At 45.8% G+C, this 71735-nt stretch overlaps 1 protein-coding gene and 1 long non-coding RNA gene across 2 annotated transcripts; both read left to right on the forward strand.

The window, feature by feature from the left end:
* Positions 1-15756: 15756 nt before the first annotated feature.
* On the forward strand, positions 15757-17211 carry LOC122120594. The gene is made up of 5 exons (XR_006149751.1): positions 15757-15833; positions 16002-16078; positions 16338-16383; positions 16963-17004; positions 17090-17211. It is a non-coding gene; the product is annotated as an uncharacterized LOC122120594 (long non-coding RNA).
* A 12940-nt stretch (positions 17212-30151) lies between these two features.
* Positions 30152-34232, forward strand: LOC122120632 (uncharacterized protein CXorf49-like). The gene is made up of 6 exons (XM_042694878.1): positions 30152-30992; positions 31128-31453; positions 32387-32543; positions 33021-33392; positions 33946-33987; positions 34067-34232. The coding sequence occupies exons 1-4, from the start codon at positions 30152-30154 to the stop codon at positions 33167-33169; spliced, it is 1473 nt and encodes a 490-aa protein (XP_042550812.1). The 3' UTR covers positions 33170-33392; positions 33946-33987; positions 34067-34232.
* Positions 34233-71735: the final 37503 nt, after the last annotated feature.

The following is a 71735-nucleotide window of genomic DNA, read 5'->3' on the forward strand; positions in this document are numbered from 1 at the left end:
GGAATGTAGTTGAGGAGGTAGGAGGGAAGGGATGGTAGGAGAAAAACAAAGGAGGGGCAACAGTGCTTGTTAGCAAAGGTACTCATTACCTTGCTCATGTAACTGTAAACCCTCTGTACAGTATTTTCACAATAAAACCTTATATAATAATAATAATAAAAAGAGTAGATGTGGACCTCTAGCACAGAAGGGATTTTTTTGACATCTGGTTGGCAGAAAAGGCTCCTACCCATCAGTACCATGCCATTGCCCTGAGCACACAGCCATGTACATAGCCTATGGCTGTAGTAAATGAGACATAGTAGGAAGCTCCACAGCACACAGGTGGTTAACTTTTATCTGAAGAACTATCAGGACTAAACAGGGCACCAGTGGCTCATACCTATCATTCCAGCTACTCAAGGGGCTGAGATCTGACAATCACGATGCAATGTCAGCCTGAAGCCAGACAATGACAGTGGCTCATGCCTGTAATCTTAACTACTCTGGAGGCTAAAATCTCAGGATTGTAGTTAGGAGCCAGCCCAGGCAGGAAAAAAGCTGGAAATGGTGCTGTGGCTCAAGTGGTAGAATGCTAGCCTTGAGCAAAAGGAGCTCAAGAACACAGCCCAGGCCAAGAGTTCAAGCACCAGGACCGACCAAAAAAAAGTCAGCCCGAGCAGGATGAGACCCTTACTCCCAATTAACCAGAGATGGAGCTTTGTGTCAAGTGGTAGAATGCTAGCTTTGAAGAAAAAGCCAAGTTAGAGTGGGAGGTTCTGACTTAAGCCCAAGTACTGGCACACATGTAGGAGAGGGCCAGTGATCGCAGACTGTGAGCTTCCTTGTTTTTCACTATCAGTCTGGAGGTATTGCTGTGAATCAAGCTTGAGGCCTCTTTCACACAACCCTTGGTGATGCTTTGTCAGTCCTCCCTCCTCCCTCTCAACTTACGGTCTGATATCTGCTTATAGTCTAACTAAACCTGCATGATACTCTTGCTATAGCATGTGCACCAGGCAATGGTAGGAGCTGAGCCTCCAGTCTCTGGAGGAGTAAGGGGAAGATTCTGAGACTCGAGTTAGAGAAGCACTTTTGGGCTCCATTGGAAAGAAGGTGCTAGCCAGGACCTTAACCATCCTACTCCCCAGCCAGGAGAAGTGGGAAAGGGGAGCCTCACTCCCTGATATGCTTCATACTACTCTGCTCCAATTGAGTTCAGAGTGAGGTTGCCTGGCCCATCTGTCTGTCTTTTGTGCAGGGGCAGTATAGAATCCCGAACAAAGACCCATATGGACTAGGTGTCAGGGCTCTACACTTCATTCCTATCAATACTGTGAAGGCAGAAAAGGTAGTCTCCTGAGAATCTATCTAGGGCCACAGGAACCTTAGCCACTGAGCCCATCAATAACAGTGATCAAGGTCAGCCCTCTCAGGCTGTGGGGTGGACAAGCAAAATGTTGGATTCCATTGGGAAGCAGTGAGATGCCACCTATAGTAGGAGGGGTTGTGGTGAGTCATAAACAGATTCTAGTCTTTGCTGTCACAAACTCCTGGGGGACCTCAAGCTCATTTGTCCTCAATCTCCAAGAACTTGATTCCCCATGCACATTTCCTCAGAATCTATTTTCTCTCAAAGGAAAGTGGATGCTCCTGCTTTGGGATGTTTATCCTGGTAAGTTGTGACCACAAGTATAGCCATAGAGACAATCCGTGTAGAAGAAAAATGTCTGGGCTAGATGCCAATGTCCCACACTTGTAATCTTAAGCTACTCAGGAGGCTGAGATCTGAGGATCATTGTTTGAAGCCAACTGGTCCGTGAGACTCTTATCTCCAATTAACCACCGAAAAGCCAGAAGCAGAGATGGAGCTCAAGTAGTAGATGGCTAGTCTTGAGTGAAAAAGCTGAGAGACAGTACCTAGGTTCTGAGTTCAATAGCCAATGCACGCATGCGCACCCCCTCTCCCCCCCCCCACAAATGAACAATGACTGGACACAGTAGCCCATGCATGCCTCAGTAACATGTGCACAAAAATAGGAGGAATACAAAAAAAATGGGTGACCTTTCATAAGGCACGACCATACCTCCACTGGAGGTTTGTTTCATAGAATCATTTCTATAAGTATTAGGGGTTGCAGTTCTGCTCCATTTCCTCCCTTTTGGACCCAGTCTTCCCAATAGACTCATCATTGACCTCTGTTGGTACCACACAAAGACTAAACTCACCTTGGAACCTGACTTTCCATACCTGGTGATTTCCTCTTCTATATAAGTAGAAATCTTGATCACGACTATTGTGTAGTGAACAAAAGGAAATCTATGAGAAATATATGAGGAATTAGAGATAATGGGAAGAGAGGAAAGTACAGGTTTGTCTCTCAGGGCTCCAGCTCCAACCCAAAGATGTACCACTAGGCTAACCTGGGTGAAATTGCCCTCCAGCAACCACAATAGCCAGGGAACTGTACTGCCACATCCTTCAAGCCCTGGCCAGCAAGCCAGCCCTCCTGCAGACAATCTACTCCATAGCCCTATGTTGACGGTGTCACCAGTTTCAAATGCCTTATCCTTCTCTGTGTGGATGGTTCTACCCATCTACTCTTTCACACTCGGCACAAAGAAACTTTGTTTGCATGTTTCATCTCAAATTTTCTAGACTTACTTCTGAGGTCACAGGACATTCTTTTTAGTGAGCATCATATATTGGTGTTACCTTCCCCACTGAAAGTTGCGTTGGCTCCCTTACCACAATGGTCTGTTGAATGCAAAGAGCAAAAATGTTAAGATCCTTTGTGATTCCACATCTAGGAAAGTAAATAAGAAGCAATGCCAAAATGTTTTATAAGAGATGCGTACACATGATAAAGTATATCCCAGAAATTTAAGTTAAATCGGCTTTAGTGATTTAGTGTTTTAATGAACTGCTTCTCCAGCCAGTGCCTCCTACCCAAACCTTTTGAGCCAGATACTCGTTTATTTTTATTAGATAACTGTATTCCTTGTTTTGGTACAGTCATTTAAACTCAGGGCTTTGCATTTGTTAGGCATGGATTCTACCACTTGAACCATGACTCTAGACCTGTACTGGTCTGTTTCTACTGCTTGAGCAGTTATGTTTTTGTGCTAGTCCTGAGCTTGAATTCAGTGCCTGGGCACTGTCCCCGAGCTTTGGTGCTTATGGCTAACGATCCAGAACTTTGAAACACAGTGGCATTTCTGCCTTTTTGGTAGTTACTTGGAGATAAGAGTCTTATGAACTTTCTTGCCAAGGCTGGCTTTGAAATACAATCCTCAGCTCTCAGCCTCCTGTGTAGCTAGAATTACAGGTGTGGGCAGCTGGTGTCCAGCCAGACTGGGTGATGGTTTAAAAAGGGGGAATTTACTTTTTTCAGTTTTGAGACTAGGAATTCCATACTTGAGTTTACTTCCTATTGTTATAACATCTGTGATTGGATAACTTATGAAGGAACAAAGTTTATTCCGCTTATGTTTCTGGAGCCCAGAATTCCAAGATCCGGTCCTCATTTCTCAAGGGCCTTGAATTGTATTATAAAAAAGCAGGAAAATTAAGTGGAAGTGGATGCATGCCACTTAGAGTGAAAGGGAGCCTCACCGTGTAACAATATGCTCTCATGGCAACTAATTCAGCATGTGAGACTCAAGCCACTTCATATAAGGCACTAATTCCTCTTAATTAACGACTTAGCCACCTCTTGAAGGACCCACCACACAATTCTATCACAAAGACAATCAAATCTGAACGGAATTTTTGGAGAGACTAAACCATGCTCAAACTAAACCAATCCAAGGTCAAGCCTCTCAAATTCAAGACTAGCCTGTGCAACATAGCAAGATGCAGTTAAACAAATCAAAACATTCACATTACCCAAATGGGTTTACAAGTTAACCACAGTTCTCATGAAAATGCTAACATCCCCCAGCCCTCTTCACAGAAATAGAAAATAAAGAACACTGCTTGCATTCACATGGTAGCACAAAAGGCCCAAAACAGACAAAGCAGTCTTACATAAAGGGAACAAGCAGAGGTATCTATAGAACCTGAATTCAAGACACATTACAGGCCTATACTAACCAAGGGAGCATGGTACTGGCATAAAAACCAACACAGAAACCAAAGGAAGATAATAGAGACTCCCTCAAATAAAGCCACACACCTACAGCCAAATGATTGTCAATGCTACCGCTAGGAAACACATGAGAATAAGGGCAGCTTCTTTCCTGAATGCTGCTGTGAAAGCTGAGTATCCATACACAGTTGGACACCTTTAGCACTTTATCAACTGATCCACCAACCTTGAAATAGCTACTTTCATAAACAGCCTGAAGATAGTAGATTCTGGCAAGAATACAGAGGAAAGGAGCCTGTACTGTTGGTGGGAATATAAATAAGTATAGCTACTGTGCAGGACAGTATGAGTGACCCTCCCCAAACCAAGTTTACTATCTGATCCCCTTGTCTCACTTCTAATTTATAGAAAGGAACTATGATCAAAATATTAAAGAATGCTGGCTACTCAGGAGACTGAGGGTTGCAGTTCAAAGCCAGCCTAGCCAGGAAAGTCCTGAGAGACTCTTATCTTTTAAAAAATCACACAAAAAAGCTCTGGCTCAAGAGGTGCAGCTCTGGCCTTGAGTAGAAAAGCTAACACCCAGTGCTTAGGACCGTTACTGCCCCAGTCCTGGCACACACACACAAATAATGAGATGATTGCAGGTATGGTAATGATGGGTCATGCCTGTCATCACAGCTACTCAGGAGGCTGAGATCTGAGGATTGTAGTTCAATGCCAGCTCAGGCTGAAAGGACCATCAGACCCTTATATCCAATTAGCCAAGAAAAAGCCAGAATTTGAGATGTGGCTCAAGTTGTAGAGTGGCAGCCTTGAGCAGAAAAGCTCAGGGACAGTACCAAGCCTTGATTTCAAGCCCAGTACAAACACTAAAGTGAGAGAGATAGAGACACAGAGACCTCTACCCACAATCATCAATATATGGTTTCAGTCTAGACATGTACATGGATGCGTGAGTAAAGAAAGCATGGCTCTGCCATGTGGCTCTACCACTTGAGCCACATCTTCACATTTGGCTTATCGGAGACTAATTGGTGGTAAGAGTCTCAAGGACTTTCTGTCTAGGCTGGATTCAAACCTCCATTCTCAGATCTTAGCCTCCTGAGTAGCTAGGATTACAAGCATGAGCCTCCAATGCCCGGTGGCTCAGAAGACTGCTCTTCTGACAAATATATACTCAAATATTTAATGATAATGTCTCAGAAAACCCCAACTAGCTCCAGTGATTCTGGAAACAATTAAAATAGACCATTTTAATTATCTGAATGAGAACAGTTAGGCAACACAGAAGCAACTATATTCTGAAGAGAGAAAGAGAGGAAGAGCGTTGGGAATCATCCAAGTGGGAACAGGACAACAAGAAAGCACAAAGAGACCAAAGAAACAGAAAAGCTGCATACAGTTCTAAGTCCATGCCAGTCTTCCAGAGAGGGGAAAAGGAGGCTGAAGTTGCCATTACAAGGTAAGATGGATGACCCCAGCAACAGACTGGCAATTCTAGCTACACAGCAAGCCTAACCCTCTCATACTTTAAAAACAAATTGTTGCTATAAAGGTGATGTACCTAGCAGTTGCAGTTACATAAGTCCGATAATGAGTATATTTCTTTTTGGACAAGGTCACTCCTTCCCTTGCTCTCTCATAAGATTTTAGTCTACCATGGCACTGATGAGGCAGTGACTGCTCCACTCTGGAAGGCTAGCCTTAGTGAAGACATTCTGCCACTCCCTTTATTTCCGGGGGATTAACTGAGAGTAGGTCTCTAGATTGAAACAGAGATGCTCTGGGAATCTAAAACAATAAACCTCATGACTCTGGGAGACGTGGGACTCCCTAGCCACTAATCTGTGTGAGAGATGACCATGAAAGTGGGTCCAGGAGAAAGTGGGTCCCACAGAGAAGTTTCAGCATCAGGCCACTGTGGCAGCAGTGAAGTACACTTAGTGGTCAGAGGTCACACCCTTCTTGGCCAAAAGCAACTCCCATTACAAAAAAATAAAAAATAAAAATAAAGCAACTCTCATTTTTTGATTCAGGCAGAAGCAAAGGACCAATCCTCTGCTGGGCTTTGTCATCACTCTCCAGGGCCTGCCTCCTGGGTGCCTGTGTAGAAGATGATGTGAGCCAGGGACCTGCCCCCAGACCTTCTGAATTCCACTATCGCCATAGCCTCCTCTTCTCCACAGGCAGGAAGACTGAGCATCTGTTCTGTAACTATGGAGACTGTAAGCACAGAGACCAGCAGGCAAATGATTTGTCACTCAGTTCTCCCTCAGCCAGTACACAACTCACTGCTGCCTCTGCTTCCCCAAGTTAGATGCCTTTCAGTATTACCTTGGGTTCAAATGCTTGATAGCCTTTAAGACAGAAGCCAGGAAATGTGTTGAATAAATGGGAGCCTATCCATCCCCTAGGCTGTAAAAGCCCCTTTAACCAACAGCTGTTACCAGGACATAAGGAGTCATGCCATTTGCAGGAAAGGGATGGAACTGCAGATCAAAAGACAGGTATGACTTGTGTTGGTTTACATGCAGCATTAGAACTAAAATACTACCACTGATGATGCTATCCCTACTATTGATGGTAGTGATGATGATGATGATGATGATGATGATGAAGCTGATGAAGGTGACTAGACATGAGTATAATTGGAGCCTGTCAAGGGGCATCAAGAGGAGTAAGGAGAAGGAAGGAGATGGTACTTGGTGGGGTGAAGATGAGTCAAGGATGATAGAAGACCTTTTGTGAAGCTAGTCCGATGAAATTCACCAAATGCTGTCTGAAAATTAGGGGAGGGGAATCAAGTGTTTCATGGAATATAATAACTTGTTTTAAGTCTATTATATTGTATACATCTATAGAATCACTACAATGAAATACCCATGTAGTATTAATAAATGTTAATATGCTCACCCTATAATCCTAGGAGTGATGTGCAATATTAGGAACCCAGTTTGAATCTAAACTAGGCAGAAAAATCCAGGAGGTTTTTATCTCCAATTAAGCAGCAAAGAGTCAGAAGTGGAGTTGTGGCTAAAATAGTAGAAAAGCATCTGTTAATGAAAAAGTGGGATGACAACTCAAGACCCACATTTCAAGCCCCAGTACCAGCACACACACTCAAAGGATGAAAAAATACCTACCCACCACCCCACACACATATGCACACACAACAAAGATCAAAGAGGGAAGGAGCAAACAATTGTAAGAAAATGCTACATACTTGTGAAACTAAATAATATGTAGGAGGTAATTGCAATATCCTTTCAACTATACTTGGAGGCTAGAAATTTTAGAAAGTAATCTCCGAGGTAAAGTAGAGTAATATTATCACCACACTTTGAAAATCTAGGAAAAATGAAATGCTCTAGAAATATAACAACAAAATTGATGTAAGTAGGAAGAACGAACTTAAATTATTTCATAATAGCAGTGCTATAGCAGTAGAAAAACCCTCTGTGGTTGTGGCATGTGTGCTGTGGGACAGTAGATCTGGAATGAAATTTAGGGCCTCCTGTGCATCATGAAGCACTCTAACATACAGCAAACTCACAGTCCCTTAATAAATTTCACCAACAAATGACACATTTCCTCAGTGAATTCTGAAGACATCCCCCAAACAAATAACTTCTTTGAATCCTACAGAAAATAGAAAACAAAACATCCTCAATATATGGTATGTAGTGGGAAGAACAATCATACCAAAATCATGTTCACGATACTTTAAGAGAGGAATATCCCTGATCAGTCACACACTTCTGACATAGAAGCCAGAGCAACAATCAGACTATTAACAAACTCAGTTCCACAAATGATACAGTTAAATTTGTGATATCATATGAATGGAATTTATTACAGAACACATTTAAATTGCTTTAGAAAATTAGGAACTTAATTGTACATATTAAAAATTAGAGACAAAAGAAATTTCCCATATTGAAAGAGTTAGGGAATTTCTATATCCATCTAAGATGTAACTTTTGCAATAGTTTGTTAAAAGTCATTAATACATATTTAGAGAGATGTGCTGGTGTGTGTGTGCATATATATATATATATATATATATGCATATATATATATATATATATATATATCTCAAACAATAGTTCCTGGGGTGGTATTAAAAGGGTACTGCTATGGACCCACCACCAACATCTATTCAGCATTTAAATTCCTTATGTCTTCTGACTGGGAAACTCTTTGCTCAACCGTTCAGCCCTGGACAACACTGGATTGGTTTCCTTCTTGGGAGCTCATATGGGACTTCTGAAGGTTCAGGGCACTGTGGACCAGGGCTGCCAATGTTGGGTTTTATACTCTGAGTGATGGTTAGCAGGACTTGTACCCTCTAGGGCCACCAGACCTCCATTCCCACTATGGATATTAGAACAGTACACACTGGAATAGCAGCACAGGGAGGGCTCCCAGGGCTAAGCTGAAGGCCACAACTTACAGCATGGACCACTTCAAGCAGGTAGCTTTGTTTTCCTCTCAGAAGAGGGCATGGATAATGAGGAAATGTGGATGGGAAAAGGAGTTCTTGGAGGTGGAGGATAGATGGGCCTGATGTAGCTGGAAGTCAACCAGGAATGTGTGACAGCAAAGACTAGAATATGTGAGTGTCACTTACTAGGACAATTTCCTACTGGGAAGAGGGCCTCACAGATGCCAGAGGAAAGCCAGCAATGCGCTGGGCCTTTGGGTAGTCTGGGAGAATTGGTCTGACTCATTGTTGTTGACCGGATTGCTGGCTTCAAGGACACTTGGGCACTAGCTGGAGACTCAGGAACACATCATGTTTTGTGCCAGCACAGTAAAAGATCACGTTGGGAAATAAGTCCAGGGAGCCCTGGCAGCTGGTCCAGGTGGGACTTTGGGGCTCTACGGTACCTCTGCACTGAGGGCAGGCAAGGCACATCGCCAAGTCAACCTCACTGTGTGCTCACTCTGAGCCAAATTGTAGGAGGCAAGGCAGGATCTGAGCTGTATAGGGCAGTCCCATTATCTTTGGCAGCCACTTGGGAATATTATCCCACATGTGCCAATTGAAATATAAAATGTGTGAATTTAAATATAAAATACTGTTGATGTTGATATGACGATAAGGACCTTGGTGACAACTATGTCTTTTAAAAAAGTTAAGTTTCTGGGCGCAAGTGGCTCACACCTGTAAGCTAGCTACTCAAGAGGCTGAGATCTGAGGATCACGGTTCAAAGCTAGCCCAGACAGGAATGTCCATGACACTCTTATCTCCAATTAATCACCAGAAATCCGCAAGTGGCCCTGTGGCTCAAGTGGTGGAGTGCTTGCCTTGAGCTGAAGAGCTGAGAGACAGTGCCCGGGCCCAGAGTTCAAGTCCCACGACCAACAAAAAAAATTAAGTTGTTGTACAAAGAGGTTAAAATTACATACTTCAGGCCTAATAGTCAAAAATGCAGGATGGAATAAAGACAGTCTCTTCAACAAATGGTGCTGTCAGAATTGACTATACACATGTACTGTTCACAATAGCCAGGATATGGAAACAGCCCAGTTGTCCCACCACAGACGAATCGATCCAAAAATTGTGGTATCTCTACACAACAGAATATTGTGCAGCTATTAGAAAGGACAAAACGATAGCACTTGAAGGAAAATGGATGGAACTAGAAGAAATCATGTTGAGTGAAGTAAGCCAAGAGCAAAGAGAAAAACGGCACATGGTCCTTGATAAGTGGGTGTTAAATCCAAAATGTAAGGTGATACGACAAAGCTAACAAGACTTGAGAAACAAAGGACTTCCACTCATCTGATCGAATCACTACTAAATAACCCCATGCTGCTGATCACATATATGGTATATCTGTGCACACTGGAGGGAAACTAGGAGGAGTACACAGAAGTAAAGGGAATCAGGGGAAAACATACAACAGTGGGACCCATCAGCTGCACTGGACATTGATCAAAACGAACTAAGCAACTCAATGGCAGCGATGAGAGGGAGGGGAGGAGTGGCAAAGAGGGGACAGCTGACACTATGCAAAAGGAAAGGAATGTATACATCACCCAATGTGGAAGAAATAACGGTATTGTCAAAGCCCATAGAACTCATAAACTTTATAGACCACGATAGACAATTTGTCCCATGAAAGTTAGAATGTGCTTGTGAATTTAACTAGGCATCACTATCCCACAATACTGTGAAGTTTGTGGAAATTATGTAATCACTTAATCACAATAAAGAATTTGCAGAAAAAAACCTAACGCTAGATGCTTATATATCATTCTCATCAGAATCAAAACCAAATGGATGAATGGCTTTAATATAAGGCCAGATACCAGGAAAGTATTACAAGAAGGGGTAGGGGAAATACTAGAGCTCCTAGGCATGGGTTGAACCTTCCTAAGTAAGGACCCAGAATCACAACAATTCAAAGAAAGACTAGATGACTGGCATTGCATCAAGCTGAAGAGTTTCTGCACAGCAAAGGACATAGCTAGGAAGAGAAACAGAAAGCCCACAGAATGGCAGATTTTTACTAACTATGAATCAGACAAGGGCCTCATATCTAAAATGTACTTAGAGTTCAAAAAATTAACCCACTCAACATAAGCTCTCAAGGAAACAACAATCCAATTTATAAATGGGCTAAAGATTAAAAGAGAAACTTCTCAGAAGCAGCAGCAATAATGACCAATAGGCAAAGGAAGAAATGTTCAATATCTCTGGTCATACAAGAAATGCAAATCAAAACAACATTGAAATTCCACCTCACCCCAGTTAGAATGGCCAACATCAAGAAAACTAACAATAACAGATGTTGGCGGGGATGTGGCCTAAAGGGAATGCTACTACACTGTTAGAGGGAATGTAAGCTTGTTCAACCACTCTGGAAAGCAGTGTGGAGTTTCCTCAAAAGGCTATAAACATAAAGCTTCCCTATAACCCAGCGATTCCATGTCTGGGAATTTATCCAATAAAACACAAACAGGACCACACCACAGCTACCAGCACAACGATGTTCACTGCAGCATTAATTACCATAGCCAAGATATGGAATCAACCCAAATGCAGATGAAACTGTGGTATATATACACAATGGAATTCTATGCTTCCATCAGAAAGAATGATATTGTACCATTTGAGAGGAAATGGAAAGACTTGGGGAAAAAATATATTAAACACACTAAGCCAGACCCAAAGAAACACAGGTTGCATGGTTTCACTTATTTGTTGTAACTAGACTGTGCTTATAATCTACAAGCATAAGCAGACTGGATATTAAAAGACAAATACACTTGGATGTGATAAATTATACAGACTCTAGACATTCACACAATGAGACGAAACGTGGATATTCTAATGAGAGGTTGACGAGGCTCAAGCGCTATGTGAATGTGATCATATAAAATGATGTTTATCGAAATGAATGCCAACAAATAGAAACAAGAGGTTTTTGGGTTATTTGGCTTTTGGTTTTAGTTTTAGTTTTTTCCCCCTCCTTTATCACAGCTTTTGTTTGCTGTACCTTTTGTCTTGTATGTAAGTTTATGTTTTGGGGAGGATAAGGGGGAAACATAGAAATGATGAGACAGTGTCAACAAAGTGTCAACAAAAGCAGTAGGGATACTCTCTAGTCCGTATGTTGAAAATGATCTACATCAATTTTTTTTTGTTTTGGTCAGTCGTGGGGCTTGAACTCGGGGCATGGGCACTATGCGTCAGCTCTTCAGCTCAAGACAAGCGCTCCACCACTTGAGGCTCAGAGCCACTTCCGTTTTTCTGGTGACTAATTGGAGATAAGAGTCTCATGGACTTTCCTTCCGAGCTGGCTTCGAAACGCAATCCTCAGATCTCAGCCTCTCAAGTAGCTAGGATTACAGGCGTGAGCCACCGGCGCTCGGCGATCTGTACAACTTTTGAGAGTGGGGTCTGGAGGGGAAAACTGGGAGAAAAGAAGGGAAGAAGTGGCAGTCAGTTTTCAAAAAAAAAAAAAATGTAGCTGGGCACTGGCTTGAGCTTCACATCCACCATACACTGAATACTTGAAAACCTCCAAGCATATGGAGATGGCAATGGCAGTGATGGGGTCAAATGCTGTCTTCCCCATAGCAAGTCTACTCTATGTAGTCTCTTCCCACGCCATAATTTTCCCTCTTTTGTGTGCCGATCCTGGGGCTTGAACTCAAGGCCTGTGTGCTGTCCCTGAGCTTTTGTACTCAAGGCTAGCGCTCTACCACTTGAGCCACAGCCAGCATCACTTCAGGCCATTTGGCAATTAATTGGACGTAAGAGTCTTACAGATTTTCCTGCCCAGGCTGACTTCAGACTGTGATCCTCAGATCTCAGACACCTAAGTAGCTAAGATAAAAGGTGTGAGCCACCAGCACTCGGCACAGCACTTTTTCTAATAAGCTTTTCCATCACAAAAAGAAAGAAAGGAAAATACCCTGAGCAAGGTGTGATTATTCCTGTTTTACTCAGCAACGTGAAGCTTAGGAGGGATACAGCTCTCATTTTAAGCTAAGGACCCAAATTGGAGGAAAGTGGCGGTGGCGGTAGAGGTGGTAGAAGAGGGGGGCTGGAGTGGACGAGCCCTTTGACCACTAGACTCCACCCCTCAACCTTTGGCTTGATGACTGGATGTAAAAACATTCCTTATTGGCCTTGGGTTGCATGAGTGCAAGAAGCACTGTGACTGGTGGAGTGTGGACCAATGGAAAGGCCGTACAGTGTCCTCGAGGCGGCAATCCTCGCGATATTTGAGGCAGACACTTGCGGCTCCCGTTGTGACGGTAACTGTGAAGACTGCACTACTAGTGGGGTGACCAGGCCAACGGTCTCCCCACAAGCTGGACTTGGGACATGAACTCTCACCGCGAGATGTTTGGTCGGGGACGCGGACGTGGCCCGGAGGGCGGGAAGCGTTCCGGTGTCTATAGGATCGGCCGCAGACCCATCATGGCGTCCGGCCTCACCCGTGAGTCGGGGCTTCCACAGATAACCAGAGGCCTCATCCGTGACCCGGGACCACCACAGGTAGACAGAGGCCTTCCACGCATAGATGGAGGCCTCCCACAGATAGGCCTCCCTGGGCCCCAAGTCTCCGACTACAATTCAGAGTCTGAATTAGAAGTGATATTCTCAGGAGGAGTTGAATTTCAGGGTGGCAGAGATTCTAGCTCCTTCGCAGAAGACAGGGGGGGTGCTAAGTCCCCACTGTTCAATTTCAGTGCCGAGGACACCGGCAAGCAGCACCCTGCCTTCCAGGTGGCCGGAAGCCAACTCAGATTCCCCACGTGGGAAAGGGTCTCAGCTGTCCTGTCTGCCTCTTGGGCAGAAGCAGCCCCACCCCGTAGGGGAAGAGGCACACTAGTTCCCAGGGAGAGAACCACGATGGTCCCTAGCCATGTGGGAGCAGAGCAGGCCTCTGCCACCCTTCCGCAGCCCAGTAGGCCCACGACTCGCAGGGCCTGGAGGGAGAGGGAGAGAGGAAGGGAAGTTAGCAGGATGTTCAGTCAGAAAGACCAGTGGTCCTCCTCTGACACTGATACTTCAGAGGAATTTAGTAGGAGGCCACGGACCAGGCGGTCCCGTAGAATGCATCATAGAAGCCAGGTCTATTCTGATAGCCCCAAAGAATCAGAAAGCACAACCGGAAGTTCTTGTGACGAAAAAGAAGCTATTTTCTATCCTATGCCTGGCGATTTCCTACCCTCTTCGCCCCAGAAAGTAAAGACAGTCAAAGAAAAGCAGAGAGGGCTAGAAGAAACTTCCTGTAGGATAAAACAAAATGTGATCAGGGAATACTCAGGAGCTGCTGCTGTTGTTGTTGCTGCTGCTGCTGCTGCTGCTGCTGCAGGTGACAGGCTCAGGGGCAACCCTACAAAGAAGATGACTATGGAGAAGAAAATTCCAGAGGGTCCTTTAAGAGTTACACTGGGAAGAAACACCCCTTCTTGGAGGCAGATAACGAAGACACCTCCCCCAGAAGCAGTAGCATTACCCCCGATCTTGAGTATTCCTCCATTTGGGGGTTCCAAGGCACCCTCTACTCTGCATCCTGGACCGAAGCGATACAAGCAAGGCAACACTTTGAAGAAATGTGGGGCTTGGAAGAGAAGGAAGTCCTGCCCAGTGGCTAGAGAAGATGATGAGGCAAACAGAGGTCCTGGTCTGCTGGTCCAGGTGAGTAAACCATCTTCCCCCTCCTCTCACTGTGCATTTCCCTCCACCAGTGCACTCATCTTTGCCTATGTTCCCTCTGCTTTTGTTTTTGTTTTTTTTTTTGCCAGTCCTGGGGATTGAACTCAGGGCCTGGGCACTCCCCCTGATCTTCTTTTCCTCAAGGCTACTACCCTACCACTTGAGCCACAGCACCACTTTGGCCCTTTCTGTTTACGTGGTACTGTGGAATCAAGCCCAGGGCTTCATTCATGCTAGGCAAGCACTCTACCACTAAGCCACATTCCCAGCCCTCCCTCTGCTTTTTGTTCAGGGACTGTTACTGGTGGCCCATAGTCATTAGGATGCCCAATCCAGCATCCTTGTATGAAGATATCACGAGAGCACTTAGTAGGTGCCAGTCAGAGTTTGCCAGGCTCTTCATTTTCTGCCTTTCCAGACAGGGGTTGGGGTCGAAGCAGGGCTGGCTGCTCATTTGAGTCTGGAGTCTGCTTACAGTTTGGGCTGTGCAGCTTCAGTATCTCCCATCTGCCTCCCCATTCTTTCCTCCCAACTCTTCTGCAAGCCTTCCTGGAACAAGTCTTGGATTTTTTTCATACTCCATGTACTTCCTTGATCAGCTCTGCCTCCTGGCCTGAGGCTGACAGAGGCAGAAAGTACAATGAAACGAGTCCCTCAGAATTGGATGGAACTGCATGCAGACCACCATATTAAATGACTAAGCTAGACTCAGAAAGACAAATACTCTATGATTCCTTGGATGTGCAGAAGGTACCTATACAGAAAGTACATGGACATGACCACAAATGTGGGATCCTTTGATGCATCTGGTGAGAGATGAGAAAGGAAGAAAAGAGGACAGGAGGATGGGGAGAATGTGATGGAATGCTTTGTGGCCAGAATGACTGTTATAGTGGAAATCATTTAATAATTACAGGACAGGTTTTGAAAAGGTCATGGAAGGAGCAGGGATATGACAGGTATAAGAAAGTACGATTGTAGTACATTAAATTGTAGAAATATCAAATGAGATAATAAAAAGTAAGCAAAAGAAATGGTTTTTTAAAAGAAATGGAAAAAGAAATGAGAATCTCATCTCCCCTCTTTATCCATGCTCATCCCAAATCCTAATGATTCATGTTTAGTGAATCATTTTTCTGTTAGCTTCCAAAATGCAGGCCAGATCTACCTAACTTCTGCAAGCATGAGGGAGAATTCAACAATGTTGAACACCATATTGGAGACTCACATGATGAAATGGATTTGCAGCCCTTTCCACAGATACAGGGGGACATCATGCCCAAAGGCCGTGCAAATTCAGGTGAGCCTTAGGGGTGTGAGAACAGTAGAGTGGATGGCATGTAGAAGAGGAAGAAACAGTCTCGGGCTACCTTCTAGGTTGCCCTCTCTAGGGAGTAATGCTCCCAACAGAACACAGGAAGTGGGCAGGGCCGGCCTCAGGCAACCACATTGTTTTGCAAGTGCAGATTGTACTGAGGAGTGTTTGAACAACAGTGTTCAGACCCCAGAGCAGAAGTAGACTTTCAGCATAACAGTCTTTCCTAGCATCCAAAGAACAGCCAAAGTCCCATGGGTACACAGTGGTAGCTGGAGTGACATTTGGGGACAAGGGAAAGCATGCCCAGATAGGGGTGGGAATTGCTGAGCAGAGCAGTTCCAAGTTTCTGCCCACAGAGAGATATGTGCAGACCGTCCCACGTCACAGGGAAAGTAGAAAGCTAGATTTTTGTGTCTTTTTCAGATGACCAGGAATCACCTATGTATTACCGTGATACAGAAATGCCACAACAATCATCTGGAGAACAAGGCTGTTCCCGGGTAATGCCTTTAGTCCTTATGAATGCTGTTCCCGGCTATATGGTCAGCTTTATGTCTGGGTCAAATTGTTTTACATGCAGTTTCCGATCACACACTCCATGGGGAAAGAAAACATTCTCTCTATTGAAGGTTCTGTGTGGATTATGCCACAGTGCTATGGGACATGGGGAGTCTCTAAAGCATAGGGACGGGTGAGGGGATGATGAGAGGAGGCTAGCACATTAACCCTCATTTCTGTTTCTCTTTTCTTCTGGGCTAGTGTCTGATGGTACACAGTGATATAGAGAAACTCAAGGAACAACTAGGTATGGTGGTTTCTGGGCCAGAGGCAAGGGTGGGAGTAGAAAGACTTGGGTGTTTGGGAGCCAGTAACTGGGGCATACTCATGGCAGCTGCAGGCAGCATTAGAGGGCAAAACATTCCCCTGGGAGGAGAAAGCAGGCAGGCCAACCCTCCAGCCTTCTTTGAATTGACTGCTGAAGCATGCTCAAATGGCAGTGTATTGTCTAAATGTGGCATAGTCTCTGCCAGCCAGTACCAGATATCCCCCCCACCCTCAGAGCTTGAAAGATCTCTCCTTTATTTTCCCTGTAAATGCTAGTTTGTGTGGATTGTCTAGTATGTGTTGTCCTGTTTGTTTTTTTAACAAGTCATGTTTCTGCCATGACCCACTCTTAAGAACTACTCAGTTCAAGTTGCTCCGATGCCAGAGACATTTGCACATTGAATTCAGGTGATGGCTGGTCAATAGCAGAGCTGTTTAACACAAGCTAGAGGGAGTCAATTTGCAGTGTTGTAGGTTCTCTGGTGGAGGGGCAGTGGAGGAGCAGGAGGGATTCCTGCATCCCCATGCCTGGAGTACCCATTGTGCTTTTCTATTTCAGCGGCCATTCAGTCCCTCACTGAGAAGTTCCAGTCCCTTGGAAGTAAGTGTTTGCTTTATGTAATACCTCACAATTCAGATGGCTAATGAAGGCCACGAACTGGTCCTGATTCTGCTCTGCTTGACAGTTTGAATCCAGTATCTTCATACACAACAATCATTCAGTGCTTGGAACCCAGAAAGTGTTGCTCAACGGCTTCAGAACAGTTCTTCTACACCCAGTACCTCTCCTTGGTTCCCTGCCCCCCCTCCTCCCGCCCCTCCTTCGCCTCCCCCCTCCCCCCCTCCCACCGCACCTTGCCCCATCCAGTTGAAGCAGTTTCAAATAAAGTGCATCTAATGTTCTGCGGTCTGCCGTCTTCCTGTCTGGAGTGGAGGTCATGGGAACAGTAAAAGGGTGGGGGTGGACATGTCTCACAGCAGTGAAAGGACAGTACCACTGGCATCCTTATGTAGGCTTTCCTCCTGAGTGATGTCCAGTCCTGCCTCTGAGCAGGAGCCCTGCACTCAGGCTTGCCTTGGTTCCCTCCGTCTGAGATCTGGATTGATTTCTTCTGGCCACATTGACTTACTGCCCTCTGCTATCACTCCTCTTTCCAGGAGCTGATGAACCCCTTCGAGAGCCCCAGGCCCTCCTGCCTTTACTCCTTTGTTTTGCTGTCCTGCTTCTCCCCTCTCACCCTTCTTTTCTGTCCTGAGCAACCTTGATCTTTCCCACAGCCTTCACTGGTAGGCTCTCTCAGAATAATTTCAGCAGATACTAGAGAGTACAAGTATGTTCCAGTTCCCACAACTGGGCCCACTTCTCCCTCTAGAATCACTAGCTCTGGTGACACCATACAAAGAGCTAACCTCAGGAATTTTTCATTGTTCTCAGTTCCTGCTGGGCCTCATCGTGGAAAGCTCCCCATAGCTGATGATTTCCTTTTCCATGTTATTGTTGACCCTGATCATGTCGCATTAAGGTGGCACAGCAGCAGGAATATATGGGAGGAAATGGGGGTACTGAAAAGAGAAGGAAGTGCAGATTTGTCTCTGGTTTGGAGGTGGAGAAGTGAGTCTGTCCGAGCACTACTGGCATAACTGGGGTGAAATTGGCCCATGGTCACTCAAGAGTTTGACACTAAACAGTAGAATTTGTGGTTGTCATTCACCATGAGGATTTCCTACTGTGGGAGGGACTTCACAGATGCCAGAGAGAGGCCAGTCCAGTACTGGACCTCTGTACAGTGTGGGAAACCTGACCTGACTCATTGTTGACTGGCTTGCGGGCTCACAAACACTTTGACACTAGCTGGAGTCCCAGGAGGAGGTCACGTTATCTGTCAACACAGTGAAAGGTCATGTTAGAGCCAGGTGTCAGTGGCTCACACTACACAGGAGGCTGAGATCTGCGGATTGCTGTTCAAAGCCAGCCTGGACAGAAAAGTCTGTGAGACTCTCATCTCCAATTAGCTACCAAAAAGCCAGAGGTGGAGCTGTGGCTCAACTGGTAGAATGCTAGCTTTGGGCAGAAAAAAACCCAAGGACAGAGCCCAGGAACTGAGGTCAAGCCCAAGAACCGGCCCATATAAAATAGGCCTTGTTGAGAAATGAAGCCCAGGAAGCTCTGGCACCTTGTCCAAGTGGAGCTTTAATGGGTTCTCAACAATGGTCCTGTACATGGTCCAGTAGAAATTAATCAGACACTATTCTGAGCTAAGTACCTGGAGGCAGGACAAGAAATGGATACTTCCAGGCCAGTCCCACTTCTAACTGGGAGAGGATGCTTGAGGCAAAGAGGGCACATGGAAAGAGGGGGGAGGGGCCCAGCATTCTTTCTAGTGGCAAAAAGCCAGATGTGGAGCTGCAACACAAGTGGGAGAGATCACCAGCCTTGAGCAAGAAAAAAGCTAAGGTATGGCTCCCAGGTCCTGATTTCCAGCCCCACTACCAGCATAAAAATAAAGAAGATAAGCAGAGTTCCCACTAGATGGGAGATGTCATAAGGCTGGGCACCTGGAGTGTGTGGTGGAGGGGTTACTAAGAAGTCTCCAGGAGAGAGCTACTTGGCTGTCAAGATCATTGCACAGCCTTCAGGACATGTCTATACCAAGTCAGAGGCTCCACATAATCTGCATGAGCTCTTTCTGTGGCTAGACGCCCACTCGAGTGCACACCTTTGGGACCCACTCAGTCTGTTGTCCATGGTCAGACCATCCAGATGCAATTATCATGATGTGATGCCTAGGGGCCTGTGTGGAGAACTGCTCAGGCCACAGTGAGGGCTGCAGGCCTTTGCCCTGATTGTCTCGCCAGCCGGGCTCCTTTCCTACTCTCACAAAGAGCCCTGCCAACCTCACTCTGCACTCATGTGAGCTGAGTTGTATCGTAGGAGGCAGGACATGACCTGGGGCTCAGTAGGGAAGTCTCGCTTGTGGCTGGGAGAGGACATGATGGAAAGGGGTCTAGACACAGAAAGAAGTGAGAGTTCCCACATCCTTCTGTCTCATGGGGTCCGGATGGGCTTCTCTCGCCTGAGACTCTGATTCTGACCCTTACTCCTGTCCAGAACAAAGGCTCAGCTCTGACTACTGCCTGTGGTGAGCACCCTACAGTAACTTGAGAGTAGTCTGAATACGGTGCAAGGAGACCATGTCTTTGGAGAGAGATGGCAGGGCTGACAAAGCTAGTTCCCAAGGATTCTACACCATCCTTGTCACCAGTTGGTAATTGCCCCATGCCTTCCAAAGTAGGGCCCAGTCTGGAGCATAGCCTACTTGCAACTAGCCCAGAAGTCTGGTGGCAGAGCCTCGGTGCCAGAGTCTGTGTCAAACGACTTCACTCAGACATCAATCTTCTGTGTAACCTTTTGAGGACTTAACCACCTGGAGAGAGGTCAGTCATAGCTTACATGATCAGGCCCACCTTTCAGGTAGAGGATTAAAGTGAATGGCTAATCTATTCTGGCTCTGAAGTGATGATTTGTCCTACCCAATGTTCAGGGTGTGACTTTCTGAGACACGGGGACCAGAAGGGACACAGAGTGAATAGATAGGCAGGGTGGTACGGAGCCTGACCCATGCTGCAGGGCCCATCCTACCTGTTACCCTTTCCCTCTGGGTATGGTGGTCTCCCAGGGAACATTCACTACAAACAATGGGGGAAACAGCTGCTCTGAGGAAGCCAGCCTGCACATCATCATGCATCCACCAGGAGGACTTAAACATCCCATTCAACCAAATACTCCCTAATGCCAACATTTTGAAGTCCCGGAATCTATCAGTATGTTTAGTGACTTCGACTTCCTTCTGCCCATGCTCTCCTGTTCTAGAGCTTGAAAATACTATCTAGTATCAAGTGCTGATGGTATATGCCTTCTAATCCTAGATCTTCAGGAGATCTTAGTAAAGTAGTTCAATGCCAGCGTTGGCAAGAAAGTCGAAGATACATACTCCTATCTCCAATAACCATAAAAAATCCAGCCTTGAGTAAAAGAGCTAATTGACAGCGCCCCAGCCCTGAGTGCAAGCCCCAGAGCTGGCAAAAGAAAAAAGAAAGAACGGGGGTGTGGGATAGAAAGAGAGAGAGAGAGAGAGAGAGAGAGAGAGAGGAGGGCAGAGGAAGAAGAGGAGGAGGAGGAGGAGGAGGAGGAGGAGGAGGAGGAGGAGGAGGAGGAGGAGGAGGAGGAGGAGGAGGAGGAAAGAGAAAATGCCTTTGGTGAAAGGTAAATTCTAATTGTCCATTTCATCCCTTATAGATAGGAGTCCCTGTCTCTATTGCTTTTCCTCCTAAATCAGCCCTTTCTTTCTCAGCATAGAAGACTTTTATTCATGAGAACATATAGTCAGATCACCTAAAATGCTCTGGCTTCCATTTTGTCCTCTGTAATTAAACACTTAGCCTCTTCGGAAAGGAAGCTGGCATAACTCTCACTTGCCTCCTCCCTCTCAGATCTCCTCCTTCAAATACAAATTTCTTTTATTCTCCAGCCTCTTTATAGAATGGGCTAGTGCTGAAAGAAGATATCTCAATTGTCTGGTGGTCAAGGTGATGCCAAGTCATGGAGTTCAATTAAAAAAAATTCTGTGAGCCCAGCACAGCAGCTTACACCTGTATTCCTAGCTATTCAGGAGGCTGAGATCTGAGGATCCCGGTTCAAAGCCATCCCAGGCAGAAGTCCATGAGACTCTTATCTCTAATAAACTACTCTGAAAAAGCCATAATTGATGCTGTGGCTCAAGTGGTAGAGCACTATCCTTGAGCACAAAAAGGCTCAGGGACAGCACCCAAGCCCCAAGTTGAAACCCCAGGACCAGCAAAAAGAAAAAGAAAAACAAAACGTCCTGTGACCTCAGGAGACAGTTTACAAAATTTGAGGTAGGACACATAATATGTCCCCAAAGAAGTTTGCCATTAGTGTGATTTAGTACACAGCTAGAACCATTCATGTATGCATAAATATCATTAGAAGCTGACTTGCACTTTTCAACTTGGGGCTATGGAGTTGATTGGCTGCAGAAGGGCTAGTTTACTGGCCAGGACTTGTAGGATGTGGCAGTACTGTTTCATGGCCACCTATTCTGGCTGCTGGATGACAATTCCATCCAAGCTGGCCCAGTGATGTTAGGACAGGCTCATTTCTCCACTTACAACACAGAGACAAATATCCACTTTTCTATGTTCCAGGTACCCCCATTTTCCCTTATATTTTCCATGAATTTCCTTTGGCAATAGGATGTGATCAGGGTCTCCAATGATATGGAAGAAATCACCAGATATGGGAATTGAGTTTCTAAGATGAGAACTAAAAAGTGAGAACAATGCACAATTTTTTAACAATATAGTCTCTTCAAGTTAGTGAGTTCAGAGGGAGGACTAAGCCTCCAAAAAGTGGTCAACTGACTTGGGGGTGGGAACAGGGGGAAAATGGTGAGAAAGTAAGGGTAGGGGTGACATTGTCCAAAAGGAAATGTACTCATGCCTTGGAGCTGGTGGCTCATGCCTGTGATCTTAGCTGCTCAGGAGACTGAGATCTGAGAATCAGTTCAAAGCCAGCTCAGGAAGGAAAGTCCATGAGATTCTTATCTCCAATTAACCACCTAAAAACCAGAAGTGAAGCTATGGCTCAACGTGATAGAGCACTAACTATCCCTGAGGGAAAAAGATCAGGGACAGCACCTAAGCCTTGAGTTCAAGCCCCATGACCAACAAAGAAGAGGGAAAGGAACTTATGTAACTGTAACTCCTCTGCACATCATCTTTGTGATAACCATAAAAAATTAAAATAGAATATTAAAAGAGGGAAAAGGAGTAGAACTTTGCCCCCTAATACCTACTGAAATGATTTTATGGGAGATAACACCAGGAGGCACTATGGAGAGATTAGTGTTGCTCAGGACAGAAAAGAATGGTGAGATAGTGGAAACAGAGCAGCAAAGCCAGGGAGGAAAAGCCAGAGGAACTGGACCTTCTGGAAAGAAGTGTTGGTAGAGGGTAATAAGCCAGTATGGCTTCATCCAGAGCTCCGACTGAGAGAACCAAGGAAAGCCTAAGTTCTCAGAAGTGGGCCCAGACTCCACTCAGGGAGAAGGCCTACCCTACAATGCCAGTGGCACTAACTTTCCATTGCTGTGAGACGTAGCACCTCCCACCCTTCTCCTCTTCCCATAACGAGAGAGAGAGAGAGAGAGAGAGAGAGAGAGAGGAGAGAGAGAGAGAGAGAGAGAGAGAGAGAGAGCGATCAGACCACAGATTTCAAGGAGTGCTTTAACTTGGAATTGCTATCAATTGGGGTAGGCAAGGACATAGGAAGGGTCCAAGGGGAGGTGCTAAATGGAAAATAGACTGAAAAGTCAGGATTTTAATGCTTGGGCTCCAAAGGTACTAGCTTCTTGCTTCTATGAAGATACTGCGTTCAACCAGTCAAACGGAGCAGAGTCAGGGCCAGCCAGAGGCCTTCTTGAAGAGTCCAGATTGTAGGAAAGGAAATGGTGCATATAGCATTTACTTCTATGGAAATGGAACTTCTTAGTGAGAGACTAAATGGCCACTAAAACAGCAGAAAATGGAATGCCAGAACCCCTTATCCTCTCTGCCCTCCAGAACACCAAGAACCTTGAAAATTGACCTCTCTCACCTGTAAAATAGCCCTGGGACTTACCACCTAACACAACCATAATAACAACTCAGTGTGGAAATATCTTCTACACCAAAACAGGTATAGTTGAATTAGAAGTTTTGAAGGTTCATGAATGGCATGAATATTCAGATTTCTCAAGAACAAACAAGGGGGAAAATACCAGAAAAGCCAAACTAGGAAAATAACAGTGGAATCTGTAAGGGCCATTTGAGAAGCTGTTATCCTAGGAGTGGTTTCCAGAAACCACAAGTTTGGACAGTGCATTCTTCTTTGACCACAATCTAGTAGCCAACACACACAAGAGTCCAGGGCAGGTTTGCTAGGTTTCTTCTCCCAGGGGAAAGTTGGTTCCTGTAATCCTACCTGTACTTGTTATTAGCTCTGCCCCAAGTTCCTGTTCCCAGACCCCCCACAAGTCTCTTTCTGCTCAAAATCATCTTTCACTTTAAAAATTATAGCTAGTTTTACTTTGAGCTTCTTTCATTCATTCTGTAGCACCAGATGCTAACCTAGCAGCACTAGAGAAACTGAAAATATTCATTATTAATGTCCTTCTCTCTCTATCATCCTTTTTTATACCAGGGCTACGGCCCTGGTACACACCCCACTTTCCACAGCCCTGTGGTGAGATTCACACAGAATTCTCAATGGAAGGAGCACAATCTGAGGGTGCACATATTCCAGTTTAACCTGGACATGCAGCCTAACATCTAGCTGCAATTAACATCTCCAGGGGCCAGGAAAGGTATTAACCATGGACAACTCTATTCTCCAGATGGTTCTTGTGACCTTTCCATACTTGTAAAACATACAGGTAGCTCCTGGTCACCTGAAATTAAACACCCAAATCCAGCTTCCTGGCTTCCATGTGAGGCAGGAATGATCTGGCAGACTCTCAAGTGAGGCAGCATCCCCCTTCTGTTGGCAGATACTTACACCTGCTTTGGCAAGCATCTCTGCATCTCTCTGATCCTCAAAGTCACCAATGCTGTTACTGTGCCTCTGTTGAGCTCAAAGTCTACTTTTGGATTGGAATTTGGGCACTGTTACTAATCACTCCCATTGCCTAAACCTCACCTTACAGGACAAAGTGGTTGTTTGAGACCAGCCCTTTCCATACCATTTTTCCTGAGAGACCACTACTTAGGAAGCACTATAGCCTAGAAGCAAGGCTGAGCTTCTGTAGCTTCCTCCAGAAGTGACAGAAATGGATGTTTCTCTCCTCTACAATCCCTCCCTCCCACTATTCTCAAACACACAGGACTCAGCATAAGGTGTAGAGAATCTGGGCATAATGCACACCAGTCTCAAGTACAAGGCTGTGATACCTTTACAATATGTGAGGTTCTAATGTGCTATGTGCCACTGATGCATTTTCTGTTTTTTTTCTTTTATTTTTTGTCAGTCATGGGGCATGAACTCCTGGCCTGGGCACTGTCCCTCAGCTCTTCAGCTCAAGGCTAGTGCTCTACCACTTGAGCCACAGCACCACTTCCAACTTTTTTGGCTTATGTGGTGCTGAGGAATCTAACCCAGGGCCTCACTGAGCCAACTTCCCAGCCCCCACTGATGCGTTTTCTATAATATATGAACAAGTCAGGTGAACTTAGACTATATAATGAAAGCTAACACAAAATGTCTCCCTGAACCAGGTGCCAGTTGCTCATGCCTGTAATCCTAGCTACTCAGGAAGCTGAAATCTAAGGATTGTGATTCAAGGACAGCCCAAGTAGAAAAGTCCATGAAACTCCAATTAACTCCTGGGGTTGGGGGGAAGGCCAGAAGTGGAGCTGTGGCTTAAGAGGTAGATTTTTACTGTTGGGAAAAAATGCTCAGGGACAATGGCCAGGCCCAATTCAAGCCACAGGACTGGAAAAAAGAAAAGAAAAGAAAAATTGTCATCAAGTATGCATGTGTTTTGTTGGTGTGAAGTGAAGAATACAAAGGAGAAATTGGCATTGTAGTTGTTTTCTGCATTTTCATTAGTGCATATTATTCATCAAAAATGGAGTGTTTTGTTGTGATAGTTCCATATACATACGTTATATAGACTGATTACATACATACATTATATAGAATGATTACGTACTATTACTTATCATTCCTCCTTTTTTCCAGTTTTTAAATCTTTTGCCATTTTTTTCAAGTGAGTACTAAGGGTTGAACTCAAGGCCTTGAACTCTTTTTTTAGGGCCTTGAATTCTTCTTTTTTTGGGGGAGGGTCTGGTCGTGGGGCCTGAACTCTGGGCCTGGGCACTGTCCCTCAGCTCTTCAGCTCAAGGCTAGTGCTCTACCACTTGAGCCACTGCACCACTTCTGGCTTTTTTCTTTTGTGGTGCTGAGGAATCAAACCCAGGGCCTTATGCATGCAAGGCAAGCACTCTACCACTGAGCCACCTTCCCAGCCCATTAGGGCCTTGAATTCTTGCTCAGCATTTTTGCTCATCACTTTTTGTGGTTCACTAGATACAACTGGCTTCAAATTTAAATAGCCTCCAGAATGGCTAGGATTATAGACATGAATAACCAAACTACATGCTGAAGCTGTATAACCCATTACTCTCATCTGTCTCCACACCCAAACAAGCAGCCAGTCCTGTTGCCCATTTGAATCCCTGTTTGAAAGGACATGAAATGCACAAAATATGGCAAATCCTACCATAACTGATACCTGCCCATTGTTCTCCTGATTTCTTTTGCTACCAAAAGGACCCTGGATTTGGCGTCTTAATAACCATGGCCTCCCAGTGACAAGCCCTGACCAAGAGTCAGAGGGGCCATGAGGACAGATGTCATGAGGAAAGTGTCAGGGAAAAAAGAAGAGGAAAATGGCTTATTTCTCTGGCCAGAGATGAAGTCTGTCTACTGCTTCATTCTACAGCTCACGTCAAAATGCTGCCTTCACTGAAATGGTGGGGCCTAGAATCTTGCAAGGAGGATGTCTTAGAACTCTCAAACAGAGGAACAGTGAGGCTGTGGATAAGTAAGTTGTGTTCAGATCAGGTGCCTTGTCCTCTGCCCTCACAAAGAATGATTCTTTCCAGGGTAACTCTTGAGGCACCCTCTGTGGATTTCTCCTCCTTTCTAGAATTGGTGCTGAGCAGGTCACCTGCAGCAGAAACGGCCCCTGTGTGGAAGAACCATTTCATCCCTAGGCAAAAACAACACCTTGTTTTCCCTTAAAGAAAGGTGCTTCCATCTCTCCAGTGGCCTGCTTTTCCATGGTTGCCTTTCATCCTTGGGGAGAAGAGGGCAGTACAGTGTTGGATACAGGATTGAAATTCTCATAGGTCTAGTCATCTGACCGTCAGGCTGTCTTCTGATTCCTTTGGGCTGTTAGTGTTCTGCTTGCCTCAGTGTTTCAAGTGGCATAAGGTAAAGGTTATTCCAAGACACTCTTGAGCAGTCAAAACCAAGGGGAGTGTGGTCAGCAGAACACTTATGTTCAGGGGACTGTTCCTTGTGGGACTGAGGATTATGAAAGAAGCTTAATCCTGTGCTCCAGACCAGTAAGATGCAGAAACCCATCCTGCTTCCATAATTTCTTTCTAGGAAACTAACAGCTCTGTAGGTGGACTTCCCTCAAGCCACTGCTAAACAGCTCTGGGATGACCTTCTGCCCAGCAGCAGATCTCAATTTGGAAATGTCTCCTTCACCACAACATTAACCATGATTCATTAAAGATGATGCAAGAAACCAGTCAGACTTCTTAAAAACAAACACACAAGGAACAACAAATGCCAGACAAACCACACTAATTGCCGTTCATAGGGAAAATATAGAGGTATTTTTAATGGCCAGTCAAGACTCAGAAATTTAGGAATCCTTGTCAGAGTCCACAGGACTCTTCTTAGTACATGTTCCAGCAGTCAACATACACAAGACCCCAGGCCAGGCCTGCTCACTTTCTCCTCCCAGGAGATTTTGGTAACTGTATTACTCTCTTGTATTTATGGAAAGCCCTTCCCCACATACCTGCTCCAAGACCCCCAAGTTTCTCTCTGTTTCTGATCTTGCCTCTGCCCCATCATCCATCAGAGCTAGTTTTCCCCTGAACTTTTTGAAAAATTTCATTCTGTAGCACCAGCAGACACCAGAGAAAATGAAAACTTATTAATTTGCTCTTCTCCTCTTTCTTCATCTTCCCTTCTTACCCGGGGTCTTACTCACCTTACTTTCCACAACACTTTGGCAAGAAACACAAAGAATCCTCAAGAGAAAGAAGGTTCCCTCTTTCCACTGCTTTCCTAATGAGAAGGTATATGTATTTCCATTTAAGATGCACATGGGGTCCGCCATCTAGCTGTGGGTCAGCATTTCTGCAGGCCATAGAAAGCATTACCCGGGCGCAACTGTGTTCTCTAGATGGTTCTTGTGGCCTTTGCAGATCTGGTGAATGCAGATTTGCCTCCCGGTCACCTGAAAGAGATCACCAAAATCTAGTTCCTGGCTGCCATGTAGGGTAGGGATGATTCTGACAAAGTCTCAAGTGAGGCGCTATCTCCCTCGGGTGGCAGAAATTTGTACCTGCTGTGCCTGGCAATCTCACCCTTTGTAGGTCTACCTTCCCTGAAGTCCAAATGCCACCCTAGCTACTGTGTCCCTGTAGGACTGTGGTTGGATACCAGAAAAAACTCAATATCTACTTCTGGATTGGAGTTTTGGAACTGTTACTAATCTCTCCACTGACTGAGCAAATCCTACTTGTATGAGAGTCGGCTTCTTGAGAGTACTACTATCTTCACTCATTTTAATCTGTTACTGCAGTACCAGGGTAGCCTGGAAGCAAGACTGGCCATCCTTTCCCTCTAGAAGACAGAAGTGGTTGTCTCTCTACTCCATGCACTGCCTTTTCCATTACCTTCAATCCTAGAATCCTCAACAGAAGGTGGAGGGACTCTGGGCATGTTGCTCCTCAGTCTCTTGTAGAAGGACTCTGATGTTCCTGTAACATCTGCATCTCTGGAGTGGTGATTACTAGTGCGGAATCACACAAGGACTTTCTTGTGAAAAGTGGTTAGAAATTTCATTTAGAAGAAATTTATTTTTAGTAGGAGAAGTCAGGTCATCTGTAGTCTGAGAATGACCTGCATTGGTTATTTTAAGTGGTGGAGGGGGTTTTGTTTCATGCACGTGCTAGCTTAGCCTGCAATTCTCCTTCCTGTAGTTCACCTATTGCTGGAAATCACATGCATGCACCACTTTGCCTAGCCACTGTTTTTCACAGGAATTTTCTCTATGCCTACACTTGTGGTCATAACATACCTGGACATTCCTCGCCAAAAATCAGAAATGACCCCATTCCACTTAGAAGAAATGGAAAATGAGGAAATGTGAATATGGAAAGGATTCCTTGGAGACTGAGGACAGATGGGTCTAAAGTTGCCCAAATCTGTGATGTGACTCATCGTGAAAATCTACTACTGCGGGTCTCACCTAACAGCCCCCAGAAGGAGGCCAAAACCATGCCTGACCACTGAGAAGCTGAGGAAGGCTGGCCTCAATCATGGCTGCTGACTAGCTCATGGTTCCTTCCCCTCAAACAAAAGTCTCAAAAGGAGACCAGGTTTTGTGTCAACAAGGTGAAATATCCTGTTGGGAAATGTAGTCCAGGGAACCCTGGCACATGGTCCATGTAGGACTTTACTGGGGGCTTCACGGTATCCCTGTATCAAGGTTAGGACACATGAACTAGCCAGCCTCATTCGGAGCTCATTTTGACCTAAATAGCAAGAAGTGTGACAGGATCAGAGTCTTTGCAGGAATTCCTACTTGTCCTGGCTTGGAGAGGACACTTGGGGAAAAGGGGATGCAGAGAAAGAAAGAAATGAAGATATACCTACTCCTTTCCAATAGGGTCGAGATGGACTTCTCTGATCTGAGTCTTAGAATCTGCCCATTACCACTTGTAGACTAAAGGCTCAGCTCCCACCAGTGCCATTACTGTGCATTGCTATAACAATAGTGTCATGGTCATGCAGGTTTCCTTTGACTATGAACAGAGAGACCATGTGTTCAGAGGGAGAATGCAGGGCTAACAAAGCTAGTCATCAAGGGTTGTGTGAAAAGGGACTCAAGCCTGATTCACAGCAATACAGCCAAACTGATAGGGAAAAGAAGGATAGGGAAAAGGAGGAAGCCCATAGTCTGTCATCACTGGTCCTTATACATTTTCGGGGGTGAGGGAAAGACCGTTTGTGGGGTGCACAGGCTTCATAATTACTACTTGATTACTACAGTAATCAACCTCCTGTAGCAGTAGGTCTATGATGGTGGTGTTGTATTGATGTTCAGGGTGTTTTCTACCAGTGGGATGTCAAAACTCCTTTCTTGTCAGGCGCCGGTGGCTCATGCCTGTAATCCTAGCTACTCAGGAGGCTGAGATCTGAGGGTTGCGCTTCAAAGCCAGCCCGGGAAGGAAAGTCTGTGAGACTCTTATCTCCAATAAAAAAAACCACCAGAAAGCCAGAAGTGGCGCTGTGGCTCAACTGGTAGAGTGCTCAGTCTTGAGCTGAAGAGCTCAGGGACAGCACCCAGGCCCAGATTTCAAGACCCACGACCACCACCTCCACCACCAAAATCCTTTCTGCGCTGGGTCTCCACATCCACCATTACCCTGAGTCCTCGGAAGCCCCTGAGTGAAACGATGGTATTGTCCAACTTTACACATGGGAAGACAAGGCTCAGGGGTACGGCTCTCTTTCTAAACTTAGGTACCTGGACTGAAGAATCTGAAAAAGGGAAAAGGAGGACACACCCTCTGACCACCAGGCTCCGCCCTCACCCACTGGCTCATCGATCTGTCCATCACGGGAACCCAGGGGGGTTAGCTGCAAAGAAGCTATTCTAATTCCTATTGGCTAGGGCCGTGGGTGGCATGACAACAAAATGTGACTTGGCTGGCAGAAGGCAGGCCAATGGGATGGCCATGTAGTGTCCACGAAGGCAGGAAAGCCTGGTGTTATTGGATGCAGACGTTCGTGGCTCCTGCAGTAACAGGCATCTGTGAACGTCACTCTGGTCACGCGGTGACCACACCAACGGTCTCCCCAGCTAGACGCTGGGGATATGAACTCTCAGCGTGAGATGTTTAGCCGGGGACGCGGTTTAGGGGCGGAGGGTGGGAATCGCTTCAATGTCTATAGGGGCCGCCGAGGAGGTCCCAAGGCACCTGGTCTCGCCCGTGATTCAGGACCTCCACAAATAGTCAGAGCCCACCCTGAGCCTCAAAGCTACAGGTTTGAGTCAGAGCCCAAGTTAGAAACAGTCTCGTCAGGAGCAGCTGAAATTCAGGGTGGCAGGGGAGAAGCTAGCTCCTCAGCAAAAAAGAGGAAGGGTACTCTGTTTTCAGTGGTCAACTTCAATGTTGAGGCTACGCTCAAGGATCACAGGACCTACCATGTGGCACGAGGCCAGGTCAGAATCCCTAGACAGGAAAGCTGTGCTGCCAATGTGTCTGCAACTTGGGCAGAAGCAGCCCCAGCCCCTAGGGGGAGAGGTGCACTGGCCCCCAGGGGGACAAGCACTCTGGTCCCTGGCCTCATGGAATCACAGCAGGCCTCTGCCACTGCTCCACAGCCCATTAAGTCCAAGCCTCGCAGAGCTTGGGAGGAGAGAAAGAAAGCCAGAGAAGCTAGCAAGTTGGCCAGCCAGAACATCCAGTGGTCCTCCTCTGACAATGAGACTTCAGAAGAGTGTCAAAGGAAGCCGCGGAGAAAGCCACAGAGAAGGCTGCCCCATACATTGAGTCGTAGACGCCCAGCTGATTCTGAGAGCCCCAAGGAATCAGAAGGCATAAGTGGAAGCTCTGATGACCACAATGAAGATATGCCTGATGATTCTCTACCCCTTTCTCCCGGGGAACTAAAGACAATCAAAGAAAGGCAGAGATGGCTGGAAGAAACTTCCTGTAAGACAAAACAAAGTGTGATCAAGGAATACCCAGGAGCTGCTGCTGCTTCTGCTACTGCTGCTGCTTGTGCTGCTGCTGCTGCTGCTGCTGCTGCTGCTGCTGCTGCTGCTGCTGTTGCCGCTCCTGCTACAGGTGACATGCCCAGGGCCAATCTTACAAAGAAAGTGGCTGAAGAGAAGAAATTCCCAGAGGGTCCTTCAAGAGTTACTCTGGGGAGAAACACCCCTTCTTGGAGGCAGATAATGAAGACACCTCCCCTGGAAGCAGCTGTATTACCCCCGATCTCAGGTGTTCCTCCATTTGGGGGTTCCAAGGCACCTTCCTCTCTGCATCCTAGCCCAAAGCAGTACAAGCAAGACAGCAATCTAAAGAGATATGGGGGTTGGAGGAGAAGGAAGTCCTGCTCAGTGGCTAGAGAACATGATGAGGCAAATAGAGATCCTGGTCTGCAGGCCCAGGTGAGTAAACCATCTTCCCCCTCCTCTCACCATGCACCTCCCTTCACCAATGCACGCATCTTTGCCTACATTCCCCCTGCTTTTTGTTCAGGGGTTGTTACTGGTGGTCCATAGGCATTAAGATGCCCAATCCAGGGTCTTTGTCCTATGGGGATATCATGAGAGCACTTGCTAGATGCCAGTCAGGGTTTGCCAGGCTCTTCATTTTCTGCCTTTCCAGACAGGGGCTGAGATAGAAGCAGGGCTGGCTGCTAATCTGAGTCTGGAGTCTGCTTAGTCTGGGCTGCGCAGCTTGTATCTCATCAGCCTCCTGATTGCTCCCTCCCAGATCTTCTGTAAGCCTGCCTGGAACTAGTCCTGGTATTTTTCATACTCAATGCACTTCCTTGGTCGGCTCCGCCTCCTGGCGTGAGGCTGACAGAGGCAGAAAGTGCTAATTAAGTGAGCTTCTCACAATGGATGGAGCTGCATCATATTAAGTGGCTAAGCTAGACTCAAAAAGACAAATACTGCATGATTCCTCAGATGTGCAGAAGGTAGCTATAAAGCAAGTAAATGGACATGACCACAAATGTGAGGCCAATCTGAGGGAACTGGCGGAAGGTGGGAAAGAAGGGCAGGAGGGTGGGGACTATGTGATAGCCAGTATGTGAATCCATAATGAATAGGTCACCCTGATAACCATTTAATAAATTGCAAAAAGAAATTTTAAAAAGAGTGGGAAAATAGGAAGAAGACAGTAGACAGTAATAAGGACATGGATATGATTGAAGTATATGAGTTAAGAAGTACTATAATGGTACACTCCATTCATAATAAATATTATGTAATAAAACAGTAAACAAAAAGAATGGTAAAATAAGGGGAAAGAAACAGTTGTCTGGTTTCCTTTTTGTCCGTTTAAAAATGCACACTCAGAAATTTTCCTTTTAGCTTTCAAAATACAGGCCAGATCAACCCAACTTGTCAATGCATGGGGGAGAAATCAGCGGTGGTTATCACCACACTAGAGACTCACCTGTTCAAATGAAATCACAGCCCTTCCCCCAGAGACAGCAGCGCATCCCACCCACAGGTTCTGCAACTACTGGTGAGTCTTGGGGTTTGTGAGCAGTGGAGGGGACAGGGGTTGGATGATGGAGACATCGATTTCTGTTCCTTCTGGAGGAGAAAGAGGACTCAGGAGAAAGATTGCCTCCTTACCCGGACAGCATTTCCCCAGGACCAGTGGTGTGACGACAGGGCTGGTCAGCACATTGTCTCTTAGGTGGGGAGTGTGCGGGAAGATGACTAGTAACGGTGCTCAACTACAATACAAAAATAGACTTTCAGCACATCAGAACCTTTTCTAGCATCCAGCTGAGAGCCACAGTACTAGAGGGCCTGAGTTGATAGCTTGAGTGACATTTCAGGGTAAGAAAAAGCAGGCTCAGGAAGCAGTGGGGATGCTGGGTACAGCAGAGGCAAATTGCTGCCAGCAGAGGGGGACGCTACCTCATTTGAGAGTCCACCGGACTCTCAAGAAGTCCTGCTTCCAAGAAAGCTGGAATTTTGTGTTCTATTTCAGATTACCAGGAGCCACCTATGCATTCCCATGGTCCAGAAAGGCCACAAGAACCATCTGGACAACCTGGTTGTGCCCGGGTAATATCTTCTCTAGTCCCTGGGAATGCTAGCCCCAACGAGATGGTGGGCTCCTTGTCCAGGTTAAATTAACACACACGCTTAATCTTATCATATACCCCTTGAAGAAAGGAAACCACCCTTTCTCTTGCACAGAACTGTAGGATATGGGAGGGGGTGTAAGGGCTCAGGACAAAGCAGAGGATGAAGAGAGAGAGGAGGCCAGGACACTAACTGTTGTCTCTTTTTCCTTCTTCCTTACTGGGCTAGTGTCTGACGCTACATACAGATATAGAGAATCTCAAGGAACGAGTAGGTATGGTGGGGCCCAGGGCAGAGACAGGGGCAGGAGCAAGAAGAGATGCCCGGATGGTTTTATACTTGGGGCAGGGCCTTCTACATGTACAGATAGCATTACAAAGATTAACATTCCCCTTGGAGAAGAAAGCAAGGAGCCTTCTGTGTCTTGACTGCTGGGTCACACTCAAAAAGCAGTGTATTGTCAAAACTCAGCATGGATTCTGGCAACCAGTATCAGAGTTCTTCTCTCATGGCCTTTAGAGATACCTCCTTTATTTTCTTTATAAGTGTTGGCTGGAGTGCCTTCTCTGGTATTTATTATATCTTATTTGCCTTTAACTGAATATTTCTGTCATGCCAAAGCCTTGAGAAATCCTAGTTCAATTGTTTACGTATGGAAGAAATTTCAATTTTGAATTCTAGTGATGGGTGGGATCAGTCCCAAAGCTTTTTGACACTAGCTAAGGGAGTCAGTTGGGGGAGGGGCTGTAAGTTCCCTTGGGGACATCCAGGAGCAAGACAGTGGCATTCCAAATGTGGGAATACTCAGTTATGCTTTTCTGTTTTAGAGGCCATTCAGTCCCTCACTGAGAAGTTCCAGTCGCTGGGAGGTAAGTGTTACTCCAACTTTCCACTTCTCAACATTTGAAGAGAGTCTCAGGCTGGCCTCAATTCTTCTTGGTTTCACAGAATGAACACACCATCTTCAAGAGATACAGCTAGTACCTGTAGTCCAGAGTTGTCACCCACCTTCTTCAGTTGAGTTCTTCTTCATCCAGTTTGTCCTTTTGACCCCTTGTTTAAGCCCTACAACCCCAGTTCATAACAGCTTTAAATTAAAATGCATTTTGTGTTCTATGGTCTCCTCTCCTCTCTGTCTCTCTCTCTGTGTCTGTCTTGCTCTGTCTCTGTCTCTCTGTTTCTTTCTCTGTCTCTCTCTCTGTCTCTGTGTCTCTCTCTGTCTCTCTGTCTCTGTCTCTGTCTGTCTCTGTCTCTCTCTCTCTCTCTCTCTTACACACACACACACACAGATGCACACGAGAAGGGTAGGGAGTTGTCCAGTCTCAGAGTAGTGAAGGGAGAGTACCACTGGCATTGTAGGGGAAGGCTTTTTTTCCTAGGGGTTTCCAAGCCTACTTCTGAGCCAGGAGCTCTACACTCACATTTACTTTGGTTTCCTCAATCTGAGTTCTGGATGAATTTGTTGTGACCAAACTAACTTACTGCCCTCTGCTAACACCCTTCTTTCCAGGAGCTGAAAAGCCCCTTTCCGAGCTCCAGCCCCACCTGCATCTCCTACTTGTTTTTGCTGTCCTGCTTCTCCCCTCGCAGCCTTCTTTTCTGTCCTCAGCAACACTGACCTCTCCCATGGCTCTCTACTGGTGTCTCTCCCATAGAATCATTACAGCAGGTATTGTGTGTGCAGTTCTGCTCCATTTTTCACTTTAGAACTGGCTCTTTCTCTGGACTCAACATCTACTCATGGTGGCACCACACTGATACACTAATGTTAGTTAGAATTGTTCATTGTTTTCATTTCCTGCTGAGACCTCATCTTGGAAATTCATACTTGCTGATTTTGTATTCCATATCCTAAGAGACCCTGATAACATTACATTCAGTGGCTGAGCATCAGGAATATATAGAACTATGGGAGGAATCAACTGTGGGTGTTTGGTACAGAAAAAAGTAGATGTTAGTCTCTGGATTGGAGATAGAGACAAGTCTCTCCTAACACCACTAGGCGAACTTGGGTGAAATTGTCCTCCAGCAGCCAGAATAGACAGCAAACAAACAATACTGCCATATTCACCAAGTGCTGAACCACCAACCAGACCTTCTGCAGACAATTCACTCTATGGCCCTAAGTTTAAAAAGTGTCAGTCATTATGTAATGATTCATGCTTATGTGCATGAATGGTCCCATCCATGTACTTGTTCACATTTAGCTGTGTATCCTAGCTCAATTTTTCTAGACTGCCTCCAGTGACGACTGTATATTCATTCTCTCTCTCTCTCTCTCTCTCTTTCTGTCTTTCACCTTCCCTTCCTCCCTCCCCCCTCTCTCTCTGTGGGTGTGGCGTGGGTGTGGGTGTGGGTGGGTGAGTGTGCGCACGCATGCACATGCAGGCATTCACCAATGTTGAGGCTTGAACTCAGGGACTGGTTCTGTCCCTGAGCTTATTTACTTCCACTTGAGCGACAGCTCCACTTTCAGCTTTTTTAAAAATAGGGCTTAATTGGATATAAGAATATCACAGAGATTCATGCTCAAATTATATTTGAGTCATGATCCTCACATCTCAGTCTTCTGACTAGCTATGGCTAACAGGCATGAGTCAGTAGCACCCAGCCACAGGACTTATTTTCCCCTGATTTCCATGTCCTGGCATCACCTTTACCACAAGACAGTTGGGATGGCTTCCTCAGCCCTGGCCTCTGGCTGAGTAGGTCTGATAGTCAGTACAAATCCATGTTTGAGTGAGTAGAGTCAAGGGAGAGGAGGGAAGAGGTGAACACTCACAAGACTGGGTGTTTACATACAGAGCACAAAGGAACCCAGAGCATTCCAGGTTCATTGGTGTGTTGGCCTGGCTGTGTGTGCTTGCAAATACACCTCTTCTGTCCTGAGGGGGAAAGGTGTGAGTCAGTAGAGACACGGCCTCCAATTTGCAATGGTTCAAATGGGTGCATGGCATCTGTCTTTCACCAATGGGGATTTCCAAGGTATGAAACAGGAAGGGCATGGGGTAGGATGAAGCTGAAGTCTTGAAACCCAAGGAGAAGTTCAGTGATTTCAAAATGTTGGCGTTGTGGCATATTTGGTTGAATGGGATGTTTAAGTCCTCCTGGTGGATGCATGATGATGTGCAGGCTGGCTTCCTCAGAGCAGCTGTTTCCCCCATTGTTTGTAGTGAATGTTCCCTGGGAGACCACCATACCCAGAGGGAAAGGGTAACAGGTAGGATGGGCCCTGCAGCATGGGTCAGGCTCCGTACCACCCTGCCTATCTATTCACTCTGTGTCCCTTCTGGTCCCCGTGTCTCAGAAAGTCACACCCTGAACATTGGGTAGGACAAATCATCACTTCAGAGCCAGAATAGATTAGCCATTCACTTTAATCCTCTACCTGAAAGGTGGGCCTGATCATGTAAGCTATGACTGACCTCTCTCCAGGTGGTTAAGTCCTCAAAAGGTTACACAGAAGATTGATGTCTGAGTGAAGTCGTTTGACACAGACTCTGGCACCGAGGCTCTGCCACCAGACTTCTGGGCTAGTTGCAAGTAGGCTATGCTCCAGACTGGGCCCTACTTTGGAAGGCATGGGGCAATTACCAACTGGTGACAAGGATGGTGTAGAATCCTTGGGAACTAGCTTTGTCAGCCCTGCCATCTCTCTCCAAAGACATGGTCTCCTTGCACCGTATTCAGACTACTCTCAAGTTACTGTAGGGTGCTCACCACAGGCAGTAGTCAGAGCTGAGCCTTTGTTCTGGACAGGAGTAAGGGTCAGAATCAGAGTCTCAGGCGAGAGAAGCCCATCCGGACCCCATGAGACAGAAGGATGTGGGAACTCTCACTTCTTTCTGTGTCTAGACCCCTTTCCATCATGTCCTCTCCCAGCCACAAGCGAGACTTCCCTACTGAGCCCCAGGTCATGTCCTGCCTCCTACGATACAACTCAGCTCACATGAGTGCAGAGTGAGGTTGGCAGGGCTCTTTGTGAGAGTAGGAAAGGAGCCCGGCTGGCGAGACAATCAGGGCAAAGGCCTGCAGCCCTCACTGTGGCCTGAGCAGTTCTCCACACAGGCCCCTAGGCATCACATCATGATAATTGCATCTGGATGGTCTGACCATGGACAACAGACTGAGTGGGTCCCAAAGGTGTGCACTCGAGTGGGCGTCTAGCCACAGAAAGAGCTCATGCAGATTATGTGGAGCCTCTGACTTGGTATAGACATGTCCTGAAGGCTGTGCAATGATCTTGACAGCCAAGTAGCTCTCTCCTGGAGACTTCTTAGTAACCCCTCCACCACACACTCCAGGTGCCCAGCCTTATGACATCTCCCATCTAGTGGGAACTCTGCTTATCTTCTTTATTTTTATGCTGGTAGTGGGGCTGGAAATCAGGACCTGGGAGCCATACCTTAGCTTTTTTCTTGCTCAAGGCTGGTGATCTCTCCCACTTGTGTTGCAGCTCCACATCTGGCTTTTTGCCACTAGAAAGAATGCTGGGCCCCTCCCCCCTCTTTCCATGTGCCCTCTTTGCCTCAAGCATCCTCTCCCAGTTAGAAGTGGGACTGGCCTGGAAGTATCCATTTCTTGTCCTGCCTCCAGGTACTTAGCTCAGAATAGTGTCTGATTAATTTCTACTGGACCATGTACAGGACCATTGTTGAGAACCCATTAAAGCTCCACTTGGACAAGGTGCCAGAGCTTCCTGGGCTTCATTTCTCAACAAGGCCTATTTTATATGGGCCGGTTCTTGGGCTTGACCTCAGTTCCTGGGCTCTGTCCTTGGGTTTTTTTCTGCCCAAAGCTAGCATTCTACCAGTTGAGCCACAGCTCCACCTCTGGCTTTTTGGTAGCTAATTGGAGATGAGAGTCTCACAGACTTTTCTGTCCAGGCTGGCTTTGAACAGCAATCCGCAGATCTCAGCCTCCTGTGTAGTGTGAGCCACTGACACCTGGCTCTAACATGACCTTTCACTGTGTTGACAGATAACGTGACCTCCTCCTGGGACTCCAGCTAGTGTCAAAGTGTTTGTGAGCCCGCAAGCCAGTCAACAATGAGTCAGGTCAGGTTTCCCACACTGTACAGAGGTCCAGTACTGGACTGGCCTCTCTCTGGCATCTGTGAAGTCCCTCCCACAGTAGGAAATCCTCATGGTGAATGACAACCACAAATTCTACTGTTTAGTGTCAAACTCTTGAGTGACCATGGGCCAATTTCACCCCAGTTATGCCAGTAGTGCTCGGACAGACTCACTTCTCCACCTCCAAACCAGAGACAAATCTGCACTTCCTTCTCTTTTCAGTACCCCCATTTCCTCCCATATATTCCTGCTGCTGTGCCACCTTAATGCGACATGATCAGGGTCAACAATAACATGGAAAAGGAAATCATCAGCTATGGGGAGCTTTCCACGATGAGGGCCCAGCAGGAACTGAGAACAATGAAAAATTCCTGAGGTTAGCTCTTTGTATGGTGTCACCAGAGCTAGTGATTCTAGAGGGAGAAGTGGGCCCAGTTGTGGGAACTGGAACATACTTGTACTCTCTAGTATCTGCTGAAATTATTCTGAGAGAGCCTACCAGTGAAGGCTGTGGGAAAGATCAAGGTTGCTCAGGACAGAAAAGAAGGGTGAGAGGGGAGAAGCAGGACAGCAAAACAAAGGAGTAAAGGCAGGAGGGCCTGGGGCTCTCGAAGGGGTTCATCAGCTCCTGGAAAGAGGAGTGATAGCAGAGGGCAGTAAGTCAATGTGGCCAGAAGAAATCAATCCAGATCTCAGACGGAGGGAACCAAGGCAAGCCTGAGTGCAGGGCTCCTGCTCAGAGGCAGGACTGGACATCACTCAGGAGGAAAGCCTACATAAGGATGCCAGTGGTACTGTCCTTTCACTGCTGTGAGACATGTCCACCCCCACCCTTTTACTGTTCCCATGACCTCCACTCCAGACAGGAAGACGGCAGACCGCAGAACATTAGATGCACTTTATTTGAAACTGCTTCAACTGGATGGGGCAAGGTGCGGTGGGAGGGGGGGAGGGGGGAGGCGAAGGAGGGGCGGGAGGAGGGGGGGCAGGGAACCAAGGAGAGGTACTGGGTGTAGAAGAACTGTTCTGAAGCCGTTGAGCAACACTTTCTGGGTTCCAAGCACTGAATGATTGTTGTGTATGAAGATACTGGATTCAAACTGTCAAGCAGAGCAGAATCAGGACCAGTTCGTGGCCTTCATTAGCCATCTGAATTGTGAGGTATTACATAAAGCAAACACTTACTTCCAAGGGACTGGAACTTCTCAGTGAGGGACTGAATGGCCGCTGAAATAGAAAAGCACAATGGGTACTCCAGGCATGGGGATGCAGGAATCCCTCCTGCTCCTCCACTGCCCCTCCACCAGAGAACCTACAACACTGCAAATTGACTCCCTCTAGCTTGTGTTAAACAGCTCTGCTATTGACCAGCCATCACCTGAATTCAATGTGCAAATGTCTCTGGCATCGGAGCAACTTGAACTGAGTAGTTCTTAAGAGTGGGTCATGGCAGAAACATGACTTGTTAAAAAAACAAACAGGACAACACATACTAGACAATCCACACAAACTAGCATTTACAGGGAAAATAAAGGAGAGATCTTTCAAGCTCTGAGGGTGGGGGGGATATCTGGTACTGGCTGGCAGAGACTATGCCACATTTAGACAATACACTGCCATTTGAGCATGCTTCAGCAGTCAATTCAAAGAAGGCTGGAGGGTTGGCCTGCCTGCTTTCTCCTCCCAGGGGAATGTTTTGCCCTCTAATGCTGCCTGCAGCTGCCATGAGTATGCCCCAGTTACTGGCTCCCAAACACCCAAGTCTTTCTACTCCCACCCTTGCCTCTGGCCCAGAAACCACCATACCTAGTTGTTCCTTGAGTTTCTCTATATCACTGTGTACCATCAGACACTAGCCCAGAAGAAAAGAGAAACAGAAATGAGGGTTAATGTGCTAGCCTCCTCTCATCATCCCCTCACCCGTCCCTATGCTTTAGAGACTCCCCATGTCCCATAGCACTGTGGCATAATCCACACAGAACCTTCAATAGAGAGAATGTTTTCTTTCCCCATGGAGTGTGTGATCGGAAACTGCATGTAAAACAATTTGACCCAGACATAAAGCTGACCATATAGCCGGGAACAGCATTCATAAGGACTAAAGGCATTACCCGGGAACAGCCTTGTTCTCCAGATGATTGTTGTGGCATTTCTGTATCACGGTAATACATAGGTGATTCCTGGTCATCTGAAAAAGACACAAAAATCTAGCTTTCTACTTTCCCTGTGACGTGGGACGGTCTGCACATATCTCTCTGTGGGCAGAAACTTGGAACTGCTCTGCTCAGCAATTCCCACCCCTATCTGGGCATGCTTTCCCTTGTCCCCAAATGTCACTCCAGCTACCACTGTGTACCCATGGGACTTTGGCTGTTCTTTGGATGCTAGGAAAGACTGTTATGCTGAAAGTCTACTTCTGCTCTGGGGTCTGAACACTGTTGTTCAAACACTCCTCAGTACAATCTGCACTTGCAAAACAATGTGGTTGCCTGAGGCCGGCCCTGCCCACTTCCTGTGTTCTGTTGGGAGCATTACTCCCTAGAGAGGGCAACCTAGAAGGTAGCCCGAGACTGTTTCTTCCTCTTCTACATGCCATCCACTCTACTGTTCTCACACCCCTAAGGCTCACCTGAATTTGCACGGCCTTTGGGCATGATGTCCCCCTGTATCTGTGGAAAGGGCTGCAAATCCATTTCATCATGTGAGTCTCCAATATGGTGTTCAACATTGTTGAATTCTCCCTCATGCTTGCAGAAGTTAGGTAGATCTGGCCTGCATTTTGGAAGCTAACAGAAAAATGATTCACTAAACATGAATCATTAGGATTTGGGATGAGCATGGATAAAGAGGGGAGATGAGATTCTCATTTCTTTTTCCATTTCTTTTAAAAAACCATTTCTTTTGCTTACTTTTTATTATCTCATTTGATATTTCTACAATTTAATGTACTACAATCGTACTTTCTTATACCTGTCATATCCCTGCTCCTTCCATGACCTTTTCAAAACCTGTCCTGTAATTATTAAATGATTTCCACTATAACAGTCATTCTGGCCACAAAGCATTCCATCACATTCTCCCCATCCTCCTGTCCTCTTTTCTTCCTTTCTCATCTCTCACCAGATGCATCAAAGGATCCCACATTTGTGGTCATGTCCATGTACTTTCTGTATAGGTACCTTCTGCACATCCAAGGAATCATAGAGTATTTGTCTTTCTGAGTCTAGCTTAGTCATTTAATATGGTGGTCTGCATGCAGTTCCATCCAATTCTGAGGGACTCGTTTCATTGTACTTTCTGCCTCTGTCAGCCTCAGGCCAGGAGGCAGAGCTGATCAAGGAAGTACATGGAGTATGAAAAAAATCCAAGACTTGTTCCAGGAAGGCTTGCAGAAGAGTTGGGAGGAAAGAATGGGGAGGCAGATGGGAGATACTGAAGCTGCACAGCCCAAACTGTAAGCAGACTCCAGACTCAAATGAGCAGCCAGCCCTGCTTCGACCCCAACCCCTGTCTGGAAAGGCAGAAAATGAAGAGCCTGGCAAACTCTGACTGGCACCTACTAAGTGCTCTCGTGATATCTTCATACAAGGATGCTGGATTGGGCATCCTAATGACTATGGGCCACCAGTAACAGTCCCTGAACAAAAAGCAGAGGGAGGGCTGGGAATGTGGCTTAGTGGTAGAGTGCTTGCCTAGCATGAATGAAGCCCTGGGCTTGATTCCACAGTACCACGTAAACAGAAAGGGCCAAAGTGGTGCTGTGGCTCAAGTGGTAGGGTAGTAGCCTTGAGGAAAAGAAGATCAGGGGGAGTGCCCAGGCCCTGAGTTCAATCCCCAGGACTGGCAAAAAAAAAAACAAAAACAAAAGCAGAGGGAACATAGGCAAAGATGAGTGCACTGGTGGAGGGAAATGCACAGTGAGAGGAGGGGGAAGATGGTTTACTCACCTGGACCAGCAGACCAGGACCTCTGTTTGCCTCATCATCTTCTCTAGCCACTGGGCAGGACTTCCTTCTCTTCCAAGCCCCACATTTCTTCAAAGTGTTGCCTTGCTTGTATCGCTTCGGTCCAGGATGCAGAGTAGAGGGTGCCTTGGAACCCCCAAATGGAGGAATACTCAAGATCGGGGGTAATGCTACTGCTTCTGGGGGAGGTGTCTTCGTTATCTGCCTCCAAGAAGGGGTGTTTCTTCCCAGTGTAACTCTTAAAGGACCCTCTGGAATTTTCTTCTCCATAGTCATCTTCTTTGTAGGGTTGCCCCTGAGCCTGTCACCTGCAGCAGCAGCAGCAGCAGCAGCAGCAACAACAACAGCAGCAGCTCCTGAGTATTCCCTGATCACATTTTGTTTTATCCTACAGGAAGTTTCTTCTAGCCCTCTCTGCTTTTCTTTGACTGTCTTTACTTTCTGGGGCGAAGAGGGTAGGAAATCGCCAGGCATAGGATAGAAAATAGCTTCTTTTTCGTCACAAGAACTTCCGGTTGTGCTTTCTGATTCTTTGGGGCTATCAGAATAGACCTGGCTTCTATGATGCATTCTACGGGACCGCCTGGTCCGTGGCCTCCTACTAAATTCCTCTGAAGTATCAGTGTCAGAGGAGGACCACTGGTCTTTCTGACTGAACATCCTGCTAACTTCCCTTCCTCTCTCCCTCTCCCTCCAGGCCCTGCGAGTCGTGGGCCTACTGGGCTGCGGAAGGGTGGCAGAGGCCTGCTCTGCTCCCACATGGCTAGGGACCATCGTGGTTCTCTCCCTGGGAACTAGTGTGCCTCTTCCCCTACGGGGTGGGGCTGCTTCTGCCCAAGAGGCAGACAGGACAGCTGAGACCCTTTCCCACGTGGGGAATCTGAGTTGGCTTCCGGCCACCTGGAAGGCAGGGTGCTGCTTGCCGGTGTCCTCGGCACTGAAATTGAACAGTGGGGACTTAGCACCCCCCCTGTCTTCTGCGAAGGAGCTAGAATCTCTGCCACCCTGAAATTCAACTCCTCCTGAGAATATCACTTCTAATTCAGACTCTGAATTGTAGTCGGAGACTTGGGGCCCAGGGAGGCCTATCTGTGGGAGGCCTCCATCTATGCGTGGAAGGCCTCTGTCTACCTGTGGTGGTCCCGGGTCACGGATGAGGCCTCTGGTTATCTGTGGAAGCCCCGACTCACGGGTGAGGCCGGACGCCATGATGGGTCTGCGGCCGATCCTATAGACACCGGAACGCTTCCCGCCCTCCGGGCCACGTCCGCGTCCCCGACCAAACATCTCGCGGTGAGAGTTCATGTCCCAAGTCCAGCTTGTGGGGAGACCGTTGGCCTGGTCACCCCACTAGTAGTGCAGTCTTCACAGTTACCGTCACAACGGGAGCCGCAAGTGTCTGCCTCAAATATCGCGAGGATTGCCGCCTCGAGGACACTGTACGGCCTTTCCATTGGTCCACACTCCACCAGTCACAGTGCTTCTTGCACTCATGCAACCCAAGGCCAATAAGGAATGTTTTTACATCCAGTCATCAAGCCAAAGGTTGAGGGGTGGAGTCTAGTGGTCAAAGGGCTCGTCCACTCCAGCCCCCCTCTTCTACCACCTCTACCGCCACCGCCACTTTCCTCCAATTTGGGTCCTTAGCTTAAAATGAGAGCTGTATCCCTCCTAAGCTTCACGTTGCTGAGTAAAACAGGAATAATCACACCTTGCTCAGGGTATTTTCCTTTCTTTCTTTTTGTGATGGAAAAGCTTATTAGAAAAAGTGCTGTGCCGAGTGCTGGTGGCTCACACCTTTTATCTTAGCTACTTAGGTGTCTGAGATCTGAGGATCACAGTCTGAAGTCAGCCTGGGCAGGAAAATCTGTAAGACTCTTACGTCCAATTAATTGCCAAATGGCCTGAAGTGATGCTGGCTGTGGCTCAAGTGGTAGAGCGCTAGCCTTGAGTACAAAAGCTCAGGGACAGCACACAGGCCTTGAGTTCAAGCCCCAGGATCGGCACACAAAAGAGGGAAAATTATGGCGTGGGAAGAGACTACATAGAGTAGACTTGCTATGGGGAAGACAGCATTTGACCCCATCACTGCCATTGCCATCTCCATATGCTTGGAGGTTTTCAAGTATTCAGTGTATGGTGGATGTGAAGCTCAAGCCAGTGCCCAGCTACATTTTTTTTTTTTTTGAAAACTGACTGCCACTTCTTCCCTTCTTTTCTCCCAGTTTTCCCCTCCAGACCCCACTCTCAAAAGTTGTACAGATCGCCGAGCGCCGGTGGCTCACGCCTGTAATCCTAGCTACTTGAGAGGCTGAGATCTGAGGATTGCGTTTCGAAGCCAGCTCGGAAGGAAAGTCCATGAGACTCTTATCTCCAATTAGTCACCAGAAAAACGGAAGTGGCTCTGAGCCTCAAGTGGTGGAGCGCTTGTCTTGAGCTGAAGAGCTGACGCATAGTGCCCATGCCCCGAGTTCAAGCCCCACGACTGACCAAAACAAAAAAAAATTGATGTAGATCATTTTCAACATACGGACTAGAGAGTATCCCTACTGCTTTTGTTGACACTTTGTTGACACTGTCTCATCATTTCTATGTTTCCCCCTTATCCTCCCCAAAACATAAACTTACATACAAGACAAAAGGTACAGCAAACAAAAGCTGTGATAAAGGAGGGGGAAAAAACTAAAACTAAAACCAAAAGCCAAATAACCCAAAAACCTCTTGTTTCTATTTGTTGGCATTCATTTCGATAAACATCATTTTATATGATCACATTCACATAGCGCTTGAGCCTCGTCAACCTCTCATTAGAATATCCACGTTTCGTCTCATTGTGTGAATGTCTAGAGTCTGTATAATTTATCACATCCAAGTGTATTTGTCTTTTAATATCCAGTCTGCTTATGCTTGTAGATTATAAGCACAGTCTAGTTACAACAAATAAGTGAAACCATGCAACCTGTGTTTCTTTGGGTCTGGCTTAGTGTGTTTAATATATTTTTTCCCCAAGTCTTTCCATTTCCTCTCAAATGGTACAATATCATTCTTTCTGATGGAAGCATAGAATTCCATTGTGTATATATACCACAGTTTCATCTGCATTTGGGTTGATTCCATATCTTGGCTATGGTAATTAATGCTGCAGTGAACATCGTTGTGCTGGTAGCTGTGGTGTGGTCCTGTTTGTGTTTTATTGGATAAATTCCCAGACATGGAATCGCTGGGTTATAGGGAAGCTTTATGTTTATAGCCTTTTGAGGAAACTCCACACTGCTTTCCAGAGTGGTTGAACAAGCTTACATTCCCTCTAACAGTGTAGTAGCATTCCCTTTAGGCCACATCCCCGCCAACATCTGTTATTGTTAGTTTTCTTGATGTTGGCCATTCTAACTGGGGTGAGGTGGAATTTCAATGTTGTTTTGATTTGCATTTCTTGTATGACCAGAGATATTGAACATTTCTTCCTTTGCCTATTGGTCATTATTGCTGCTGCTTCTGAGAAGTTTCTCTTTTAATCTTTAGCCCATTTATAAATTGGATTGTTGTTTCCTTGAGAGCTTATGTTGAGTGGGTTAATTTTTTGAACTCTAAGTACATTTTAGATATGAGGCCCTTGTCTGATTCATAGTTAGTAAAAATCTGCCATTCTGTGGGCTTTCTGTTTCTCTTCCTAGCTATGTCCTTTGCTGTGCAGAAACTCTTCAGCTTGATGCAATGCCAGTCATCTAGTCTTTCTTTGAATTGTTGTGATTCTGGGTCCTTACTTAGGAAGGTTCAACCCATGCCTAGGAGCTCTAGTATTTCCCCTACCCCTTCTTGTAATACTTTCCTGGTATCTGGCCTTATATTAAAGCCATTCATCCATTTGGTTTTGATTCTGATGAGAATGATATATAAGCATCTAGCGTTAGGTTTTTTTCTGCAAATTCTTTATTGTGATTAAGTGATTACATAATTTCCACAAACTTCACAGTATTGTGGGATAGTGATGCCTAGTTAAATTCACAAGCACATTCTAACTTTCATGGGACAAATTGTCTATCGTGGTCTATAAAGTTTATGAGTTCTATGGGCTTTGACAATACCGTTATTTCTTCCACATTGGGTGATGTATACATTCCTTTCCTTTTGCATAGTGTCAGCTGTCCCCTCTTTGCCACTCCTCCCCTCCCTCTCATCGCTGCCATTGAGTTGCTTAGTTCGTTTTGATCAATGTCCAGTGCAGCTGATGGGTCCCACTGTTGTATGTTTTCCCCTGATTCCCTTTACTTCTGTGTACTCCTCCTAGTTTCCCTCCAGTGTGCACAGATATACCATATATGTGATCAGCAGCATGGGGTTATTTAGTAGTGATTCGATCAGATGAGTGGAAGTCCTTTGTTTCTCAAGTCTTGTTAGCTTTGTCGTATCACCTTACATTTTGGATTTAACACCCACTTATCAAGGACCATGTGCCGTTTTTCTCTTTGCTCTTGGCTTACTTCACTCAACATGATTTCTTCTAGTTCCATCCATTTTCCTTCAAGTGCTATCGTTTTGTCCTTTCTAATAGCTGCACAATATTCTGTTGTGTAGAGATACCACAATTTTTGGATCGATTCGTCTGTGGTGGGACAACTGGGCTGTTTCCATATCCTGGCTATTGTGAACAGTACATGTGTATAGTCAATTCTGACAGCACCATTTGTTGAAGAGACTGTCTTTATTCCATCCTGCATTTTTGACTATTAGGCCTGAAGTATGTAATTTTAACCTCTTTGTACAACAACTTAATTTTTTTTGTTGGTCGTGGGACTTGAACTCTGGGCCCGGGCACTGTCTCTCAGCTCTTCAGCTCAAGGCAAGCACTCCACCACTTGAGCCACAGGGCCACTTGCGGATTTCTGGTGATTAATTGGAGATAAGAGTGTCATGGACATTCCTGTCTGGGCTAGCTTTGAACCGTGATCCTCAGATCTCAGCCTCTTGAGTAGCTAGCTTACAGGTGTGAGCCACTTGCGCCCAGAAACTTAACTTTTTTAAAAGACATAGTTGTCACCAAGGTCCTTATCGTCATATCAACATCAACAGTATTTTATATTTAAATTCACACATTTTATATTTCAATTGGCACATGTGGGATAATATTCCCAAGTGGCTGCCAAAGATAATGGGACTGCCCTATACAGCTCAGATCCTGCCTTGCCTCCTACAATTTGGCTCAGAGTGAGCACACAGTGAGGTTGACTTGGCGATGTGCCTTGCCTGCCCTCAGTGCAGAGGTACCGTAGAGCCCCAAAGTCCCACCTGGACCAGCTGCCAGGGCTCCCTGGACTTATTTCCCAACGTGATCTTTTACTGTGCTGGCACAAAACATGATGTGTTCCTGAGTCTCCAGCTAGTGCCCAAGTGTCCTTGAAGCCAGCAATCCGGTCAACAACAATGAGTCAGACCAATTCTCCCAGACTACCCAAAGGCCCAGCGCATTGCTGGCTTTCCTCTGGCATCTGTGAGGCCCTCTTCCCAGTAGGAAATTGTCCTAGTAAGTGACACTCACATATTCTAGTCTTTGCTGTCACACATTCCTGGTTGACTTCCAGCTACATCAGGCCCATCTATCCTCCACCTCCAAGAACTCCTTTTCCCATCCACATTTCCTCATTATCCATGCCCTCTTCTGAGAGGAAAACAAAGCTACCTGCTTGAAGTGGTCCATGCTGTAAGTTGTGGCCTTCAGCTTAGCCCTGGGAGCCCTCCCTGTGCTGCTATTCCAGTGTGTACTGTTCTAATATCCATAGTGGGAATGGAGGTCTGGTGGCCCTAGAGGGTACAAGTCCTGCTAACCATCACTCAGAGTATAAAACCCAACATTGGCAGCCCTGGTCCACAGTGCCCTGAACCTTCAGAAGTCCCATATGAGCTCCCAAGAAGGAAACCAATCCAGTGTTGTCCAGGGCTGAACGGTTGAGCAAAGAGTTTCCCAGTCAGAAGACATAAGGAATTTAAATGCTGAATAGATGTTGGTGGTGGGTCCATAGCAGTACCCTTTTAATACCACCCCAGGAACTATTGTTTGAGATATATATATATATATATATATATGCATATATATATATATATATATATGCACACACACACCAGCACATCTCTCTAAATATGTATTAATGACTTTTAACAAACTATTGCAAAAGTTACATCTTAGATGGATATAGAAATTCCCTAACTCTTTCAATATGGGAAATTTCTTTTGTCTCTAATTTTTAATATGTACAATTAAGTTCCTAATTTTCTAAAGCAATTTAAATGTGTTCTGTAATAAATTCCATTCATATGATATCACAAATTTAACTGTATCATTTGTGGAACTGAGTTTGTTAATAGTCTGATTGTTGCTCTGGCTTCTATGTCAGAAGTGTGTGACTGATCAGGGATATTCCTCTCTTAAAGTATCGTGAACATGATTTTGGTATGATTGTTCTTCCCACTACATACCATATATTGAGGATGTTTTGTTTTCTATTTTCTGTAGGATTCAAAGAAGTTATTTGTTTGGGGGATGTCTTCAGAATTCACTGAGGAAATGTGTCATTTGTTGGTGAAATTTATTAAGGGACTGTGAGTTTGCTGTATGTTAGAGTGCTTCATGATGCACAGGAGGCCCTAAATTTCATTCCAGATCTACTGTCCCACAGCACACATGCCACAACCACAGAGGGTTTTTCTACTGCTATAGCACTGCTATTATGAAATAATTTAAGTTCGTTCTTCCTACTTACATCAATTTTGTTGTTATATTTCTAGAGCATTTCATTTTTCCTAGATTTTCAAAGTGTGGTGATAATATTACTCTACTTTACCTCGGAGATTACTTTCTAAAATTTCTAGCCTCCAAGTATAGTTGAAAGGATATTGCAATTACCTCCTACATATTATTTAGTTTCACAAGTATGTAGCATTTTCTTACAATTGTTTGCTCCTTCCCTCTTTGATCTTTGTTGTGTGTGCATATGTGTGTGGGGTGGTGGGTAGGTATTTTTTCATCCTTTGAGTGTGTGTGCTGGTACTGGGGCTTGAAATGTGGGTCTTGAGTTGTCATCCCACTTTTTCATTAACAGATGCTTTTCTACTATTTTAGCCACAACTCCACTTCTGACTCTTTGCTGCTTAATTGGAGATAAAAACCTCCTGGATTTTTCTGCCTAGTTTAGATTCAAACTGGGTTCCTAATATTGCACATCACTCCTAGGATTATAGGGTGAGCATATTAACATTTATTAATACTACATGGGTATTTCATTGTAGTGATTCTATAGATGTATACAATATAATAGACTTAAAACAAGTTATTATATTCCATGAAACACTTGATTCCCCTCCCCTAATTTTCAGACAGCATTTGGTGAATTTCATCGGACTAGCTTCACAAAAGGTCTTCTATCATCCTTGACTCATCTTCACCCCACCAAGTACCATCTCCTTCCTTCTCCTTACTCCTCTTGATGCCCGTTGACAGGCTCCAATTATACTCATGTCTAGTCACCTTCATCAGCTTCATCATCATCATCATCATCATCATCATCACTACCATCAATAGTAGGGATAGCATCATCAGTGGTAGTATTTTAGTTCTAATGCTGCATGTAAACCAACACAAGTCATACCTGTCTTTTGATCTGCAGTTCCATCCCTTTCCTGCAAATGGCATGACTCCTTATGTCCTGGTAACAGCTGTTGGTTAAAGGGGCTTTTACAGCCTAGGGGATGGATAGGCTCCCATTTATTCAACACATTTCCTGGCTTCTGTCTTAAAGGCTATCAAGCATTTGAACCCAAGGTAATACTGAAAGGCATCTAACTTGGGGAAGCAGAGGCAGCAGTGAGTTGTGTACTGGCTGAGGGAGAACTGAGTGACAAATCATTTGCCTGCTGGTCTCTGTGCTTACAGTCTCCATAGTTACAGAACAGATGCTCAGTCTTCCTGCCTGTGGAGAAGAGGAGGCTATGGCGATAGTGGAATTCAGAAGGTCTGGGGGCAGGTCCCTGGCTCACATCATCTTCTACACAGGCACCCAGGAGGCAGGCCCTGGAGAGTGATGACAAAGCCCAGCAGAGGATTGGTCCTTTGCTTCTGCCTGAATCAAAAAATGAGAGTTGCTTTATTTTTATTTTTTATTTTTTTGTAATGGGAGTTGCTTTTGGCCAAGAAGGGTGTGACCTCTGACCACTAAGTGTACTTCACTGCTGCCACAGTGGCCTGATGCTGAAACTTCTCTGTGGGACCCACTTTCTCCTGGACCCACTTTCATGGTCATCTCTCACACAGATTAGTGGCTAGGGAGTCCCACGTCTCCCAGAGTCATGAGGTTTATTGTTTTAGATTCCCAGAGCATCTCTGTTTCAATCTAGAGACCTACTCTCAGTTAATCCCCCGGAAATAAAGGGAGTGGCAGAATGTCTTCACTAAGGCTAGCCTTCCAGAGTGGAGCAGTCACTGCCTCATCAGTGCCATGGTAGACTAAAATCTTATGAGAGAGCAAGGGAAGGAGTGACCTTGTCCAAAAAGAAATATACTCATTATCGGACTTATGTAACTGCAACTGCTAGGTACATCACCTTTATAGCAACAATTTGTTTTTAAAGTATGAGAGGGTTAGGCTTGCTGTGTAGCTAGAATTGCCAGTCTGTTGCTGGGGTCATCCATCTTACCTTGTAATGGCAACTTCAGCCTCCTTTTCCCCTCTCTGGAAGACTGGCATGGACTTAGAACTGTATGCAGCTTTTCTGTTTCTTTGGTCTCTTTGTGCTTTCTTGTTGTCCTGTTCCCACTTGGATGATTCCCAACGCTCTTCCTCTCTTTCTCTCTTCAGAATATAGTTGCTTCTGTGTTGCCTAACTGTTCTCATTCAGATAATTAAAATGGTCTATTTTAATTGTTTCCAGAATCACTGGAGCTAGTTGGGGTTTTCTGAGACATTATCATTAAATATTTGAGTATATATTTGTCAGAAGAGCAGTCTTCTGAGCCACCGGGCATTGGAGGCTCATGCTTGTAATCCTAGCTACTCAGGAGGCTAAGATCTGAGAATGGAGGTTTGAATCCAGCCTAGACAGAAAGTCCTTGAGACTCTTACCACCAATTAGTCTCCGATAAGCCAAATGTGAAGATGTGGCTCAAGTGGTAGAGCCACATGGCAGAGCCATGCTTTCTTTACTCACGCATCCATGTACATGTCTAGACTGAAACCATATATTGATGATTGTGGGTAGAGGTCTCTGTGTCTCTATCTCTCTCACTTTAGTGTTTGTACTGGGCTTGAAATCAAGGCTTGGTACTGTCCCTGAGCTTTTCTGCTCAAGGCTGCCACTCTACAACTTGAGCCACATCTCAAATTCTGGCTTTTTCTTGGCTAATTGGATATAAGGGTCTGATGGTCCTTTCAGCCTGAGCTGGCATTGAACTACAATCCTCAGATCTCAGCCTCCTGAGTAGCTGTGATGACAGGCATGACCCATCATTACCATACCTGCAATCATCTCATTATTTGTGTGTGTGTGCCAGGACTGGGGCAGTAACGGTCCTAAGCACTGGGTGTTAGCTTTTCTACTCAAGGCCAGAGCTGCACCTCTTGAGCCAGAGCTTTTTTGTGTGATTTTTTAAAAGATAAGAGTCTCTCAGGACTTTCCTGGCTAGGCTGGCTTTGAACTGCAACCCTCAGTCTCCTGAGTAGCCAGCATTCTTTAATATTTTGATCATAGTTCCTTTCTATAAATTAGAAGTGAGACAAGGGGATCAGATAGTAAACTTGGTTTGGGGAGGGTCATTCATACTGTCCTGCACAGTAGCTATACTTATTTATATTCCCACCAACAGTACAGGCTCCTTTCCTCTGTATTCTTGCCAGAATCTACTATCTTCAGGCTGTTTATGAAAGTAGCTATTTCAAGGTTGGTGGATCAGTTGATAAAGTGCTAAAGGTGTCCAACTGTGTATGGATACTCAGCTTTCACAGCAGCATTCAGGAAAGAAGCTGCCCTTATTCTCATGTGTTTCCTAGCGGTAGCATTGACAATCATTTGGCTGTAGGTGTGTGGCTTTATTTGAGGGAGTCTCTATTATGTTCCTTTGGTTTCTGTGTTGGTTTTTATGCCAGTACCATGCTCCCTTGGTTAGTATAGGCCTGTAATGTGTCTTGAATTCAGGTTCTATAGATACCTCTGCTTGTTCCCTTTATGTAAGACTGCTTTGTCTGTTTTGGGTCTTTTGTGCTACCATGTGAATGCAAGCAGTGTTCTTTATTTTCTATTTCTGTGAAGAGGGCTTGGGGATGTTAGCATTTTCATGAGAACTGTGGTTAACTTGTAAACCCATTTGGGTAATGTGAATGTTTTGATTTGTTTAACTGCATCTTGCTATGTTGCACAGGCTAGTCTTGAATTTGAGAGGCTTGACCTTGGATTGGTTTAGTTTGAGCATGGTTTAGTCTCTCCAAAAATTCCGTTCAGATTTGATTGTCTTTGTGATAGAATTGTGTGGTGGGTCCTTCAAGAGGTGGCTAAGTCGTTAATTAAGAGGAATTAGTGCCTTATATGAAGTGGCTTGAGTCTCACATGCTGAATTAGTTGCCATGAGAGCATATTGTTACACGGTGAGGCTCCCTTTCACTCTAAGTGGCATGCATCCACTTCCACTTAATTTTCCTGCTTTTTTATAATACAATTCAAGGCCCTTGAGAAATGAGGACCGGATCTTGGAATTCTGGGCTCCAGAAACATAAGCGGAATAAACTTTGTTCCTTCATAAGTTATCCAATCACAGATGTTATAACAATAGGAAGTAAACTCAAGTATGGAATTCCTAGTCTCAAAACTGAAAAAAGTAAATTCCCCCTTTTTAAACCATCACCCAGTCTGGCTGGACACCAGCTGCCCACACCTGTAATTCTAGCTACACAGGAGGCTGAGAGCTGAGGATTGTATTTCAAAGCCAGCCTTGGCAAGAAAGTTCATAAGACTCTTATCTCCAAGTAACTACCAAAAAGGCAGAAATGCCACTGTGTTTCAAAGTTCTGGATCGTTAGCCATAAGCACCAAAGCTCGGGGACAGTGCCCAGGCACTGAATTCAAGCTCAGGACTAGCACAAAAACATAACTGCTCAAGCAGTAGAAACAGACCAGTACAGGTCTAGAGTCATGGTTCAAGTGGTAGAATCCATGCCTAACAAATGCAAAGCCCTGAGTTTAAATGACTGTACCAAAACAAGGAATACAGTTATCTAATAAAAATAAACGAGTATCTGGCTCAAAAGGTTTGGGTAGGAGGCACTGGCTGGAGAAGCAGTTCATTAAAACACTAAATCACTAAAGCCGATTTAACTTAAATTTCTGGGATATACTTTATCATGTGTACGCATCTCTTATAAAACATTTTGGCATTGCTTCTTATTTACTTTCCTAGATGTGGAATCACAAAGGATCTTAACATTTTTGCTCTTTGCATTCAACAGACCATTGTGGTAAGGGAGCCAACGCAACTTTCAGTGGGGAAGGTAACACCAATATATGATGCTCACTAAAAAGAATGTCCTGTGACCTCAGAAGTAAGTCTAGAAAATTTGAGATGAAACATGCAAACAAAGTTTCTTTGTGCCGAGTGTGAAAGAGTAGATGGGTAGAACCATCCACACAGAGAAGGATAAGGCATTTGAAACTGGTGACACCGTCAACATAGGGCTATGGAGTAGATTGTCTGCAGGAGGGCTGGCTTGCTGGCCAGGGCTTGAAGGATGTGGCAGTACAGTTCCCTGGCTATTGTGGTTGCTGGAGGGCAATTTCACCCAGGTTAGCCTAGTGGTACATCTTTGGGTTGGAGCTGGAGCCCTGAGAGACAAACCTGTACTTTCCTCTCTTCCCATTATCTCTAATTCCTCATATATTTCTCATAGATTTCCTTTTGTTCACTACACAATAGTCGTGATCAAGATTTCTACTTATATAGAAGAGGAAATCACCAGGTATGGAAAGTCAGGTTCCAAGGTGAGTTTAGTCTTTGTGTGGTACCAACAGAGGTCAATGATGAGTCTATTGGGAAGACTGGGTCCAAAAGGGAGGAAATGGAGCAGAACTGCAACCCCTAATACTTATAGAAATGATTCTATGAAACAAACCTCCAGTGGAGGTATGGTCGTGCCTTATGAAAGGTCACCCATTTTTTTTGTATTCCTCCTATTTTTGTGCACATGTTACTGAGGCATGCATGGGCTACTGTGTCCAGTCATTGTTCATTTGTGGGGGGGGGGAGAGGGGGTGCGCATGCGTGCATTGGCTATTGAACTCAGAACCTAGGTACTGTCTCTCAGCTTTTTCACTCAAGACTAGCCATCTACTACTTGAGCTCCATCTCTGCTTCTGGCTTTTCGGACCAGTTGGCTTCAAACAATGATCCTCAGATCTCAGCCTCCTGAGTAGCTTAAGATTACAAGTGTGGGACATTGGCATCTAGCCCAGACATTTTTCTTCTACACGGATTGTCTCTATGGCTATACTTGTGGTCACAACTTACCAGGATAAACACCCCAAAGCAGGAGCATCCACTTTCCTTTGAGAGAAAATAGATTCTGAGGAAATGTGCATGGGGAATCAAGTTCTTGGAGATTGAGGACAAATGAGCTTGAGGTCCCCCAGGAGTTTGTGACAGCAAAGACTAGAATCTGTTTATGACTCACCACAACCCCTCCTACTATAGGTGGCATCTCACTGCTTCCCAATGGAATCCAACATTTTGCTTGTCCACCCCACAGCCTGAGAGGGCTGACCTTGATCACTGTTATTGATGGGCTCAGTGGCTAAGGTTCCTGTGGCCCTAGATAGATTCTCAGGAGACTACCTTTTCTGCCTTCACAGTATTGATAGGAATGAAGTGTAGAGCCCTGACACCTAGTCCATATGGGTCTTTGTTCGGGATTCTATACTGCCCCTGCACAAAAGACAGACAGATGGGCCAGGCAACCTCACTCTGAACTCAATTGGAGCAGAGTAGTATGAAGCATATCAGGGAGTGAGGCTCCCCTTTCCCACTTCTCCTGGCTGGGGAGTAGGATGGTTAAGGTCCTGGCTAGCACCTTCTTTCCAATGGAGCCCAAAAGTGCTTCTCTAACTCGAGTCTCAGAATCTTCCCCTTACTCCTCCAGAGACTGGAGGCTCAGCTCCTACCATTGCCTGGTGCACATGCTATAGCAAGAGTATCATGCAGGTTTAGTTAGACTATAAGCAGATATCAGACCGTAAGTTGAGAGGGAGGAGGGAGGACTGACAAAGCATCACCAAGGGTTGTGTGAAAGAGGCCTCAAGCTTGATTCACAGCAATACCTCCAGACTGATAGTGAAAAACAAGGAAGCTCACAGTCTGCGATCACTGGCCCTCTCCTACATGTGTGCCAGTACTTGGGCTTAAGTCAGAACCTCCCACTCTAACTTGGCTTTTTCTTCAAAGCTGGCATTCTACCACTTGACACAAAGCTCCATCTCTGGTTAATTGGGAGTAAGGGTCTCATCCTGCTCGGGCTGACTTTTTTTTGGTCGGTCCTGGTGCTTGAACTCTTGGCCTGGGCTGTGTTCTTGAGCTCCTTTTGCTCAAGGCTAGCATTCTACCACTTGAGCCACAGCACCATTTCCAGCTTTTTTCCTGCCTGGGCTGGCTCCTAACTACAATCCTGAGATTTTAGCCTCCAGAGTAGTTAAGATTACAGGCATGAGCCACTGTCATTGTCTGGCTTCAGGCTGACATTGCATCGTGATTGTCAGATCTCAGCCCCTTGAGTAGCTGGAATGATAGGTATGAGCCACTGGTGCCCTGTTTAGTCCTGATAGTTCTTCAGATAAAAGTTAACCACCTGTGTGCTGTGGAGCTTCCTACTATGTCTCATTTACTACAGCCATAGGCTATGTACATGGCTGTGTGCTCAGGGCAATGGCATGGTACTGATGGGTAGGAGCCTTTTCTGCCAACCAGATGTCAAAAAAATCCCTTCTGTGCTAGAGGTCCACATCTACTCTTTTTATTATTATTATTATATAAGGTTTTATTGTGAAAATACTGTACAGAGGGTTTACAGTTACATGAGCAAGGTAATGAGTACCTTTGCTAACAAGCACTGTTGCCCCTCCTTTGTTTTTCTCCTACCATCCCTTCCCTCCTACCTCCTCAACTACATTCCCTCTCCCCCCTCCTCCCGCCTAAATTGTAAAGTTCATTTTTCAACATAGCATCTTGTATATCTCATTTTTGCAATGTGGTCAACCTGTATCCGTATTTAAACAATTTGTTTTTTTTCCTTCCCCTCCCCAAATTATAGCAACATCAAATACAGTGAAAACGTGGTTTATAACATGGGGGAGGGACATACAAAGCAACAAAAAAAAATCAAATGGTACCATACAAATACGTTAGAAACAATAGCAAGAAAGAAAATAACACTTGTGTCTCTAGCTTAGGGTTCATTTCGCTTAACATCATCCTATCTGACCTTTTCTGCTTGTTCCAGACATATACTAGTTATTGCAAATAAGGGAAACCACAGGACCTATGTTTCTTTGGGCCTGGTTTACTTCACTTAATATAATTTTTTCCAAGTCTTTCCATTTCCTAACAAGTGGGGCAATGTCATCTTTTCTGATGCAGGCATAGAATTCCACTATATATGTGTGTGTGTTTGTGTGTGTGTGTGTGTGTGTGTGTGTGTGTGTGTGTGTGTGTGTATCCCATTCTCTTGACCCATTCATCTACTGAGGGGCAGCTGGGTTGGATATATATATTAGCTCTGGAAAATAATGCTGCAATAAACATAATTGTGCTGGTAGCTTTAGTATGGTCTTGTTTGTTTGTGATCATTTGGGTAAATGCCCAAAAGTGGGATTGAGTAAATGGTCCTGGCAAAATTGGTTAATCACCTGTAGAAAAATAAGCTAGATTCTTATATATCACCCTGCACCAGAATCAACTTTAAATAGATCAAAGACCTTGGAGTCAAAGCAGACACTCTGCAATCATTACAGAATGGTATAGGACAAACCCTAGGTCTCCTTGGCACAAGCCAAATTTTCTTAATAGAGGCCCAGATACACAATAAATCAAAGAAAGTTTAGATAAATGGTATTGCATGAAATTGCAGAGCTTCTGCATGGCAAAGGACATAGCTAGAAAGATCAATTAAAAAAAAAAAAAAAACCCACGGACTGGGAGAAGATCTTCACTAGCCATACAAAGGACAAGGGTCTCATATCTAAAATATACTTGGAACTCAAACAATTAAATCCCCCAACAACAAATCCTCAAAGAAACAATTGCCTAATAAATAAGTGGGCTAAAGACTTAAAGAGAAACTTCTCTGAAGAGGAAATAAGAATGACCAATAGACACATGAAGAAATGCTCAACTTCTCTAGTCATAAAAGAAATGCAAACCAAAGCAACATTGAGATTCCATCTCACCCCAGTTAGAATGGCTATATTCAAGAACTCTAATAACTACAGATGCTGGAGGGGATGTAGCCAGAGGGGGACCTTACTGCATTGTTGGTGGGAGTGTAAACTTGTTCAACAACTTTGGAAAGCGGTATGGAGGTTCCTCAAAAGACTCCACATAGAACTCCCCTATGACCCAGCAATCCCACTTTTGGGCATTTACACATTTACTCTTACAACGAATGCTCAGAAGTCCCCGAACAAAGTGCCATTATTGCTCTGCTTTACCAATGGAAAGATGAGGCTTGTGGGTGGGACTCTCATTCTAAGCTAGGTACCCAAACAGAAGAAGCCGGAAAGGATTAGGAGGATCTACCTCTGCACATCAGGCTCTGCCCTCATCCACTGGTTTACTGATCTGTCAGTCACAGGAACCCAGGAATGGCTGCAAAGGATATAGTCTCATTCCTATTGGCTAGGGCTTTGGCAAACATCATAACAAGAAGCACATTGATTGGTGGAAGGAAGGCCAATGACTGTCGTCGAAGGTGGGAAAGCCTGGCGTTATTTGACGCAGAAGATTGAGGCTCCAGAGGTAAAAGCATTTGTGAACGGTCACGCGGGTCTCGTGATGACCAGGCCAACGGTCTCTCCATAAGCTGGACGCTGGAAACATAAACTCTCACTGTGAGGTGTTTGGTCGGGGACGGGGTTTTGGTGCAGAGGGTGGGGAGTCATCCAGGTTCAATAGGGTCAGCCTCGAGGCATCGTGGCATCCAGCCTCATCCGTGATCCGGGACTTCTACAGATAGACAGCTGTCATGTCCATGACCCAGTGCCACCACAGATAGACAGAGACCTTCCTGGGCCCCAGTTTGTGAGTTTGGTTCAGAGTCAGAATTAATAGTGACAGAATTGGAAGAACCAAGCCAGGCATAGGTTGCTCACCCCTGTAATCCTAGCTACTCAGGAGGCTGAGATCTGAGGGTCACGGTTCAAAGCCAGCCTGGGCAAGAAAGTCCGTGAGACTCCTATCTCCAACAAACTACCAGAAAACCGGAAGTGGCGCTGTAGCTCAAGTGGTAGAGCACTAGCCTTGAGCACAAAGAGGCTTAGGGACCACTGCCAGGCCCTGAGTTCAAGCCCCAGGACCGGCAAAAAAAAAAAGGAGGAAACAATCTTTTAGGGTGGAGGAGAAGAATCTAGTTTCCCAGCAGAACAGGGGAGTGGGTGCTTGAGTCTCAGTGCTCAACTTCAGTGTCGAGGTTACAAGAAAGCAGTAGCTGGATGCCAGCATCAGATTTCTGACGCTGGAAATCTTCACCACCAACCTGTCCAGCACTTGGCCAGAGGCAGCCCTAGACCCCAGTGGGGGAGAGGCACACTGGTCTCTACCCATGTGGGAGTACAACAGGCCTCTGCTATCCCCACTTTAACCAAGTAGGCCCAAGCCAAGCAGGGTTGGCAGGGCAAAGAATAGAGAGAGCCACTGTAGCTAGCAGGATGGTCAGTCAAAAAAGCGCAACATCTTTCCTCTGATGCTGAGATTTCAGAAGATTCCTGTGAGAATCCATAGATGAGGGTGACCTGGGAAAAATGAGACTTTCTACCCTATGCCTGGGAGTTCACTCTTTGCCTTTCTTAAGGGAATAATACAACCCTGGGAAGGCAGGCCTATGGAGAGCTGGGAATCCCTTCCCATTTAAAAAAAAAAAAAAAAACATGGATCAAGGGAGGAATACCTATTCAGGGGTGGCTAAACCTTTTACTCCAGGTAGCCTCCCAAGGTTCAATTCTAGAAAGAAAATGGCTAGGGAGAAGAAATCCCAAGAGGGAGTTTCAACAATAACTATGGAAAGAACCTTTCCTTCATTGGGGCAGGTCAAAGTACCTCTTCATAAAGCAGCTGCTGTATCCCCAGTCTTTAAAGTTCCCTTGTTTCCGAGTTCCAAGTCATTCTCCTCTCTGAATTCTGGGCCCAACCAGTCCAATCCTAGCAGCAGTTTGAAGACATGTGAAATGTGGAGGGAAACAGAGCTCCGGTCCATGGCCAGAGAAAACCAGGAGTCCAATAGAGAAACTGTTCCAAAACCCCAGGTGAGTGTAAGTAGTCTATCCTCCCCTTCTTCCTCTAATCATGCCCTTCTCCTCCACTAATGAACATATCTTTTCCCATGTTCCCTCTGCCCCCTGATCATAAATTGTCACTGGCAGCTCACCTTTGTATATATGCCATATCCATGGTCATTATAGTAGGGATGGACATCGGCCACTTTTCTCCCAATATTGGGTGCTCCTCTGTGAGCATTCCCTTTGTAGCATTCTGAATCAAATCAGTCCAGTGAATTCAACACTTTGGAGAGAGCTGTGGTGTGGAGGAGAAGGGAGACTCAGCAGCGAGGCAGCGAGGCCCATTACCTAAATAGAGATTCTGTTCCAGGATCTCAAGTGAGTCCGAGTAGCCTGTCTCACCATGCTCTTTCCTCCCTTAGTGCACAGAAGTTTTTCCATGTTCCCACTGCCCCTTCCTCAAGTGTTGTGACTAGGAAGCCCACCACCATTAGGATGACACATCCAAGGTCCCTGTAGTAGGTGCAGACATCAGTCACCTATCCATGGGTCTCAGGTGTTCCTCCGTATAGGAGGTCTAGGATATTCTCCATGCAGCATTCTGGACCAGATCAGTCCAATGAAGGCAGCACTTTGAGGCAATCTACAGAATGGAGGAGAAGGGAGACTCTGCCAGTGGCCAAAGAACATCCTTACCCAAGTAGAGATTCTTCCCCAGGATCCCAAGTGAGTGCAAGTAACCTATCCCCCTCCTCTTCCTGTCACCATGCTCTGTACCTCCAAATCCACATATCTTTGCCTATGTTCCCCCTTTCCTCTCTTCAGGGATTGTGACTGTGATGTCACCATTCTCACTTGCCACACCCGGGGTCCTTGTAGTAGGGGCAGATATTAGCTGCCTTTCACCCAGAATTGGGTGTTCCTGTGCTTTGGTGGATCAAGATAATCACTGCAGCATTCTTAACCAAAGCAGGGCAATGAGAGCAGCGATTTGTGGAGATCTGTGGTGCGGAGAAGGGAAACCCAGTCGGTGTCCAGAGAAGATCACACAAATAGAGATCCTGCTCCAGAAGGCCAAGTGAGTGTGAGAAGCTTTTCATTCTCCTTTGCCTGTCACTGTGCTCTTTACCTCCACTAGTGCACAGAAATCTGCCCAAGTTCCCTCTATCCCTTCCTCAGGGGTTGTCACCTAGAAGCCTACCATCATTAGACTACTACTACATCAGGATCATTGTAATGGCGGGGGCGGGGGGGGGGGGGTAGGTATCAGACATTCTCCTTGCAGTATTCTGAGCTGAATCTGACCAGTCATGGAAGTACTTCAAAGAAATCTGTGGTGTGGAAGAGAAGAGAAAATCAGTGGGTAGTCAGAGAGGATCATGACTCAAATAGAGATCTCGTCCAAGAAACCCAAGTGAGTATGAACATCCTCCTTTTCCCCTCACCATGCCATCCTTCTCTTAATGAACACGTCTTCGTCCATGTTTCCACTGCCCTTTTCAAGGTTTGTCATTGGGATCAAGAATCCTTGTAATAGGGACAGAGTTCAGTGCTCTCCCCAGATCTTGAGTGTCCCTCTGTTATAGCAGCTCAAGACAGTTTCCTTGCAGCATTCGGAACCAAAACAGATCAGTGAAAGCAGAACTTTGACGAAATCTCTGGAATGGAGAACAAAGGAAACTCAACCAGTCACCAGAGAAGATCATGACTCAAATAGAGATCCTTCCCTAGAAGCTCAAGTGAAGGTGAATAGCCTATCCTCCTCCTCTCCTTCTTACCATATCCTGTCCCTCCCTTAAAGCATATATCTTTGCCCCTCAGGGGTCGTGACTGGGAGTTCACCATCATTAGGATGCCATGTCTAAGGTCCTTGTAGTAAGGGCAAACATGAGCCACTTTTCCCTCAGTGTTTGGTGTTCCTCTATGGGAGGTTCAAGACCTTCTCCTTGCAGCATTCTGAACCAAACCAGTGCAATGAAGGAAGTACTTTTAAAAGATCTGTGCTGTGGAGAAAAAGGGAGTTCCAGCCCCTGGCTAGAGAAGATCCTGACCCAAAGAGAAATCTTGCTCAAGAAGCTCAAGTGAGTGTGAATATGCCATCCTCCCCACTTTTCTCCCCTCTCCTTCTCATCCCTAGTGTAGATGTCCTTACCATGTTCACTTTGTCCTTTCCTTAGAAGTTGTTAGTAGGAGCCCATAGTTGTGAGGATGTCACACCCAGGGTCCTTGTAGTCCTTGTAGTTGGCACAGACATTAGCTAGCCAGAGAAACAGTGTGTTTCTCTGTTGAGTGGTCCAAGACATTCTTTATGCAGCATTATGAACCAAAGAAGTCCAGTGAAAGCAGAAATTTGAAAAGACCTCTGGAACGGAGGAGAAAGGAAATTCAGCCAGTTGCCAGAGAAGGTCATGACCTAACCAGGGATTCTGTCCCACAAACCCAAGGGAGTGTGAGTAGCCCATTCTCCTCCTCTTCCTCTAACCATGCTCTTTTCCTCCCCTAATGCATAAATTTTGCCCATGTTCCCTCTGGGAACATGACTGGGAGCTCACCATCGATAGGATACCACATCTAGGGCCCATGTAGTAGGGGTGGATATTATCTTTACCCCTTACCCCCAAAATGGGTGGTCCAAGACAATCCCCTCCCGGCATTCTGAACCGAATCAGGCCAGTGAAAGCCGAATTTTGAGCACTGTGGTGTGGAGAAGAAGAGAAACTCAGCCAGTGGCCAGAGATCATGACCCAACTAGAGATCCTGCTCCAGCACTCCAAGTGAATGTGAGTCACCTGTCTTCCTCCTCTTCCTCTCTCCATGATCTGTCCCTCCCCTAGTGCACAGAAATGTACCCATATTCCTTCTGCCCCCTGTTCAGAGACTGTTGCTTGTAGCTCATCGTCACTAGGAGGCTAGATCCAAGGACACTGTAGTTGGGGCAGATATGAGCTGCCTTTCCTCGAGTCGAGAGTGTTCCTCTATTTGGGAGGTCCAAGACATTCTCCTTGCAGCATTATGAACTGAAGGCAGCACTAGGAAGAGATATAGAGTATGGAGAAAAGGGGAATTCTTGTACGTGGCCAGAGAAGGTTAGGACCCAAATAGAGATCCTGTCCCAGAAGCTCATCCTCTTCCTCTTTCTCATCATTTTTCCTTCCCAGCTTTAGTGTATAGTGTAGACATCCTTGCCCATGTTCCTTCTGGCCTTTCCTTAGAGATTGTCACTGGGATCCCACAGTTGTAAGGATGTCACAGCTATAGCACTTGTAATTGGTAGCAGTATCTGTAGCCTTCCCTCAAATCTTGGGTGTTCCTCTGTTTAGGTGATCCAAGAATTTTCCTCTCAGCATTCTGAACCAAAGGAGGCCAGTGAAAGCGACACATTGAAGAGATGTGTGGTGATGAGGAGAAGGGAAATTGATCCAGTGGCCAGAGAAGATCATGAACCAAACAGAATCCCTGCCTCCGAAGCCCAAGTGAGTGTGAATAGCCTATCCTCCTCTCCTTTCATTTTTCCTTTCCCCTCCCCTAAGCCGCATATCCTAGCCCATCTACTGCTTAACCCCACTGAGGGATTGTCCCTGGGAGCTCAACGGCATTAGGGTGCCATATCCTTGTAGTAGGAGGGGATAACACAGCTGTCTTTCCCCCAGTCCCAAGTGTCCCTCTAGTCAAGAGGTTCAGGACATTCTCCTTGCAGCCTTATGGACTGAAGAGATCCGTGGTGTGGAGGAAAAGGGAGACTCAGCCAGTGGTTAGAGAAGTTCATGACCCAAATAGAGATCCTACCCCAGGACCCCAAATGAATGTGAGTATCCTGTTCTCATTTTCCTCTCACCATGTTCTATTTCTCCCCTAATGCACACATCTTTGCCCACGTTTCCTATGCCTCCTGCTCCCTGTGACAGAGTTCACCATCATTAGGAGACCTCTTCAGGGCCCTTGTATTAGGGAAGGACATCAACTGCCTTTCCCCCAGTCTCATGTTTGCCTCTGTTTGGGAGGGCCAAGAAATTGTCTTTGAAGCATTTTGAATCAATACAGGCAAATGAAAACTATACTTTGAAGAGGCCTACGATGTGGAGGAAAAGGGAAACTGGGCCAGTGGCTAGAGAAGACCATGACCCAAATAGAGAACCTGCCGAAGAAGCTCAAGTGACTGTCAGTAGCCTATGCCCCTCCTCTTTCTCTCCCTCTTTCCTTCTCATCCCTAGTATAGACATCCTTGCCTGTGTTCCCTCTGCTCTTTCCTCTGGAGTTTTTCACTGGGAGACCATAGTTGTTAGGATGTCACATCCAGGAGCCTTATAAGGAGGTGGACATCACCCCCTCTAGCCCAATCCTAGATGCTCCTCTGTGTGAGAGGTCCAAGCCATCCTCACCTCTGAATTCTGAACCAAAACAGTCCAGTGAAGGCAGTGTTTTGAACAGATCTATGGTGTGGAGGAGGAGGGAGACTCACTCAGCCTAAAGAAGTGTCTATAGAAGATCATTACCCAAATAGAGATTCTGTGCCAGGATCCCACATGAGCAATTGTAGTCTATCCTCCTCCTTTCCTCTCACCATGCTCTTCCCCTCCAGTAATGACCATCTTTGCCCATGTTCACTCTTCCCCCTGGTCATAGGTTTCACTGGCAGCCCACCTTTGTCAGGATGCTGCATTCAGGGTCATTGAAGTAGGGACAGATATCGGGCACCTTCCTCAAGTCTTGTATGTTACTCTGTTTAGGATATTCAAAACATTTCTTTTGCAGTATTCTGAATCAAGTCATCCCAAGGAAGGCAGCACTTTCAAGAGAACTGTAGTGTGGAGGAGAATAGAGACTCAGCAGGAAGCCAGAGAAGTTCATGGCCCAAATAGAGATCCTGTCCCAGGGGCCCAAATGAATGTGAGTAGCCGGTCCTCTCCCTCTTGCTGTCATCATTCCCTAACCATCCACTAATGAACATACTTTTACCCGTGTCTCCCATGCCCTTGGCCGTAGGTTTCACTGGCATCCCACCTTTGTAAGGATTCTACATCCAGGGTCATGTAGTAGGGACAGATATTGGCCACCTTTCTCCAATTTCGGCTGTTCAACCTCTGTTTGAGATGTTCAAAACACTTCTTTTGCAGCATTTGAATCAAATAAGTCCAGTAAAGACAGCACTTACAAGAGAACGGTAATATGGAAAAGAAGCAAAACTCTACCAATGCCCAGTGAATATCATGACTTTAATAGTGAGCCTGCCTCAGAAGCCCAAGTGAATGAGAGTAGCTTATTCTCTCCTTCTTACCATGTTCTGTCCCTCCCCTAATGCATATATCCTTGCCCGTGTTCCCTCTGCCACTTCCTCAGAGACTGTGACTGGGAGCTCATCATCATTAGGAAGCCATACTCAGGGTCCTTGTAGTAGGGGCAAACATCAGCCGCCTTTTCCCCAGTCTCAGGTGTTGGTTTGTTTGTGAAGTCCAAGACGTTGTCTTTGCAGTATACTACACCAAATAAGTCCAGTGAAGATGGCACTATGAATAGAACTGTGGTGTTGAGGAGAAGGGAGACCCATATGGTGGCTAGTGAAGGTCATGACCCAAATAGAGCCTCTGTCCTACAAGCCCAAGTGAGTATGAGTACCTCCTCTTTCTCTCGCCATGCCCTTCTTCATCACCAAGTCAGACATCTTTACTCATGTTCTCTATGCCCTTTATCATTACTAGTCATTAGAAAACCACCATTTTTCAAATGCAGCATTTAGGTTCCTTTTTGTAGAGATGAACATGAGGAGAGCACTTGGTAGGTGCTAGTCATGGTAAGATTTGCTGTACTCTGTGCATTTCTTGCCCCTCATGGCAGTGGTGAGATTTGCAGCAGGCCTGGCTGCTGGTTTGTGTCTGGAAATGGCTCAGAGTATATATAGGCTGTACAACTTTGGTGTACATTCACATGTCTCCTGATTTCCTTCCTCTCAGCTCTTCCTTAATCCTGCCTGGCACAGGTCTTGGGACTTTTTTGAAACCTCTACTCCTGGCCTGAGGCTGACAGAGGCAGAAAGTGCTGATGAGATGAGCCTCCCACAGTGGATGGAAATCATACAGACCATCATATTAAATGACTAAGCTAGACTCAGACAGATAAAATACTGCTTCACTTCTCTAATGTGCGGAAGCTAGATGTAAAGGAAGAAAATAGATGTAGCCTTAAACATTGATGGGGATCCAGTGAAAGGTGGAAGAGGGAAAAAGAGAGTATGAATAAAGTATATTGTAGGTATGTACGGAACGATCAAAATGAAGCTCACTTAAAACGTGGACAAAGAAGCTGGGCGTCTGTGGCTGCAATGCTTAGCTCCTCAGAAGGTTGAGATCTGAGTTTCGAGGTTCAAAGCCAGCCCGGGCAGGGAAGTTAGTGAGACTCTTATCTCCAACAAACCACCAGCAAACCGGAAGTAGCGCTGTGGCTCAAGTGGTAGAGTGCTCACCTTGAGCTGAACAGCTCAGGGACAGCATCCAGGCCGAGAGTTCAAGTCCCATGACCGACAAAAAAAAAAAAAGTGGACAAAGAATAAGATGAAGTGAATATGATCATATTACATGCCTTATAAAATATCACAATGAAATTTTCCATGTTAGATGAATAATATGCACTAAGGTAATTGCAAAACAAGAAAAAAATATGATGCCAGGTGTCAATGTCTCAGTGTCCTCAGCTCACCTCAACAAAACACTTGCATACTCAGGGAAACTTTTTGTATTAGATTTCAGCAAACAAGCCAGATCCACCTGACGAGTCCATGCAGTGTGAAGAGGTCAGCGATGTCTATCCCTACTCAACAACCCCACATACTGATGTACTATCAAATCCCTTACAGCGAAGACTGGGGGGTATCATGTCCAGAGGCCTTGTACCTTCTGGTGAGTGGTGTGTGTTTGAGAGCATTGGAAAGGATGGAACGTGAGTAGGAACACATGCATTTCAGTTATTTCTTGGTGATGGGGCAGAGTCTGGCCTTGCTTCCGGGCTATGCTGCTGGCCTAGGCACTGCTCCCTCAGGAAAAAGGATGTGGGGAAGGTTGATCTCAAGCAACCACATTGATCTGTAAGTGAGGTTTAGGCAGTGGGAGTGGTAAGTAACAGTGATGAAACTCCAACCCAGAAGTAGACAATGATTTCAACAGAGCCTTTTCTAGCATCCAATCCAGAGCCACAGTCCTAAGGAGGACACAAAGGTAGCTGGGGTGACATTTGGAGCCAGGCAAGAGAGGACTAGAGAGAAGTGGAGTTCTTGGGCAGAATAAGTGCAAGTTGCTGCCAGCAGAGGGAGATGCTGCCTCACTTGTGAGTCCACCAGACCATTCCTACCTTCCATGTTAGCTAGGAAGATGGGCTTTGGTGTTCTCTTTCAGGTGATAAGGAGCCACCTGTGCTTTCTGCAGTTGCAGAAAGGCCACAAGAACCATCTGGACAACAGTATTGTCCTCAGGTAATTCCTCCTCTGGTCTCCAGAACTGTGGGCTCCATGTCTAGATTAAATTGAAATACATAATCCTCCCATCATGTACTCAATGGAGAGAGAGCACCTTCCTATTAAGGATACTGTGTGAATCTTGCCTCAGGGTGGTGGAAAGTGGGGTGTGTAAGGGTGTGGGTATAAGGGAGGATGAGGAGAAAGGAAGACAACACAATAATCATTTCTTTTTCTCTGGTGTCTGCTGAGCTAGTGTCATGTGTTACTGAATGAAATAAAGAAGCTCAAGCAAAAAGTAGGTATGATGAATGAGGGGCAGATGCAGTGTCAAGAACAGAAATTTGGAGGGTTCTGGGAGCAGGGATCTGGGCAAGACTCATAATTACAGGCAGTATTAAGGGAGCCAACATTCCTCTGGGAGGAGAAAACAAGCAGGTGTGATCTGGAGCCTTGTGTGTGTTGGCTGGTAGGGAGGGGGCTCAAAGAACAATGCATTGCTGAAACTTGGGGTATACTCAGACAACCAAATGCAAAGATACTCTCTAGGGCCTTTAGAGATACCTTCTTTGTTTGTCTGGTATGTATTGTTTCTCGAGTGATTTTTCTTTAGTAAGCCTGGATAGCTGTTGGTTTGGGTTGTTTTGGTATAGATGAAACGTCCACATTGAGTTGTGATGGGTGGGTGGAGGTTAGTTCTAGAGTTGTTTGATGTGGGCTATAGGGTTCTCTTCTCAGGCATTTTCCCGGGGATTCTGTGAGGGAACAACATGGGTTCTTTTATCATTATATCTAGAGTACCTGATTATTCTTCTCTATTTCAGCAACCCTTTGGACCCTCACTGCAAAATTCCAGTCCTTTGAAAATAAGTAGTCCATTATACTCCTTCCCACCATACCAGCAGTTCAAGAAGGCCTCTGGATGTCCCTGACTTTGCAGTGTTTGACAGGTTGAACCCAGTATCTTCACACAAGAAAAGCAGCCAATACTGTGAAGCCCAAGAGTTGTGGCCTAGTTGCTTCAGTTTAGGTTTTCTCCAGCCACTGCATCCTCTTTGCCCCTTTATTGCCCCTACCCACTCCAGTTGGCAACAGTTTCAAAATTAAATTGCATCTTCTATAATGTGGTCTGCAGTCTCTCTCTCTCTCTGTGTCTCTCTCTCTTTGTCTCTCTGTCTCTCTTTCTCTCTCTGTCTCTCTCTCTCTCTCTCAGCAGTGGAGGTCATGGGAAAAGAAGAAGGGTGATGTCACCTCTAAAAGTAGTGAAAAGGACTGGCATTATATGATTGAGCTTCCTGAGGGGACGCTGGGGGAACCATGAATTCAGGATACTGTGGTTTCCAGTCTGAGTTCTTAGTGAATTTGTCCTGGCCACACTTTCTTATGTCCCTCTTCTAATACCCTATCCAGGATCCAAGGGGTCTCTTCCAGAGCTCCAGTCCCTCCTGCCTTTCCCCCTTTGTTTTGCTGCCCTGCTTCTCCCATATTCCTCTTCAATTCTGGTCTGAGCAACCTTGATCTCTCCTGTAGCCCTCCACTAGAATTCTCTCCCATAGAATCATTTCAGCAGGTATTAGGGAAAACAGCAATGTTCCAGTTCCAACAACTGGGCCCCATTCTTTCTCTGGACTCATTATGTAGCTCTGGTGGCACCACAGAAAAGGACTAAACTCAACTAGAAATCGTGCATTGTTCTCAGCTTCTGCTTAGCATTCACCTTGAGTGGAAAAACTGAGCTTCCATGCCTAGTGATTTTCTCTTCCATATCGGTAGAGAACCTGATCACATCCCACTGTGTAGTGAACCAAAGGAAATGTTTCAGTAATATGGGAAAGAGAAAGTGAGGATATTGGCAACAGAAAAAGTAGGTTTGTCTCTGGGTGGGAGGTAGAAAAGTGAACCTGTCCTAGCACCACTGAGCCAATGTGGGTGTAATTGCCTTCCAGCAGCCAGAATAGATGGCCAGAGAACAGTACTGCCACATTCTCCAAGTCCTGGCCAGCCAACTAGCCTTCTGTAGCCAATCTATAGCCCTAAGCTGAAAAGAATCACTTCCTAATGTTATATCCTTATGTGTGTGGATGGCTCAAGCCATATACTGTTTCATACTCATGGTCCACATTTTGTGGGGAAATTTAGTTTGTGTGTCCCTCTTCAAATTTTCTAGATTACCTCCTGGGTGTGGGAGTGGTGACAGGACGTTGTTTTTTTTATGAGTACCATGTTTCTGTGTCACCTTCTTCACCAGACATTGCATTTGGCTTCTTCAACACAAATTCATGTTTAAGTCAGGAATACCAAGAGAGAAGAGGCAAGTGGAGGTTTGCCAGATTCCTTTGCAATGAGGCTGGGTATGTACTTACAGGGGACAAAAGAAGCCAAGGCATTCCAAGTGTGTTGGTCTGTTGGGCATGCTTGTGAATAAGTCTTCCAAAGCCGGCCACTGGTAGCTCATGTCTCTAATCTTGGCTACTCAGGACACTGAGCTCTGAGGACCACGGTGGAAAGCCAACCCAGCAAGAACGTGTGAGACATCTCCAACTAATGACCAGAAAACTAGAAGTGGCGCTGTGACTCAAGTGGTAGAGTGCTCACCTTGAGCTGAAGAGCTATGGGACAGTGTCCAGGCCTAGAGTTCAAGCCCCACTACCAAACAAAAAAAAAAGAAAGAAAAAGAAGTCGTCCAGCCTGGGGAAGGGAGAGGGTCTGATTTAGGAGGAGAGGAAGTAGAGGTTCGGTGTAATGTATAAGAGATCAAATGGATTGTTGCCATCTACTTTTCTATAGGAGGATTTTTCATGTTCTGAATCACAAGAGGGCATAGGTCAGGACCAATTATAAGTCACCAAACAAAGTGACAAGTTCAGTTCTCGGAAAATGTCCACATTGCTGGCATACTTGTCTTATAGATGTGTGGGTTGACTTCAGAATAGCTGTTTTGCTACCTCATCTTTGAAGCTCAAAGCCACACCTTGTGGGAAAGGAGAGAATATAGGATGTGTCCATCGAGTAAGGGTCATGGTTTGTACCACAATGTCCTATATAGTCTATGTCACTTCTGGTACCCACTGATTAAGCTCTGGCAGCCACACTCTCATGCATGGGGTTAAAAAAATCACCTCAGCCAGAATGGATCAGCAGTGGCCACTTAAACCATCCTCTGCAAAACCCCTACGTGGGAACCTTGGCTTGACTACTTATGCTATATGACTCTGAACTTGACCCAGGGGGTTGACTCTCCAATGGGGCAAAACAGAGGACTGGTGTTTGAATGAAGTATGACTCTGTTATTGGAAATCTGTCAACTGAGACCTCTATGCTGGTTTCACCTATGCTAAAACCCAGAACTGAGTCCTCTCTTGGGAGGTATTAGGTAGTAGAGCACAGGGCACAAGGGAATGTCTGTTGAAGGTGATTTATACCACACACAGGATAGTTGCTGGCTGGTTTGTCAGTCCTGCTTCTTCCCTCTGAACTGTGCACAGTCCCTGCCCCATATTGAGACCACGCCACAAGATAATGTTCCTGTATGGGACATACCACTGACAATTCCAGGGACTGAGCCTTTCCTGTTTAGGAGACTAAGGGTCACAATTAGAGGCTCATGACACAGAAGCCCATCTGGGCACCACTGAAAAGGAAGAGATGAGTTGGGCACTGGTGTCCCACATCTGTAATCCTAGCTACTCAGGAGGCTAGATCTGTGGTCTGCAGTTCAAAGCCAGCTGGACCAAAATGTCCACAAAGTACTTATGTCCAATTAACCAGCAAAAAACAAGAAGTGGACCTGTGGTTCAAGTGGTAATGCACCAACCTTGAGCAAAAATTCTAAGACACAGTGTTTAGGCCTTGAGTTCAAGTCCCAGTACCAAACACAAAAGAAAAAAGGGTGAGATTGCTTATTTCTTTGCATGTCAATGTCCCTTTTTCCTCTAGTATCCTCTACCAGCCAGGACCAGTGACCCTTCAGGTTCTCTCAGACATCCTGCTACTTGGCTCAGAGTAAGCTCACAGTGAATGTGGCTGTGCCATGTGCCTGCCCTTGATGCAGGGGCACTGTGGAGCGCCAGGAAAGTCCCACATGGATCTGGTGTCAGGCCTTCTTGGACTTCATTCTCAGCGTGGCCAATTTTAGTTGTGCCAGTCCTGTTGCTTTAACTCAGAGGCTGGGCACTGTCCTTGAGCTTTTTTGTTCAAAGCTAACACTCTTACCATTTGAGCCACAGCCCCCTTCTGGCTGTTTTAGTGCCTAATTGGAGATAACAATCTTGCAGTCTTTCCTGCCTGGGCTGAATTTGAACTGTAATACTCAGATATCAGCCTCCTAAGTAGCTAGGATTATAGGCATGAGCCACCATGACCCAGCTTCAGTATGATCTTTTGTTTGCTGGCAGGAAAGCTGGTCTCTTTCTCAGATTCAAGCTAGAGCCAGTGAGCCAAGAAGCTAGTCAACAAGTGACAACAGTGATCTGCTGTTCTAGGCTATGCAGAGGCCCATCTAGGTGGTGGCCTAGGCCTTGGGCTTTTGAGGTGCCATCCATGGTAGGAGATGGTAGTGCTGAGTCCCAGTCACAGATTCTAGTATTAACGTCACAAACTCCTGAGTAACCTGGGCAATGTCAGCCCCA

This window comes from Dipodomys spectabilis, unplaced genomic scaffold (assembly GCF_019054845.1).
Source record: "Dipodomys spectabilis isolate Male_0828 unplaced genomic scaffold, ASM1905484v1 ptg000176l, whole genome shotgun sequence".
Lineage (NCBI taxonomy): Eukaryota > Metazoa > Chordata > Mammalia > Rodentia > Heteromyidae > Dipodomys > Dipodomys spectabilis.

What these genes read in the sequence shown, in the direction of transcription:
- LOC122120632 (XM_042694878.1), top strand. Translation starts at nt 30,152, where the DNA reads ATGAACTCTCAGCGTGAGATGTTTAGCCGGGGACGCGGTTTAGGGGCG. An exon ending in ATGGCTGGAAGAAACTTCCT is followed by an intron (nt 30,993 to 31,127) that starts GTAAGACAAAAC and finishes CTCCTGCTACAG; the next exon opens with GTGACATGCCCAGGGCCAAT. An exon ending in CACAGGTTCTGCAACTACTG is followed by an intron (nt 32,544 to 33,020) that starts GTGAGTCTTGGG and finishes GTTCTATTTCAG; the next exon opens with ATTACCAGGAGCCACCTATG.